Consider the following 50,826-nt stretch of genomic DNA (forward strand, 5'->3'; position numbering starts at 1 on the left):
GTTGCCATGTGACCATCACAGGGCTTTTTATTGAAGTACGCACTTTTAAGGCATCTATATGATATGTAAAGGGTTTTTACCCAGATATTTTTCTTTTGTGGCTCAGCTAGCATCCAGTTTATCGAACATTGATGATGATTTTTTTTATAAAAATCGAAAACGTTTTGTTGTGATGTAGCCCTTCTAAGGGATTTTAATAAAATTTTATACCTTTTACAAAGGATTTTTTTTTTAATTTTTAGAATCGTTGATAGATGGCTCAAATAAATCGCATTTTCCGACTATAGCGCCATCCTTCAACAATTCTAAAAAAAAGTTTCGAGTAAATGTTACTTATTTTTTGAGGAGGAAACTCAATCTGCAATAAAAAACGGGGGTTCCTATTTAAGATTTTAAAGTTAACTCTCACCCCACCTTCAGAGTGTGGAATGAAAAATCCTGTTTGGTGTCATTCTATAGATTTTTGAAAAATATTAAACACGTGTTTTTTAGTTTTTCATTTGGAAGTATATTTCTCGAGATATTAGACCGTTTCTATAATTTTGCTATGGTATCACGATATATCGTTTTTTTCGATTATAGCGCTATCTATCCACAATTCGCTTATGAACTTGTTTAGTGTCATCGCATAGATTTTTGAGAAATATTTAACACATATTTTTCAGTTTTTCGATCCGATGTTCATTTCGCGAATTATTCGACCTTTCCGCTACTTTTGGGACACCCTGTATATAACACTCATTCGTCATGAAAGATCACCTGTTTTTCATTTAAATAAAATTGTTCTGTTCATCATAAGGTACACTTTAAAAATAATCTACTTACTAAAAAAATACTTTTGCAAACTAAAATTTGACTATGTTCAATAAATTTTAAAAATTATTTTTCAGTATGAATTTATTTCTGTTTATGAAGATTAGATGGTTCTGTTCGGTGTACACAAAACTTAATAGAAAACAAATAATAATAATTTCACAGATTTTACACTTTATCTTTATAGTGCCAGTTCTTAAATACAAATGGCTCATTAGTGATTATCGGTCAGAGATCGGATTTCTTGCTGATATGAGTTTCTTTGCAGTATTATAAATGATAAAACGATTCATTTAATTTGTAATTTTGGGTGTCGATTACAGTATATATTATGTTCCTACGTTTCTAATATCTTTTAATGCTTTTGTTAATAGCACACCGTGACTGTGCGAAATGTGTATTATGCACATTCCATATAGACCGCTGTCGCAGACACACAAACACACAGATTTTCTGTTAAACTATTAATTACCCAATATGTGAATTTGTTATTAATAAATATGTTGTTTCCAATTTATCTCTCAAAATGATCCAATAATTTTTTGACAAAAATACGTTTATGTAATATAAATTTAATTTTTGTTCTTTCCCGAAAAGCTAGGGGGCCACGGCCCCCCCTGCCCGTGTGTATGGGCGCCTATGACTCTAAACATAATCTACAAAATTTTCAGAATTTGGGGAGTTTATTATTGACGACTGTGTGGATGAAGTGTGATGGGGGTAGAGTGTTGGCTGGCAATTTAATAACCCTTTATCTGCTTTCATGATGACATCCATAATAGCATGTTGCACGCCCTTCCGCACTGCAGGAGAGTACTTCCGTACTTTAGCAGAAAGAAACTTGACAAATGCACCTATTTCATCTTGTTCAGATGGGCCTTTGTTGAGGTTTTCCGCAGCATTTTTTAAAATTGAAGAGGCACTGCTCATCGTTTCTGCAGGTGAAGTATTCTTCTTATGAAGACGCTTTTTAGCAGCTGAAGTACCTCCGTTATTAGTTGCACGAGATCTTGATGGATCAGAGCGGAGTCTTAAAGATGAACTGGATGCTGATGTTTCTTTTTTTCGGTGCGCTGCTTTTTTTGAATGCAATTCCTCTGCCAATCCATTTCTCAGTTCTTCTGTGTGTAGATTCTCATTTTCCTGAAACACAGATAATTATTATTGTTTTAATTTTCACGTCATCGGTGCTTAAGATCGAAAACACGTTGTTATACAAGCACCAATACACTCGGGTACCGAGCTTTTTAATTATAAATGCCATTTCAGTAGTACTGTTTTTATTTGTTCTATTTGATAGAAATTACGAGTTTATGTTCGTTGCTATGACAAAGAGGCACGGAAAAAGCAACAAATCCCAAAACACTGGCAAAGTAGCCTTGTAGTGCCAATAAACAAAAAGGAAGAAAACGTCAAATGCGAAAATTATAGAACAATATGTTTATCATCGGTGTGTTTTAAAATATGCACGAAAATAGTAGAGAAGAGGCTAAGACAAGAGGTAGAAAAAGAACTGGGAGAAGAAAATTATACAAATGCGAAAATTATAGAACAATATGTTTATCATCGGTGTGTTTTAAAATTATTATTACATCCTGTCACCGTGTCACAAAGAAAATTGTCCAGTGCAAGTACATGTAATAATAATTATTACATGTACTTGCGCTGGCCAATTTTTTGTGTGACACGGTGACAGGAAAATACAGCGTGTTTTATATGTTCCTTCATGGGTATTCTTTCATTTTTCCTACTGTATATATGCAATGGTACACGCAATAGAAATAAAAATCAATTACCTTTAAAATGGTCTACTGATCAAGGGGTTCCCAACCTTTTATGTCTGGCGACCCACCTTCTGATGTTTTTTCATATTCGCGACCCATCCCTCAGTTATGATGATATAAATGTACGTTTTTCAGCTACAGTAAGAGCTTCGCCGCGACCCACCTGAAATCCGTCCGCGACCCACTAGTGGGTCGCGATCCACCGCTTGGGAAACGCTAGTCTACTGTATAACGTTGTACGACTTTTTTTTAAAGAGATTATGGCTTTTCAAGTTTTTATACTTTTAACAATTTTTTATAATAGGTATAGGTAATATAAAAATAAAATAATATTATTATATAATATATTATATAATATTATATTATTATTACATAATACCCAATATAAAAAAAATATTATTTTTTACGATTATTTTTGAAATTTCTCATTATAACTTTTTTTCTTCTACATTTAGGTATATATTATATTATATAATAAAAAAAGCTTATTTTGTTTACTTTAAAATGGTGTATTACAAAAAATTCTAGGATTATTTTTGAATAAGATATTATTTTTCAAAATGTAATAAGTACTTGCAACGATTTTTGATTTTAGGATTATTTTTAAATTTCTCATTATAACTTTTTTTTCTTGTACATGAATATTATACTATATATTGCTCATAAAGAGGGCTTACTTTCTGTTCTTTAAAGTGGTGTATCATCTATATTTAAATAATGGAAACCGAGTGATTCTTTGACATTTTTTTTACCTGTATTATTTAAAATTATTTCTTTTACAAAAATTAGTCTATACTTAATAAACATTAGTTTTAGAAAACATCACTTTAGTTAAAATTATTTAAACGTTTACATTTAAAAATTTTCAAAAACAAAGTCCATCTCTTCGTTAGCATTAGCTTCAATATCTTCCTCTGACACCTCAGTTATCTGAGTTCCCACAATTAGTACCCATGCACATGCACCCTTTGCAGAATATTGAACAACTAATTCCTATCTTCCTACAACCGCAGCTTTTTGTACATCCTTTGGTACATTTACATGCTATTTTTTCAAGCAAAGCAAGCAAAGGTGCAGGAGCTTTGACAGTAAATATTGGAATTAAACCATATTTTGAAGTTTGCCCGGCCGAGTCAAGTGGATTACCTATTATTAATATTATATTATATAGTATTACCTATAAAAAATAAGATTCAATCATAACACACAATCACATAAAAAAGTTATAATGAGAAATTTAAAAAATAATCCTAAAATCAAAAATCGTTGCAAGTACTTATTACATTTTTAAAAAACATATCTTATTCAAAGATAATCCTAAAATTTTTTTAATACACCATTTTAAAGTAAACAGAATAACCTTTCTTTTTTATTACATATGTATATAATATATACCTAAATGTAGAAAAAAAAGTTATAATGGGAAATTTAAAAAATAATCGTAAAAAATATAAAAACTCGTTAAAAGTATAAAATCTTGAAAAAGATAACCCCTTTAAAAGAAGTCGTACAACATTATACAGTAGAACATTTTAAAGGTAATTGATTTCAATTCCTCTTACATGTACCATTGCATGCCTAAAGTTGCATAGAAAAAAGTTACAGAACAATATTTGCGAAATAACAAGGAAAATTGCCCAAAATTTCTGTGAGTGGCGAACTTTGAAATCATATTTAGAAAACTGTAAATCCTAATGACCTCTACCAAACATCATTTTAAAGAGAAAATATATTAGTTTTTTTTCTGTGAAGCAATGTCTATACCTATATCCCCGTGGACAAAAGTTATGGGACAAAAAACAAAATTTCTTTCTTTTGGGTTTCTTTGTGCTTTTTCTTTTGAATATATTTTTGTAAAAAAAAAGTATCTTTGACTTTAAAAAGTTATATTTAGATAGGAAATTTAACCAGGAACAATTTTTATGTAGACGTGTTTGTACCAAAAGTGCATAGAATTCACCCTAATGTAACCTGTGCCCAGGGACTAATTCACCCATTTCTCAAAAACGCACCCCTTTAAATGGTAGCACTCCGCGGTTTTTTCATATATAGAGATTCATTGACCATATGAAATAATAAAACCCCGTTAACGTTGTAGTTCCTTTCTATAGTACATAATCAATAGCCTAATAATAGGATATCAAAGATCACAGCCAATAAAAATAGAAGCCTTATTGTATGCGGATGACATAGTCCTTATAGCAGATTCCATGACCAAAATGCAAAAACTTATGGACAGAGGAAAACGAGAAATTAAAAATGAAAATTAACATCGAGAGAAGTAAAATAATGGTCATCGGCGAAAAGGAAGAAAATTACTTTATGGACGCACTGTATGAGAAAAGTTTAATTTCTTCTTATTTTAATATCTCAATAGAAATATTTAATTATCTGTTATCAATGTTATTTTAAATATTAGAGATTATTAAATTTACTTTCTATTTGATAGTATGTAGTTTTAATTTATAATTGGCATTCTTTTGTCATTTCATTTCGAAATCGTGTCTAATACATACGTTGCTTCATTTCCAGTAACTACAAATGAACCAGCGATAAAGCTTGCATTCCGTCTTCTCGTCTTATAGAAAAATGAATTAACAATAAAGCCTGCATTCCACCGGCTCCTCGTCTTATATGGACTGATAATAAACCTTCCACTCCACCGGCGAAGCTAGGGCAAATAATCCCCGAACAAAAAATCTCCGCAAATTATCCCTGGACAAAATATCACCAGACAAAAAATCCCCACAAAAAATTCCAGACAAATAATCCCCTCAAATTTTTTTGGACAAAATATCCCCACAAAAAATTCCGGACAAAAAATCCCCAAGAAATATTTGCTGCTGAATAGTTGTATCTATAGTACATTCTTTCACGGTTTTTGCTGTAAATTTTAAAGAACCGCTTGGATTGACATGAAATTTGGCATACACATAGCTAACATGTCAAAGAAAAAAAGTGATATGGTGCCGATGTGTGCTTTTGCCTTGGGGGTGACTCTCACCCCATCTCGTGGGTGAAAACATATATGTCCAAGGCAAGTCCCGAAATGGATAAACTGACTAATTTTAAGTAACTTTTGTTCTATAGAGTTTATTCACCAAATAAATACTGTTCGAGTTATTTGCAAGTGAATATGTTCATTTTTGAACAAAATAACCACGTTTTTAGACGGTTTTTCGCAAATAACTCAAAACATAAGCATTTTGTCGAAAAAAATATTCTTAGCAAAACTACAGATAGCCTATAAAAAAGTGAAAAAAAAACGGTGTATTAGGTCTCTATACCTAGCAAAAGCAGAGTTATAGCGAATGAAAAATAGGTTCATATTCGAAAAATTCCAAATAGAATAATTCAATGTGAAATATCCAAATAATGAAGCATTCTTCGGGAAAACACATTACAACTTTTTTAAAGTGTTTAAAAAAAGATTTATTTCTCTTTTTATTACAAAAATTATAGCATCAAATGTAAGCAAGTTACACTCAAGATAAAGTTGTTCCCTTTAGTTTTGGCAAAAAAGAATCAGGAGGATCACCCCCGAATTAGCAACTTAAATAAAATTAATCGTTACCGCTTCACAAGTTACTTTACTTATGTTGTGTTTATATGATCTGTAAGTTCCATCGATTCAAAGTGCTTATTTTTGAAAAAATTTGGTTTTTTAATTAAATTTAAATTTTTTAATTTCAGTAAAATTTTTAAAAATTTTAATTTTGAAAAAAATGCTTTTTTTAAAAATAACTTAAAAATTGTTAGATACCAAAAATCTTAAACAATAAAAAAAGTCGGCTTTACTTTTCTGAATACTTTGTATTTTTTTTGTTTTTCTGTAAGACAAAAATTGGTTAAGATTCGGTGTTTCTAAATTAGCATACACTCATGATAAGTGACTCGTTCAAGCCCTTTTAACTACAGCTCTTTCAAAAATAATGACTTTGAACCGATGAAACTTACAGATCATAAAATATGATCAATACATACGCGAGTAAAAAACTTGTGAAGTGGTAACAATTAGGTTCATTTCAAATGCTATTTAGGGGGTGATTTTCCCGATTTCTTACCAAAAAAAGGGACCAACTTTATTTTGAGCGTAACTTGTTTACTTTTGATGCTAAAAATTTTTTTTAAAAAACAAAAATAAGCATTTTTTAAACACTTTAAAAAAGTTAAAATGAGTTTTTCTCCAAAAAAGTGCTTCGATTTTTGGTTATGGCACATTAAAATATTCGATTTGGAATTTAACGAATATGAACCTATTTTTCATTAGCTATAACTCTGCTTCTGCTATGTATAGTGACCTAATATATACACCACGTTTTTCACTTTTTTGCGTGCTATTTATATAAGAATTTTTTTTCGACCAAATACTTAATTTTTAAGTTATTTGCGAAAAACCGTCGGAAAACTTGGTAATTTTGTAGAAAAATTAACATATTCACTCACAAATAACTCGAAAACTATTAACTTGGTAATAATAATATCGTATGGCATTTTTGCCGGGGAAATCCTTTCGGACAGTTCCGGCGCCATTTACATCTTTAATCCTGTGTTAAGTAACTAGTGCCGATGTACACTAGCCCAGGGGGACCGACGGCTTAACGTGCTCTCCGAGGCACGGTGAGACGGCTCGTGTCATTATTGGAAATGAAAATGGTTTGTCTTTGGTAGGGCTCGAACCCACGTGCACTGGCATATGAGGCCAGCGATTATGCCGTTACTCCACGGCCGCTCACGGTTATTTAACTTGGTGAAAAAACTTTATAGAACAAAAGTTGCTTGGAATTAGTCATTTTATCCATTTCCGGACTTATTTCGAACATATATTTTTCACCCCCAAAAGGGGGTCAAACTCACCCCTAGGGCAAAAGCACACATCAGCACAATATCACTTTTTTTCTTTGACATGTTACCTATGTGTATGCCAAATTCCATGTCAATCCAAGCGGTTCTTTAAAATTTAGAGGTTTTGCAATATTTTACCTTTAAAGAACGTACTAGTATCAAAACAATTAAATTTTTTTCCGAAATCTCATTACACTAATTTCAATTCCAATGCCAGAACCACGCATTGCTTAGCCATGCAAGCTTCATCATCATCATCATCTTGGTGCTACAGCCCTTAGAGGGCCTCGACCTTCTCAAGCTTTCTACGCCATTCTGTTCTGTCCCTTGCTTGCATTTTCCAGTTGCCGACTCCGATCTTCTCGGCATCTTGTGTTACCCCGTCCATCCACCTCAGCTTTGGTCTACCCCGTCTTCTCATTCCCAAGGGTTGCGCTGTTAGAATATTTTTTATCATGTTCGATTCAGTGGCCCGGGCTACATGTCCTGCCCACTGCAGGCGGTTTCGCTTAATTACAGTGATAATATCTTTTCCACCAAACCTATGCTTGTAGATATTCTGCAGTTCAAAGTTATATCTACGTCTCCATATTCCGTTCTCACAAACCGCTCCGAATATCTTACGTAGCACCTTTCTTTCAAAAATCGATAGAGCGGATTCATCTGTTTTAGTTAGCGTCCATGCCTCTGATCCATATGTGAGAACGGGGACTATCAATGTTCTATACTAAGACTATATTCAGACTCTGTTAGCTAAGTACTTTGATAGATTATGATAACACCTGTTTGCAATTATTATTCGTCTTTTTATTTCCCCTGATGTGTTATTATTGGGGTTAACCGATGTTCCTAAATATATGAACTCTTTGACCGCTTCGAAGTTTTGGTCATTGATGATTAGATCTGCGTCAACATTTCCAGCTCTTGTGTTTGTGTTAGTCGCCATGAATTTGGTTTTATTTCGATTTATATGTAACCCCATTCGTTCTGCTGCTGCTACTAGCTCGGTTAGGATTTCCGCAGTTCTCGCTCTGGTTCTTGTTACAATGTCCACGTCGTCTGCATATGCTAGAATTTGGACAGATCTATTGAATATTGTTCCCCTGCTATCTATAGCGTCTCGTACGACCTTTTCTAATGCTACATTAAAAAGTTGACACGCCAGCGCATCTCCCTGTCTTAACCCCCTATGTATTTCAAATAGGGTTGACGAGTCGTTTTGAATTTTTACTGCTGATATCATCTTCGCCATTGTCACTTTTATCATACATATGAGTTTTTTTTTGGAATTCCTAACTCATTCATAGCGTTGTAGAGACTTGGTCTTAAGACACTGTCATATGCAGCTTTAAAATCGACAAAAATATGGTACATATCTATGTTAAACTCTTGCGCTTTTTCCAGGATCTGTCGTAGTGTAAAGATCTGGTTAATGGTTGAACGTCCACGCCTGAATCCTGCCCGATATTCTCCTAGAAATGTTTCGGTATAAGGCTTCAATCTCTCGTGCAAAATGTTTGACAATATCTTGTATGCTGTATTTAGGAGAGTTATATTAAGCCTAAGCTCCATTCTTCAGGCATTTGCTCCTCAGACCAAATTTTACAAACAATTTCTCGCATCACATTGGTGAGCTGCTCTCCACCGTGCTTAAATAACTCTGCTGGGATGCCATCGCTGCCTGGGGATTTGTGGTTTCTTAGTTTTTCTATAGATATTTTCACTTCTTCTACCGAGGGGGGTTCCACGAGTTCCTCATTTCGGTATTCCAGCTCTATATTGTTAGTAGGTTTCCACTTCCAGTAACTGTCGAAAGTGCTCTACCCATCGTAACAGGATATCCTCTTTGTTGGTAAGTAAGTTACCTTCCTTATCATTACATTGCCATGCAAGCTTATGATTCAATTAATCGTCCAACACTATCGAATGCAATGATCGAGCTGGGCGTACCCAAGATACTAACTGCGGTAACGCAAATGTGTGTAAGTAACTCCTTTGCTCAAGGTAGAATAGGGGGGCAAATATCAATTATTGCTTTCTGCGTAAATTCTGGATTGAGACAGGAATATCCGTTGTCCTCATTGTTGTTTAACCTGGCCTTATAATTATTTCAATAAAATTATCCAAAAATCAAACCAAACATAGCTGCTCGGGGAGAGGCCTGATGGGAGAAGGAAAAAGTAGGACGACCTAGAAAAAGGTGGAGTCAGAGAAGATCTGGAGAAAATGGGAAATAGTAGCACAGGCCCGACAAACATGGAAGGCAATAGTAAATGCGGCAAAGAATCTCGAAGGGTTATAACGCCACTGATAATGATGATGAATAAATATTTTTGGCGTTAAATTTACAAAAAGGAACAGGTTTTTTTGCACCCACGGCCTTAGGCTCTTTCCCCATATCTTCCACGATTTTTGAAAAAAAAAACTCACACTCTTTTGTCATGGAAAATTAGTCCAGTCGGGTTAGACGAATAACAGGCCTAACCTTGCATTAGGAGCTGCCCCAAATTTTATTTTTCTAATCTTTAGAAGGGGTCAATAGTAGTGTAAATTTAAAATCTCGACTGACTTCCGCCGTTGCGTTAGCCGCCATCTTGATTTTAAACGAGAACCGTTTTTGCTCAATATCTCCGCCATTTTCAACTTTTCGACAAAAAGTATAACAACCAAAATGATTGAAAATGTGATTTTCTATCATTTCTATTGTTACAATTTTTTCGTGCCGTCGATATTTTCCGAATTATGGCGGAAAATAGTGACAGTTAGAGCATAACTATTGAATTATCTCGTTTATTATTAGTTTTACGACAAAAATGTTCCTATACAAAAATAGAGAGAATTAAATTATACATACACAATTTTAATTTCTTTCATTTTTTTGGTTTAAGTTAATATTTAAGGTAGTACGTATACATACGATAATGGCGCGAGCGTAAAACCTGATTGATTTTGTAGCAATTGTTTTTCTTCAATATCTACGCCATTTTCAACTAAAATTGTTTGAAATATGATTTCCTACAATTTCTTTTTAACAATTTTTTTCATGCGGTTGATATTTTCCGAGTTAAGTGGGAAAATAGTAAAACGTGGTGGGGGGAGCATAATTACTGAATTGAATCTTGTTTCTAAGCTGCCCAAATTTTATAATTCTTTCCTTTAGGGGAGATCAATAATAGTGTAAATTTAAAATCTCGACTGAATTCCGCGGTTGCATTAGCCGCTATATTGATTTTAAAGGAGAACCGTTGTGTTGCTTAATATCTCCGCCATTTTCAACTTCTCGACAAAAATGGTAGGAACTAAAATTGTTGGAGACTCCTACAATTTTTTATGAGATCAATATTCTCCGAGTTAAGGGGGAAAATAGTGGAAGCGGAGGGGAAGCATAATTATTGAATTTATTATTAAATTTACGACATAATTGTACATAAACAAAAATAAAGAGAATTATATTTTATACAATTTTTGGAACTTCCAATGAAACACCAACCAAACTAAGTACATAAAAGACATAAATAATAACTTATTATATGCATTAGGTTCACTTAATTTTACTAACTAGCGAGTTTTATTGGTTGAATTTGTTGTCGATAATTAAGTTTCATGTCAGCTAACATATTTTAATATTTTAACATTTTTTTTTTAATTTTGGACCCTGTTGGGGGAATTTTCCCATTCCCTCCGTCTCGTAGATACTCCGAAGTGTTCATCAACAACGATATGACCAAAGAAGATTTGCACGTACAGAAAAAAATAAGACAAGTTGGCCATGAAGAAGCAAATAAGGGTAAAAATGTAAAAGTAAAATTTAATAAGCTAATAATAAATGGGAAAACAATGAAATGGAATAAAAACAGTAACCAGCTAGAGGAAAGTCCAGAAGGGAATCCAAAAAACTAGCACCTGAAAAAAACCCACAAAACACTTCACAAACGATGACGGATATGGCAAAGAAAAAGGCAGTGAATAAAAATACAAGAAATAGAGCGAACACAACTGACAAGACCGAAACTGACACAAGAGAAACCATAGCCATTGGAGCATGGAATGTAAGAATCTTATATGAAAACGGCAGATTAGAACAAGTAGACCAAGAAATGGATAATTACAAGTTGAAATTTATTGATTTAAGCGAAACACATTGGAACGGCAGCGGATCAACTCGAGTAGGAGACCAAAAATTAATATGATTTATTCTGGGAATACATCTGAAAATGCGAAACACGAAAAATGTGTAGCAATACTTTTATCTCAAGAAGGAAAAAATGCTTTAATGGAATGGGAACCATCATCTGAGAGAATTATTTGGGCTAGACTCAAAGCAAAGTACTATAACCTAATAGTGATCAACGTCTACGCTCCTACAAATGAAAATAATGATGCAGAAAAGGAAGAGTTTTATGAAAAATTGCAAGCAACGTACAATAATATAAACAAAAAGTATAAAAGAGATATAAAAATGATAATTGGAGATTTCAATGCCAAGATTGGCAATGATAATATAGGATATGAACATGTGATGGGAAAAGAAGGTCTAGGAAGGAAAAATAACAACGGAAATTGATTAATTGAATTCTGTGAACAGAATGAGCTCATTATAGGTGGCAGTATTTTTAAACATAAGCAGATCCACAAAGAAACTTGGAAATCACCGGGTGGTAGATATAAGAACCAAATCGACCATATACTAATTGAATCAAAATCGAGAAGCTGGCTACAAGATGTCAGGGTCTTAACCCCTTCGGTACGGTGATGCACCCGTGTGCATCATGCTTGACTGTCCGCTCAATACGGTGATGCACACGGGTGCATCATGAGTTTTCGTTCGCCATATACGGCGGGCCACCATCTGAATCATATTTCAGGTATTTTTGTTCCGTCCGAATTACCTTATTCAAATCTAAAAGTGGGGAAACCACGCCCAAAAGTGGGTGATGTCCAGAAGGAGATTAGATTTAGTTAATTTGATTGGTGATAAAGTAATAAGGTTGTTTGGATGTTTGACTGATGGGATTGTGTGGGAGGTGAAGTTACTGTGTTGCTGTTTACAACTTACCTTACTATCCCTTGCAAGATAATTCGGATGGAATTTCCCAGATTATGAGACTGGGGTGATATCAAGCACAAAATAATCTGGGGAATTCCATCCGAATTATCTTATTTTTGTTTTTTAATAATTTTTGTTTAAAATGGCATTTTATGGCTATGGGATTTAAAAGCTTTATGGGATTTAAAATTTAATAAAAATAGATTTATTTCTAAAATTAGTGTTATTATTCCATTAACTTTAATTAGTTGTAGTGTGATACTGTATTTTAACCGACCGCGCGAAGCCGCCCGGAAAGCGCTCGAATCCGTATATAGGAGCCGACTTGACGAATGACAATCCGACACGAAGGGGTTAAGGGGTGCAGATGTGGATTCGGACCACATGCTTATCAGGGCCCAATTAAAGATGAAACTAGCCAGAGAAAATAATCACAAGACTACCAGAAGAAAAAGATACAATGTAGAAACCCTAAAGCAAGAAGAAACAAGGAAAATATTCACTGACAGACTTACAGTAAACCGAAATATACACCACTGTAATGGAGGTTCTGTGGAAGAAATATGGAAAAACTTCAAAGAGGTCATGATGAAGACAGCAGACGAAACAATCGGGCTGAAAAAAAGTGAAAATAAAAAATGGATAACTAAAGACACGTTACAGCTTATAGAAGAAAGAAAGAAAATAAAGAAAGACATATTGCAAAAAGAAGGAACAAGGGAAGAAGAGATCCTTGAAAGAAAATACAAAGCAAAAAACATAGAAGTGAAAAAGGCATGTAGAAACGATAAAAGGAATTACATAAACGAAATGCTAAAATCCGCAGAAAAAGCAGCACAAGATAATGATCTACGAACACAATACACGATTATAGGAAACCTAACAGTCAATCGAGTAAGAAGTGTAAGAAAATAAAAGATAAACAAGGAAAATTAATTAAATCTGAGAAAGTAATAACTCAAAGATGGAGAGAATACTTTGAAGAAATATACGCCAAACATGACCGAACCCAAGAATTGGATGATCAAATTGAAATACAAGAATTAAAGGTTAACACTGGGGCAATTACAAGAGAAGAAATTGCCAAAGCACTTAAATTATTAAAGAATGGCAAATCCGCAGGAACAGATAATTTACCTATCGACCTGATAAAAGCAGACACCGAACAAGCCATAGATATGCTACATAAACTTCTAAATAAAATATGGATTAACGAAGAACTGCCACAAGAATGGAAAGAGGGACTGATAATAAAAATACCAAAGAAGGGAGATCTGAGTAACTGTAAAAATTGGCGTGCAATAACTCTATTAAGCGCCACATCCAAGGTGCTAACAAAAATTCTGCTCGAAAGAATGAAAGAAGAATTGGACAAGAAACTGAGAAGTAACCAAGCAGGCTTTCGTGCTAAACGCTCCACTATAGATCACATATAAAGAAAGATATAAATTTAAGTTTTATCGACTTTGAAAAGGCTTTCGACAGAGTCAATAGGGAACAAATGTGGAAAATTTTAAGACAGTATGGTCTACCAACAAAAATTATTAACCTGATCAAACTGTTTTATTATGGGTATAAAGCTAGACTAGAACACGAGGGAGCAATCACAGAAGAAATAGATATTGAAAGCCGTGTTAAACAAGGTTGTATCTTATCTCCTACGCTGTTCCTTATCTTGGTAGACTGGATTATGAGGAAAATAACGGATGATCAGACAAACATTAGATGGAACCTCTTTAATCAGCTTGAAGATCTTGAATTTGCTGATGACGTCTGCCTGTTAACAGAACACAGAACTCACATGCAAACAAAAGTCGATAAGCTAACACAGTACTCTGACATGATTGGTCTCCGGATAAATACAGAGAAGACAAAAATCTTAAAAAATGATAACCCGCAAATTAATAAAATAAAAATAAACGACAAAGAAATTGAAGAAGTAGAGAAAGTCACTTATTTGGGATCAATCATGGAAAGAAAAGGAGGATGCATGAAAGACATACAAGCAAGAATAACGAAGGCACAATTCGCCTTCAATGCGTTAAATAAAATCTGGCAAAAAAGTGAAATAACAGAGTCAACAAAAATCAATATATTCAATACTTGTGTAAAAAGCATATTACTCTACGAAGCAGAAACTTGGATGCACGACGAAAGCACAACAAAGAGACTACAGACTTTTGTAAATAGGTCCTTAAGAAAGATCTTAAAAATTTACTGGCCTAATAAAATAACGAATGAAGAAATATGGAAACATATATGACATATATCAGACAGAAGAAATGGAAATGGATCGGCCATACGTTAAGAAAAGATCCTAGTAACATCACAAGACAAGCACTCGAATATCAACCTGAGGGTACAAGGAAGAGGGGACGACCAGATAATACTTGGAAGAAAACAGTAACCAGAGAACACAACAGAATCGGCTTAAGTTGGGGGGAAGTGAAAAACAAAGCAAGAAACAGAGGAGAATGGAAGGAACTGGTACGCAGATTAACCAGACAATAAACACAAGACGCGCTTAGCTGGCCACCAGCCGTCTTACACTATCGGCCAAGAAACGCAGATGCACCCAATACTCCACTAGGAGTGATGGTCCAAGAGAGAGAGAGAGAGATTGACCCCCCTAAAAATTAAAAAAATTAAATTTGGGGAAGCTTGTAATGCAAGGTCAAATGCTATCCCGACTGGACTAAATGTGAAGTTTTTGGCATGGAGTTTGAATTGGAATTCGAAATTTGGTAATCGAAATTACATTTAATGCTTAATCTTAATTGCTAATCATTATTTGCATGCCGAAAGAGGTTTCATGGCGACTGCTATAACCATCATGCACTGAGGCTGACAAACATTTGCGTCGATTGCATTCACGGAAAAACTTTTAAAGAACTATTCGGCAGCAAATATTTCTTAGGGATTTTTGTGGGGATATTTTGTCCAAAAAAATTTCGGGGAATTATTTGTCCGGAACTTTTTTTGGGGATACTTTGTTCGGGGATTATTTGTGGGGATTTTTTGTCTGGGGATTTTTTGTCCAGGGATAATTTGTGGGGATTTTTTGTCTGGGATTATTTGTCCAAACCCTCCACCGGCTGCATTCCAGATCTGGAACAACATCAACTTTACCTCCAGAAGCTCTATATGGAACTGCAAGTTAAGCGTTTTATGAGGACATGGCCTTCAGCCACCTTTTTACATTTGGGCCTTCAGCCACCCTTTTTAGTTTTGAGCATTCAGCCACCTTTTCACCTTTGGGCCTTCAGGCACCTTTTTTTAGGCCCTTAGCCATTTTGTACAGGACTTGCTGTAACGTAGAGGCAAGTCTATTTATTTCTTAAATAAAAGGTTTATTTAAATTTTTGGTTCAGCTTTGATCTCCATTGTGTTCGTTCTTGCTGTTATTTGTCTTAGGGATTAGCCGAACTACCTTTGTCAGTAGTGATATCCATGATTGTCTTTTTGGTGGTGAAGAGGAGACACTTTCAAAGATTTAAAAATGGTATAACCCACGTGGTTAGAACCCTAGAACAAGATCCACACAACATTACACAAAATTGTCAGAAAATACGGGATGAAATTGCCGATTATTGCATGCATGAGGGTACCGTAGAAATAGTGCTTAAACGTATAAACTCAAGTTTACTTACTGTCACCATTGTTTGTCGCGGAGTATCCTGATCTTCAAGCGATTGCATGGCAGCATAAGCAAACCATTTACTTTCATATGCTTCGTCTCTACCTAAAAACATATAATTTACAACTTGATGAAATATAATTGATGCTTTCAGAGTTTATGTTTTAATCAACTCACCCTTTTCTATTCCAGCGGTCCCTGTGGAGACCTTTTTCTTTTCGCGCCTAAAGGATGCAAATTTTCCTTTTACAGTCTTCTGGTGACATGTACATAATGTCACCTATTTCGCGCCATACATCATCTTAAGTTTTTTGGAAATGATCACGGTCTTTCGGATCTCAAAGGATCCCTCTTATTCTGATAAGTCAATACATTTATTCTCGGACAACTGTGCCGTCACAGAAAACTTGGGTTCACGCCGAGAAATATACAGTAAATTCAAACTGGGAACAAGTCACACAATCTCGATGCGACTCCTCCTCCTCCTCAGTCGTTTCCTCATTGCTGAGTGTCGTGATTCCCTATAATACGAGCAACTATCTCTTTCCATCGGCTTCTGTCCTGAGCTTCCCTCATGGATTCAGAGAATGTTTTTTCAGTGGCTTTCTGTACTTGATCCGTCCATCGAGTAGCTGAGCGACCTCTACTTCTGCGCCCTTCAACGTTTCCCGAAATTATAAGTCTCTCAAGATTATCATCACTTCTTCTTGCAATATGGCCGAAAAATTTTAAGACAGTGGAGAGGCAAATAGAGGAAAGTCCAGTCTGAATATTAAGCTCTTGGAGGATTGAGTGATTTGTTCTGTGTTCCGTCCATGAGATCCGAAGCGTTCTTCTCCAGCACCACATTTCAAAGGCGTCAATCATTTCATTGTCCATGTTTCGGATCCGTAATTAAATATGGGAAAAATTAAGGCACGCACTAATCTTATTTTGGTGTTCTTCGACAAGGACCGATCTTTCCAGATTTTCGATAATCGACTCATAGCGTTTTTGGCCATGCCTATTCTCCTACGTATTTCTGTTTCACAAGATCCTGTATTACTGATGTAGGATCCTAGATAATTGAACTCGTTAACCACTTTAAACTGGTCTAAGGCTCCTGTTGTCTGAAGTGAATTTGAATAATCTACTATCATAATTTTTGTTTTTTGTTTATTGATCTTGAGACCACATCTATTGCTTTCGGCTTCCACTAGCTGCAGCAGGCTGGACATTTCTTCTTCGGATGCAGTTATTAATGTTGTATCATCTGCATATCTGAGATTTGAGATCTTCTTTCCTGCGATAGAAATACCGCCATTCCATTTGTCGAGTGCTTTTCTCATTATATATTCCCCATAGAAATTAAAAGACTTGGAGATAGAATACGTCCTTGTCAGACTCCTCTACCTATTTTAAAAGGATCGGACCGATGGTTTTCAATTCTTATTCTGGTTTCACTGTTCTCATATAGGCTTTTCACCAGAGCTGACAGATGATCAGGAACCCCCATCTCATGTAGAACTTTCCACAAAACTGTCCAGTCTACACAGTCAAATGCCTTCTGATAATCCAGAAAGCAGATGATCATCGGAATTTTGAATTCTCGTGCTTTCTCAATGAGTTGTCGCATATTAAGAATTTGCTCCCTTGTGCCTTTACCCTTCACGAAGCCTGCCTGTTCTTGTGGTATGTCTATCCAGGTATGTCTGCATGCGACACTTGATGATTCTCAACAGAATTTTACTTGGGTGTGAAATTAGTGAGATGGTTCGGTAGTTACTACATTTTGTGGTTACGCCTTTCTTACGAATGAGAGTAAATAGTGCGGTACACTAATCACTGGACCATTTGCCGATTCTCCATACATGATTGCACAGTCTCCACATTAATTGGAGACCATGTTCACCCATGTTCTGTAAAAGTTCTGCCGTGATGTCATCGCAACCAGGTGATTTATTTCTTTTAAGGTGTTTTATGGCTTCATCGACTTCAGACCTTAGAATATCTGGATGCGACGACACGAACAGACAATATCACTGCGAACACCATCCAAATTGAACTGCGAATATCTTTTTGTTCATCCCAAAAACCGACAGGCCTTGGTACCTGACGAGCGACGAACGAACAACTCGCAAGCGGTTCGTCAGGCCATACAAATTAAATGAATATATCGTTCGCGAACAGTTCGGTTCGCACATGTGTACCCACCTTTACACATACAAAGGAGCATTAGACCAAGGGAGTAACAATTTTTCCAAGACACTCTTTGATAAAGGTATATAACAACTGATTTTGATCAATTTGGTGACAACACTATGTAATAAACCAAAATATGCAACAGATTAAACGGCAGTTTTTACTTACAAACAATGTTATATCGCTATTTGATTTGTTTGCTAAATGAGAGTTTATAAAGTTATTTTTTTTTATTTGTTGCTTAAGGTACTAGTACACTTTAGAAGACAAAAAATAAGCATTTTTCAAGATTTTTTTCTCAGAACCTTTATTAAAAATGAACATAAAACTTTTTACATATTAATAGATAACTCTTAGAGAATACAAACAAGAATGTGTGTGTACTTTGTACGCACGTAAGAAGTTATACTTCTACTACATATTATCTGATTTTTAAGACAATACCAAAAATTAAAAAAAAATAGAATAAAACGCACACAAACACAAAAATGCCACAAAGAAAAAATGATTTCTGAACGATAATAATTGTTGGCAAAAATTTTAAATACGCATTTTCTGAAAAAAAAATTATATAACAAATATACTTACAATCATAACATGCATAAAAAAATAAAAAAATAAAACTTGCATCGGGAATTGAACCCGTGAATTTCGTGGCGCTTTGATTCGTAATCGAAGCGTAGACTCACTCGTTAAATCCCACATTATTTATCATGTGGAAAAATACGGTAACTGAACGTTTTACTGTTTACAGTTGTTTTGAAAATTAAATTTTGTGGAAGAAAATATAAAAATATAACAAAACAGTAAGAAAACAATATATTAGATGAAGATTGGTAGAACTTTTGTTGGTAATCAAATTAAGTATGTAAATCAAAGCATTACATACCTACTAGATAAATAAATCTACGCCAAAAAATCATAATTTAAAAATAAAAATCGAACCTAATTTGGGATTTCTCTCTAAAATCCGCATTCTTGAGAAAATAAATGTATGTATTTCAACCTAATCCAAATGTATAATTACAATATGATTATAATAAAAACTAGTTACCAAATTAGAATGAGTTTTCCTTGTCCAAAATAGTCCAAAAGTCCAAAAATATAGGTATATGAAAACTATTTAAAAAGGCAGTATAACTATTAACTAACTTTTGTTTGTTGTTTCTTTTCACACAAATTTTAAAACGCAACAACCATAAATAATCTAACTACAGCTGTGCCACAGCCGCCATATTGAATAATTTTTGACATGTCATTTGAACATCCAATCAGAACAAAGTTATAATGCGCATGCGCCCGGTCGCTAGGTTTTACCATATAAAAATTCACTCTCTATCGCCGGTAAAGAAGTATAACTTCAAATATATATCTTTTTTCATTTATGAACGGTACATTAATATTGTCGAGGGCGCCAAAGTCGAGGCCTCGAAAAAAAGTAGTTCCGATGGCGGACAGTTAATCTCAGGATTGGGATCTCTGAAATAAAAAAATCGTACGGCATTTGAAGGTTTCTTATGTGACAATTTACCACCGTTAGTCAAAAATTCCGCAAAAAAAGATTTTACGGAAATTTTAAAAAAATTTGTGAAAAAATCGTTTTTGTACTCTCTAAGAGTTAGATATTAATATGTAAAAAGTTTTATGTTCATTTTTAATAAAGGTTCTGAGAAAAAAATTCTTGAAAAAAGTGATTATTTTTGGTCTTCTAAAGTGTACTAGTACCTTAAGTACACGGACACAATGGAAGCAGGTTTCAGCTTAGGGTCAATTCGCGCAGACTCGATTTTATATGTTTTCAAAATAAATGCACGTTTTTAAATGAAACGTACCTAGGTAAAGCAGGTTGGCGCAGGCAAACCGCTTTAATCCGCGTACTCGCTTTTACTCGAATGAGAATTTAGTTTATTTCCGCTTTTTGTCGCGCAGGTTTAGTGATTTTACAATGAATAAGGAGGCATTGATTGCTGCCGTTTTTGAAAGACCTATTTGGGACAAGTATTTGCTACTCTCAAGAGCAGCAAAATTGCGGTTATACAGGGTGTCCCGAAAAGATTGGTCATAAATTATACCACAGATTCTGGGGCCAAAAATAGGTTGATTGAACCTCACTTACCTATATACAATAGTGCACACAAAAAAAGTTACAGCCCTCTGAAGTTACAAAATGAAAATCGATTTTTTTTCATATATCGAAAACTCTCAAAGATTTTTGATTGAAAATGGATATGTGGCATTTATATGGCAGCAACATCTTAAAAAAAAATTTAAGTAAAATTTGTGCACCCCATAAAAATTTTATGGGGGTTTTGTTCCCTTAAACCCCCCCAAACTTTTGTGTACGTTCCAATTAAATTATTATTGTGGCACCATTAGTTAAACACATTGTTTTTAAAACTTTTTTGCCTCTTAGTATTTTTTCGATAAGCCAGTGTTTATCGAGATATTTTGAATATTTGTCGAATCCACCACATATTTGTATATGGTTAAGTACGATTATAGAGACCCGTTAATATACTACATTCGCTCTCGCGAGATTTTTTTTGAGACATTCGGAATAGGAAACGTACAACACAAAAATTCCTACCTCACACTATTAACTGCTAAAATCAACTCAAATCAACTTAATCTTTCATTAAAAAAAGAAGAATTATTAGAAATAGTGGGAGTGTCTACTAATCTCATAAAATTTTGTGAAGTTTATTTCTACAAAATATTTTTATTTTGTACAATAAATAATTTTCTCATTTGCTATCAATACATTATAATGGTTTAAATAAATAAATATTGATTGGCGTAAGGTTTATGTTATTTTTATGTCTGTTTACTATTAATAATATTGGATATGAGCAGGTGCGTTGGTTTTGTAGTAATTTCCAGTCACTTCTGACAACTGAATTTTTCAAAAAAGAAATTACTAACGTCAGTGTCAAAAAAAATCTCGCGAGAGCGAATGTAGTATAATCTGAAAATTTATTTATAATTTACATTTTTAGGTATATTTTGAAAAAGAAGCTACATCTCGATAAAAGGTGACTTATGAACAAAAGACTAAGAGGCAAAAGTTTTAAAAATACTGTGTTTAACTAATGGCACCACAATAATACTTTAATTGGAACGTACACAATCATTTGGGGGGTTTAAAGGAACAAACCCCCCATACAATTTTTACGTAAATATATTGAAAAAGAAGCCGCATCTCAATAAAAACTGACTTATCGAAAAAATACTAAGAGGCAAAAAAGTTTTAAAAACGTCGTGTTTAACTAATGGTACCACAATAATGAATTAGTTGGAACGTACAAAAAAGTTTGGGGGGGGTTTAAGGGAACAAAATCCCCATAAATTTTTTATTAGGTGGACAAATTTCACTGAAATTTTGTTTCAAGATGTTCCTGCAATAAGAGTGATACATGTCCATTTTCAATAAAAATATCTAATAGTTTTCGATATATTGAAAAAAATCGATTTTCATTTTGTAACTTCAAAGGGCTATAACGTTTTTTATGAGCACATTTGTACTAAGGTAAGTTAGGTTAAATCGAACTATTTTTGACCCCAGAATGTGTGGTATAATTTATGACCATTCTTTTCGGGACACCCTGTATAGTACGGTGATACAACCTACAGTACTGTATAGTAGTGAATGTTGGGTTCTGAATAAGAGAGAAGAAAATGCATTGGAAAGATGGGAACGGAGTGTGCTGAGAAAGATTTTCGGTGGTGTGAAAGTGGGAGAGAACGAATGGAGAAGACGGACGAATGCGGAACTTCAAGAACTGTTTGGGAAGCCAGTAATCAGCCATATGGTAAAAACTAGAAGACTTCGCTGGCTAGGACATGTGGAAAGGATGTCAGGGGACCGATGGGCGAAGAGTATATTGTTAAGAGGTGAGGGAAGAAGAAGGAGGGGTCGCCCGCGGAAAAAGTGGCTGTAAGCAGCCAAAGAGGATCTACAAAGAGCAGGCGTTGTAAACTGGAAGACAGCTGCCCTGGAGAGAGTAAAGTGGAGCAAGACAGTTGAAAAATTTCAAGCCATGGGCCCCTGAGGCCTGCAGCGCTATTATATATATTTGGGACAAGTAGGCCAGGAACCGAAGCTTTTCACCTCGCAATTTTTACAGAATGGATCGATTTGCTTGAAAATTTTAGAATAAGTAGTGGATAGTCCAAGGATCAAAATCTATATGATGCCGAAATGCGCTTTTACCATGGGGGTGGTTGACACCCCACCTCGGGGTGGAAATTTTTTATTATATTTTGACCGTAAAAGTTGATAAAAACGTTCATTCTAAGCAAAAAATGTTCTATACATTTTTTTGATAAAATTGATAGTTTTCGATTTATTCGTTATCGAAAGTGTTAGTTTTGTATAGAAAAAATCAATGTTTTTCGATATACTCATTTATGATTAACTCAATTTTTGCCGTAGTAAAATTTTTTTCAAACCCGGTTCTTGGGAATTAAATAACCTACAATTTTATATTGAAACATTTTTTCGTATCTCTGATGCTAATCTTTCTATTCTCAAGAAAATTGCATTTTTTGCCAAACTACAAAAAATCTTTATTCGCTTTTAACTCCAGTTTTTTTTTAAACTAATCATTCTAAGCCAGTCGAACTTCTAGAATCTATTAATAATACATAAATAAATAAGAATGAATAAGGCCAATGACTAGAAACACCGCTAACTTACATTATTATGCTTCCAATTGGATTTCTCCTTTTTTTTTTAAATATATTAATTTTTTAACCGTATTTTTTTTATTCTTTATCTTAGAACGTTTGGTAAAAATAATTGTGTAGGGTTTTACAAGATCTATAAGCCTATTAATATTAAATCTTTTTAAAATCCTCAGTCGCAAAAAGAGGTGACTTTGAAAGGGTTGGTAAAGGTGGTTTTTGCATGTTATTACAAGTTTTAATTGTCAATAGCTCACTCAAATTTGGCTATAGAAAAAATTTTTGCAAACCATGTTCTTGGGAATTAAATAAGCTACAATTTCATATGTAAACATTTTTTCGTATCTCCAATGCTAATCTTGCTATTCTGAAGAAAAGGCCATTTTTTTCCAAACTACAAAAATTCGTTATTCGCTTTGAATTCCATTTTTTTTTAAACTAATCATTCTAAGCCGGTCAAACTTCTAGAACCTATTAATAATACATAAATAAAAAAGACCTAATAAGGTTAATGACTAATTTTAATTAGGGTGGTGATTAGGGGGTTGGTTGCTCACTTTTTCGCTGAAAAAATGGGGACCGACATTCTTTTCATTATAAGTTACTTAATTTTTGAGCTAGACTTTTTTATTTCTGGAGATAGATATTTTTAAGTACTTTAAATTAGTTTAAACAAGTTGTCCTCGAAAAATGCATCGGTTTCTCGTATTTTGAGTTTAAAACTACAATATTTAGCATTTGACGAAGAAGAGCCAACATATAATAAAGTATAGCTCGATTACTATTGGTCTTAAAGAAAATTAAAAAAAAAAATGGTTTTGTTTATTTTTCAAAAGGTACATTTTTTTAAGTAAAGTTGTTTTCATAAAACGAAAACTTTTGGAGTTATTAGCAGACAATTTATAAAACATTGATTTTTTCGATATAAAACTAACACTTTCGATAGCGAATAAATCGAAAATTATAAATTTTATCAACAAAATGTATAGAACGTGTTTTGATTAGAATGAACGTTTTTACCAACTTTTGCGATTAAAATATAATAAAAAATGTGCATCCCCGAAATGGGGTAGCAACCACCCCTATGGTAAAAGCGCCTTTCGGCATGATATAGATTTTGATCTTTGGACTATCCACTACTTATTCTCAAATGTTCAAGCAAATCGATCCATTCTGTAAAAATTGCGAGGTTTTGTCTTATTTTATGCTTCATTACTTGGACTAAAGAGGGAGAACGATAGTTCACTTTCTTTCATTATCTTTTTTTAAGTTTTGAAACCGATGATGATATTTTCCGATTAAGAAAATGTATACCAACTTTTTTCTTTACAGTTTAGTCAAAACAGAATCAAAAGCAATCATATCGTCATCAGTGATGATAGAAGACGATATTTTGCTAGAAGTTGTAGACGCAATTGGCATCTCGTCCTAAGCAATATGCCCTCTGGTGTCTATTGCAGTAACTAAGCTATATAAGAGCCATTATTTATTTACTTTCACGTTGAAGGCATATTGTCATGGAGACTTTGTTTGTTTAATCACATTTAATTGTTGCTCAATATTACTTCATGACTAAACTGTAACATATTACTGTAAATTCATTACTAAACTAGCTGAAAATGCGAGCATTATCATAACGAAAACTTTGTTTATTTACGTATTTTAATTCATAATATGGAAAATTGCTATTATGAAAAGTAGTTTAGAATTAATAATTATGTTTTAATGTGCAATTATATCATTATAATTTAAATGTTATGAACTATAAAGGTAGTTTACTTTTGATCGAAATTCATATTTTTTATATACCTCGTATAAAATTAATAAAATTTTACATATGATGGTTGTATCATAAATCTTAGAACATGAAGAGGTTTTTATGAAGAATAACTTTTCTTCGTCAAATTAAAAATAAAAGAGTTATAAATGAAAATGTTGTTGGTATCCATAATTTGAGAAAAATCTTCAAATATTTTTTTCCATTAGAAGGATGTAATTGCACATATCAGACCATAATTTTTTATACCAAACAATATTATTTCATATACTGTCGGTTCGCTAAACTCAGACACAACTGGTTAGAGATTTTAGTCAATAATTTTGCCAATTTGGCAAAAAAAATAATTACTAATTAGTTAATGATTACTAAATAATTACAGTAGAACCCCGTAAATCCGAACCCCGCGAATCCGAACTTTCGGTAAATCCGAACCAACGGAAAGTGAAAAAAAATTAAAAATTCAAGACAAAAACTTAGAAACATGTTTATTATTCAGAGTAAAGCCAGAAAATTGGACAATGTAGGATTATTAGGACTTTGACATTTAAAATTTCTTAAAAATAAATATTATACTTTAATATATAGGTTTATAAAATGTTTATAAACGTTAAACACAAACTTACTTTGGTTCTCTCGTAGTCAACTTGAGTCCAAAAATATTGTCCACACTCTTGCGAGAACGTTTGGCTACTTAAAATCACAATGAAAGCTTTGAACTACTAGTTAAGGCTAACTTTCGGATAATCCGAACTTTTCGGAATCCGAACAGGCTGTCCCCCCAATTAGTTCGGATTTGCGGGGTTCTACTGTAGTAATTTTGTCAATGTTGGCAAAATTCGCAAAAACAAAAAAATTACCTACTAAAAGTACTAGCCAGTTGTGTCGAGTTTAGCGAACCGACTATATTTTAATTTCATAGCAAATGGAACAGTCCATTTATCATAAAGGGGAGGCCGTATTTATACTGGTATAAACCTTTTTAAAGCTGTTAATAAATAATTATTACTTTTAAAATATACTCAAATTGTATTTTTGAACATCTTATTTATTTTATACAGGGTGTTTGGTAAAGAATGGGCCATAGCTTAACCTTAAATTCCTGAGGTTAAAATAGGTAGATTCAAGCTAACTTACCTTAGTACGAAAGTTGATAATAACCGTCAAAGTTAAACTTTTATTTTATTTACTCTTGAATATCTTCTGACAGGCATGGAATAACAACACGAAATTTAAAGTGGTGCTGGTACTGTACACCCTACTAAATTATGTTAAATAATGGTTTCTGGCTACTACCAGAGGCGTACGACAGAGGAAAGGGAATAGTTGACCCTTCCCAAATTCTACGCCACTGATGAAACTGTTATTTTAGCATAATTTTTAGGTTATCCAATACTTTCTATGCAAATAATATACCCTTCATTCGTAACGATAAAGTCATTAGATTTCGAGACATTTGAAGCTAAAAACGAAGACATAATGCATTAATCAAAATAAGTGTGCCTTTTCATTTTTAACTTCTAATATCTCGAAATCTAATGACTTTATCGTTACGAATGAAGGGTATATTATTTGCATAGAAAGTATTGGATAACCTAAAAATTATGCTAAAATAACAGTTTCATCAGTGGCGTCGAATTTGGAAAGGGCCAACCATTCACTTTCCCCTGTCGTACGCCTCTGGTAGTAGCCAGAAACGATTATTTAACATAATTTAGTAGGGTGTACAGTGCCTGGACTTTCTGCCAAGTATGACATATATCAAATTATTTTAAAGTATTCTTTTTTTTTAATAATTTATTCTTTAAAAATGAATAACCATTTTCAATTTCGTTGCAACACGAAACTACAGCCGCATCATTATACCAGTTCAATCAGAGAGTGCAGCAAGCACCTCTACCGGTTTCGAAACTTATTCTATTCTATTTATTTCTAAACTGATTTATTCTTTATTTAAAACTTTAAGAATTATGTGTGCCCGGTACTATAAAACTATTTGACATATCCTGATCATACTTGGCAGAAAGTGTAGGTACTGTACATCCTACTAAATTATGTTAAATAATCGTTTCTGGCTACTACCAGAGGCGTACGACAGGGGAAAGTGAATGGTTGGCCCTTTCCAAATTCTACGCCACTGATGAAACTGCTATTCTAGCATAATTTTTAGATTCTCCAATACTGTCTATGCAAATAATATACTCTTCATTCGTAACGATTAAGTCATAAGTTTTCGAGATATTTGAAGTTAAAAATGAAAAGGCACACTTATTTTGATTAATGTATTATACTCCTTCGTTTTTATCTTCAAATATCTCGAAAACTAATGGCTTTATCGTTACGAATGAAGAGTATGTTATTTACATAGAAAGTATTGGAGAATCAAAAAATTGCACTAAAATAGCAATTCCGCCAGTGGCGTAGAATTTGGGAAGGGTCAACCATTCACGTTCCCCCGTCGTACGCCTCTGGTAGTAGCCAGTAACGTTTGTTTAACATAGTTTAGTAGGGTAGACGGTACCAGCACCACTTACCAAATTTCGTGTTGTTGTCCCATGCCTGTCAGGAAATATTCAAAAATAAATAAAATATAAGTTTAACTTTGACACCTTGTATTTCGGTTATTATCAACTTTTGTACTAAGGTAAGTTAGCCTAAATCGACCTATTTAACCTCAGGAATCTGAGGTTAAGCTTTGGCCCATTCTTTGCCAAACACCCTGTATAATAATTAAATTCACTATCAAATGTCATTGATGTTTTATTAATACTTAATTTAAAATTTAGTTTGACATTCACGAAGTGTCAAACTCAAATGTAAATAACCTATGCTTTGCTTAAAAATAATAGCAACGATTTCAGCTAGACGTGTAATGTGTCGGCAGAAAATAAAACGATTGTGACGTCACATTTTAGACTTTGAAGTCGATTATCTCGAAGACGGTTAGAAATATCGAAATGCCGTTTTCAGATTTGGATTCAGAAGAAAAAACTACATAAGAATCCATTGATAAATCTGATCTGAGTATTGTAGGAGCGGCAACGCAATAACACACACACTTTTGCGAATTTATAAACGAAATGTTTTCGTTGAAAATAAAACATTAACAATAATAATTACAACCATTGGTGTACACTAACCTGAGATATTTTTTTCTTATAAAGTTCACTAAAATAAAACTTATAACTAACAAAATTGTCTATTAGTCAATAAGAATAAACGATTTCTTTTGGAATTATTAATAACTTTTCTAAATATGCACAAAATATCGTGTATAAAAACTTTTATCTAAGTTATTATGCATAAACTATTGAGTCAACATGAATTCTGAAAGCATCAAATTGAAGAATTATTATTATATAATCAAAAAATCAGTATCATTTTTATAATCTATGCAAATATGTATCCCAAATTAAAAAAAAACAACAATTTTTGTTGAATAGAACTGGAAATATTGTGACATAAATTTGAAGTTATCAATTCAGTTTTTTAAATAATAAAACTGAGGGTGCAAATAGCTTCACTTTTAAACCTTTAATCTTTGGCTCATTATAGACGGCTCATTTTTAAAGGAATCGTTTTGAATTTTTTTTTGTCTTTGAACTTTTATTAAAATAGTGAATTTTTGAAAAAAAGAACCAACTCGGGTTTTAAGGGTCGTAGGACATTGTTTTTAAATTCGTGAAAACATGCCAAAATTTCGATCAAAAATAATAACTTCGTACATCTTAATGTGTCTAAGTTATTTTAAATGTTGCTAAGCTTAAAATCACAGTACTTGTACTACTAATAATCAATATTTTAAAATAAAACAAGCCAAATTGCTTATCGGTAACTGATAAAATAAAGTTCGAACTTGAATTTAGGCACTTCGTAGTTTCAAAAGTGGTATTTTTTACTTGTGTTTTTGAGCCTGGAAAATCGTCATTTTTCCATTTTTTCAGTTTTAAATTGTTTACAACTCGGAAACGATTAATTTTAGAGGAAAACTACAAAAGACAAAAAATACAAAACTACAAAAGACAACTACAAAATTGATTTTTGTAATTTGTTTAAATTTTTTTTCAATAAATGTAGCAATAACTCCGAAATTATAGCATTGAGGTATAGGGAGTATAACATGAAAAATAATCAGTATTTCTTAAGGATTTAAAAACACAAAAAAATACATTCCATTTGAAAATATACTGTTTCATTTGAAATAAGAAAGTTCATTAGATTTCCAGAAAAACGAAAGATTTGACAACAATATAATTACCACTACAATAGTGGCCGCATTCGAAGACCCTTACCCAATAAATTTTATAAAAATCGTCAGACTTTTCACAAACCTGTATAAGCTGTTCTGATAGTACTACTTGTACTACTTGATTCATTATTTTCTTGAACACAGAAAAGATGTGTTGTACTAGGGGTACTTACTTAGAAATAAGAAATATGAGTTGTTACAGCTGATTATGAAGGGTAAAATCGACGGAAAAAGCTGATTATACTGAAAAACATTCGTAACTGGACCAGGTTAAACACACAGGAGCTGTTATGAAAAGCAAAAAATAGAAACGAATTTACAATGATTACAGTCAACCTTCATTAGTGGAGTTGCCACTAGAAGAAGAGGATTCTGTTGTGAAGGATGAAGAAAATACTGAACTAGGTATAAAATCAGACTATATGATGTATAAATATGTTTCTTTTTGAAGAACAAAGGTGGTTGCAGAATGAAGAAAATACTGAGCAAGACATAAAATAAGATTATGAAGCATAAATATGATTCATAAGAAATGGAACTGAAAGTTATAGATAAGAAAGGAGAGGTATGGAGAACAGCGACATGGAATGTTAGAGGAATAAGTGGAAAAGAGTTAGAATTAGTAGAAACCCTTAGCAACACAAACTATGCTGCAATAGCCATCACTGAGACAAAAAAAAGGGAGCTGGGACACAAATAATAGGAGATGGAAATCTATTAATATACAGTGGTGTAAAGGAAGCTGAATGGGCCAGAGCAGGAGTAGCCTGTTTGATACCCAAAGATAAAGTAAAAGGTATAAGAAATTGGGAGTTCATCAATGAGAGACTATTGAAAGTATCAATGAATTGTAGTAAAAGCGATATTATAACTTTGATTGTAATATACGCACCTGGAGAAAGTGACAAAGCAAACGACAAAAATAAATTTTGGGAACAACTACAGCAGACAGTAGAAGATTATGAGGGAATACTCATAATATTGGGAGACTTCAATGCTAGAGTGGGAAACGAAAACATGAAATGGCAAGGAGCTATAGGTAGGCACGGAGAACACACAATTAATAAAAACGGGAAAAGATTGCTAGAGTTTTGTATAGATAATGATTTAGTTATAGCCAACACTTTCTTTTAACACAAGGAAATACACAAGATAACAAGAGCAATGCCCCAGCGAAATGAAAAATCAGTAATAGACTTCATAATTGTTCCTCGAGAAAAAAGGAGTAAAGTTAAAGATGTCAGAGTGAAAAGAAGCTATGATATAGGTAGTGACCATTATCTACTAGAAGGAGTATTCAAGAATAACAACAAAGTCGAGGACCGAAAACAGATACAAAACAAAAACTATAGCGGAAGAATAAGAACCTATAAGCTGAGAAACTTGCAAACAAGAAATGAGTATATAGAAAAAACAGAAAAACAGTTTGCAAGGATTGGAAAGAGAAGACAAAGTAGAAATGTGGAAGAAAAGTGGATCAGATTTAAGGCAATACTATTAGAAACAGCAGGGCAAGTTTGCGGGTATACCAGAAGAAATAATCATAAAAAGCAGACAAGCTGGTGGAACAACGATATTAAAAAAGAAGTCAGAGAAAAGAAAAGGCTATGGAAAATGTACATACAAAAAAGAAATCAAGAGGCATACGATAAATACAAGGAACAGCGCAACAAAGTTAAAGTAAGGATAAAACAAGAAAAGCAGAACGCCTGGGAAGAATTTGGAAGAACTATGGAAGAAAATAGTACCCAAAATACAAAATTATTTTATAGAGTATTAAAGAATATGAGAAGTAAAACGGAAATTAAACTACAGCAGATAAAAGATAAAAACGGAAATATAATAACTGAGGATGAGCCCATTATAGAAAGGTGGAGAGAATATTTCAAGGAACTTTTAAACAATGAAAATACAACAGCAGAGAATCGCACACAGATAACAGACGAAACACCTGAAAGAGGGCAAGAAGACGTTTATGAAACTAAAATAAAGATGGAAGAAGTTGAAGATGCACTAGAAAAACTAAAAGTTGGTAAAGCAGCAGGGATCGACGGAATAGATGCTGAATTATTGAAATATCTTGGACAACAGGGTAAACAAGAATTACATGACCTACTAAATTTAGCGTGGACAAACAAAAAAATCCCAGAGGATTGGAACATTTCAATAATACTGCCTATACACAAAAAGGGAGACACGAAAGAGTGCAGTAATTATAGGGGTATATCACTTCTCTGCTCAGCGTTGAAAATCTACGAAATTATCCTAGAAAAGAAACTACAAGAAATAGTTGATCCTCGACTGGCGGATATACAAAGTGGATTTAGACCATCACACAGCGTACAAGATCATATATTCACACTACAGCAAATTACTGAAAAAACACTGTTAAAAAACGATACACTGTACCTGGCGTTTTTAGATATGAAAAAGGCGTTTGACATGGTCAATAGAGAAGGAATATGGCAAAGCCTGATAAACAAGGAAGTAGATGAAGAACTTGTAAGTGTAATAAAGAGTTTGTATGTCAACACAAAAAACCAGGTCAGGACAAGTAACTTAATCTCCGGCGAATTCTCTAATAACGACGGGGTTAGACAAGGTGGAGTGTTGAGCCCACTGTTATTTATTTCCGTTATGGATGAAGTTATTAAAAAGTGTTGGAAAAAAACTAAAAAATGCGCTATAGGGTATAGAAATTTGCAACAAATAAAAATTGAAGCCTGTGCATTTGCTGATGACATTGTATTAGTTGCAAGAACTGAAAAGGCTCTCGCAGATAACATTAGAATCTGGGCTGAAGAACTAAAAAACTACAACTTAATAATAAATATAGAGAAAACTAAAGTAATGACAATAGCCCACAAAGAAGCAACTGTAAATATTGAAATCGAAGGGCAAAAAATCGAGCAAGTAGACCTCTTTACGTATTTGGGAATAATGTTAAACAACAAAGGTACACAAGAAGATGAAATTGGAAACAGAATAAAATTGGCAACGAGAACTTATTATTCACTGTATAAAAATTTCCTAAACAAAAAAGAAATATCGAGGAAAACCAAAATGACAGTATATAAAACTGTATATATGCCAATTACAATATATGGGGCAGAAAACTGGGTACTTAATGACAGACAAAGAAAAAGATTACAAGCTACAGAAATGAGATACTTAAGAAAAGTGGTGGGAGCAAGAAGATTAGACAAAAGAAGAAACGAAGATATAAGACATGAATTACAGGTAAAATCGCTCAACGAAAAAGTTGAAGAAAAGAAGTTAAAATGGGCTGGACACATGATAAGAATGAGTGGTGAGAGACAAGTGAAAATGACATGGGAGGCCAAAGCAGTGGGTAAAAGCAGGAGGGGCAGACCAAGGAAAAGCTGGAACACTAGTGTAAACGAAATACTCAAGAAAAGAGGAACATCGTGGCCAAGGGCGCCCATATAAAAATTTTTAGGGGGGGGCCAAACGTGAAGATGTTGCACATTACATTTTGTATATTTCGGATGACAATATATACAGTAGACTCTCTCTATAACGAACACGGATATAACGAGGTTTCGCTTATAACGAGGTACATTAGGTGTCCCATGAAATTCCTATTGAACTATAACGCTCTATAACGAGGCATATTTGGTTATAACGAGGAAAATTTAAATCGAAGAATACTTGTCTTTACCTGTTTTTAGCGTTGTAATGGTCATAAATAAATAAATGCCCCAACTACCTGTACATAGAAATGCCCAACATCTGTCTTATTATCGAGGCCAGTGTTATAATAAACTCGGTCACCTGTAATAAACATCTGCCTGTTTATCGACCGATATTGAAGACTATAGGAAATTTACAATTTATGGCGGCGAAGTCTCATTGTTCACTGTTCAGGTTGACCATCGACACATAATAAACTACGTAAGAGGCATCAAAAGATTTCAATATTATTATTGTTTGATATAACGAGATCCGCTTATAACGAGATAATTAATTCACCATTTCAGTTCTCGTTATAGAGGTCTACTGTAGTTTAAACCACCTAAAAAACCTAGTTTGAACCCTGTTGTGAGGAATTATTCATACATTTAAACACTAGACCAAGTTTTTAAATGGAAATGTCATGGGTACCACAAAAGTTGAGCCTCTCTTTAAAACCCGTTTGAAAAGAATACAATGCTTGCAAAGCCTTCCCTTCAACTTTGGCGAGCAGACTAACCAAGAGTATGTGTCGAACCAAGTTTTTACTTTAAAATCTTAAAAAGGAGCCCCCTTTATTTTTGCAGATATAGAATCCTTATGAAAAATAAGGCACACATATTCCAAACATTTTTAGAATTGTTGATAGATGGCGCAAATAAATCGCATTTTCCGAATATAGCGCCATCCGTCAACAATTCTAAAAAAGTTCGAATAAATGTTACTTATTTTTTGAGGAGGAAACTCAATCTGCAAGAAAAAACGGGGGTTCCTATTTAAGATTTTAAAGTTAACTCTCACCCCACCTCCAGAGTGTGGAATGAAAAATCCTGTTTGGTGTCATTCTATAGATTTTTGAAAAATATTAAACACGTGTTTTTAGTTTTATTTGGAAGTACATATATTTCTCGAGATATTAGACCGTTTCTATAATTTTGCTGTGGTATCACGATATACCGTTTTTTCCGATTATAGCGCTATCTAGGTTCCCCTATCCACAATTCGCAAAATGGCTCGAATAAAATTTGCTTATTTTTACAAGGAAAATCCAAATCTGCAACAAAAATTAGGGGTTCCATTTAAGATTTTAAAGTTACCCCCGCTCCACACCCAGGGGTTGAAGTGGTGGACTTGTTTAGTGTCATCGTACAGATTTTTGAAAATTATTGAACACGTATTTTTAAGTTTTTCGATCCGATGTTCATTTCGCGAATTATTCGGCCTTTCCGCTACTTTTGGGACACCCTGTATATAACACTCATTCATCATGAAAGATCACCTGTTTTTCATTTAAATAAAATTGTTCTGTTCATCATAATGCACACTTTAAAAATAATCTACTTACTAAAAAAATACTTTTGCAAACTAAAATTTGACTATGTTCAATAAATTTTAAAAATTATTTTTCAGTATGAATTTTTTCAAAATATAAAATATAATTACTTTATACCAGTTGTTAAAGACAAATGGCTCATTAGTGATTATCGATCAGAGATCGGAATTCTTGCTGATATGGTTTTTTTGCAGTATAAATGATTCATTTAATTTGTAATTTTGGGTGTCGATTACAGTGTATATGTTTCCCACGCCTCTAATCTCTGTCAATGTTTTCGTTAGTAGCATACCGTGATTGTGGGAAATGTGTATTATGCACATTCCATACAGACCACTGTCGCAGACACAAAGATTTTCTGTTAAACTATTAATAACTACCCAATATGTGAATTTTTTTTATTAATAAATATGTTGTTTCCAATTTATCTCTCAAAATTATCCAATAATGTTTTGACAAAAATGCGTTTATGTAATATAAATTTAATTTTTTTCTTTCCCGAAAAGCAAGGGGGGGGGCCACGGCCCCCCCCTGCCCGTGTGTATGGGCGCCTATGATCGTGGCAAGAAGCAAAAGTTTTAGCAGCAGATAGGAAGAAGTGGCATAAATTTGCAGAGAGTATTATATAAAGGAGGAATCCTCGACACCTAATGGTAAAAGAGGCAACCGATTATGTATGTATGTAAATATGCTTCTTTTTGAAAAATAAAGGTGTTTGACATAGTGTAAACACACACTGAAGACCAGTTCATTAGTACGTTCGTTAACGGTAAAATATTGCAAGACCTCTAAATTCTAAAGAACCGCTCCGATTTAGAAGAAATTTTGCAAATAAGCTCATCTTATCCTTCTCTTCAAAAGTGATATAACTACAATGTGTGCTTTTTATTTTTAAGGGGTGAAAACTACCCTTTTTTACCAAAAATTAAAAACAGCCGATATAAGCGTTATTTAAATCTAAATTATGTGTAGGTACGTTAAATAGTATGTTAAATATAGGAATTTGATTGTTTCTTATATTGAAATGTATTTTATAGTTTATAACTATTTTTAAACCCTTAAAAACTACCCTCTAAATAAGAATTTGTATAAAAAATATTTTGTAACTTTAAATTAGGTAATGATGTATTTTGTAGTGATCTAAACTTTATTTTATGTTTGCAATTTAGTTTATTAAGTATTTAATATTCTCAACCCTTATAAATTACCCCTACAAATAGATTTATTAGATCATTCACTCACGGCAAAACCTGTGAATTTTAAACAACCGCTTGGGCTGACATGAAATTTGGCATTCACATGGCTAATAAGTTAAGGAAAAAAGTGATATAGTACCGATGTGTACTTTTGCCCTGGGGGTGACTTTCACCCCTTCTCGGGGGTGAAAAAATATAGGTCCAAAATAAGTCCGGAAATGGATAAACTGGCTAATTCTAAGCAACTTTTGTTCTCTAAAGTTTTTTCACAAAGTCAATACTTTTCAAGTTATTTGTGAGTGAATATGTTTATTTTTCAACAAAAGAACCACGTTGTTACACGGTTTTTCGCAAATAACTCAAAAAGTAAGTATTTTATCGAAAAAATATTCCGAGCAGAAATATAGATTATGAAAAACTGAAAAAATCTGTGTATGTATGAAGTTTGGAGACCTAGTAGAACCAGAGTCGTAGCTAATGAAGTTCCAAGATACGGGGTGTTCAGATTTCTCTTACAAAGTGAAGATTTATTGATTGCTCTAAAACCGGTTGAGATATGCAAATGAAATTTGGTGGGTTTTAGAGGTAGTTATTACGCATTTATTGACAGACTTACTATTAAGAATTTTATATTCACCATTGGCGCGCATACGGGTACTAGTCTGAATTAAAAAAAAAATAGTATGCCACTGAGGTATTTCAAATTAAAAAGCATTTTTGAGTTACTTATTTAATTTATGACAGAAAATATTTCTTCCCTTTTTTTCATACGATGCGCCTTTTTCATGAAAAAAAAAATTAAAATACTTATATCAACGCTTAAAAAGTATTCGACATAAGTTTCAATATGGTCTTTTAACAATAACTTCTGTAATTTTCAAGATATTTCATTGTTCCAAAGCTTATTTTGTGGGGAATTGTAAGTGCTAAAAGTATTCAGAAGCTGGACTTTCTAGAGGTCTTTGATTTTTAAAGCATGCGATTCAAAAAGCTTAGAAAACTGCTTCTCACTTACGTGCAAACTTAAAATATAAATATTTCACTCAGTGTTTACCACAGAGACATTGAAAAAACTGAATAAGTTGTAGTATAAAAAATACTACATTTTAGTATTGATATATATTTTTCAGATTTCTTTTAGTTTTCAAGTAATTTTGGAAAAATGGAAAACATTTATAAAATATCAAAAAATAATTTAATACTAAATTGAAATTTTTTTCAAACCTAAGCACTTTAAACTGGTTAAAATCTCACAATGCATAGTCAGGCTATAAATAAACCTAATTGTGTATGGAATAATGTTAATTTTTATTTCTGTGGAAAATTCACCAATTAAGGTAATTATTCTTTTGATTTTTCAACAACATAATCGTTTTGTTTTTGTAATAACTCAGTCATTTTTTATCCAAATCATTTTTATCATAGCACCTTTTAAAGGTATCAGTAAAATATTTAAAAGATGTCTCCATAATTTTTTTCTAAAAATCTCTATTTCTTGCGTTATTTAATGATAAAATATTTGATTCAAGGTTAATTCGAAAAAACCCTGATTTTAAGTAGGCTGTAACTTAGGTTGTGTTATTGCTATAATAATTTAAAGAACACCGCTGCATTCACTAATGTAATAGGTTTCTTTGTGATTATAATAACTTTTTCGTAAAAATGCATAATTTTAGAGATATTTTTGAAAATCCACTCAAAAACATGCATTTTTCATGTAGGAAATCATCAATTTCGATCGTGAATAACTTGCTAAATATCAATTTACCGAAAAATTCGTATATATGATTTTTTACTCAGAATTGAAATATCTATCAATTTCCGAGGTTAAATATTTCCACCCCCGAGAAGGAACCCAACCCCAGAGCAAAAGCACACATCGGCACAATATCACTTTTTTTCTTTGACATATTATCTATATGTATGCCAAATTTCAAGTCAATCCGAGCGGTTCTTTAAAATCTAGCGCAAAAACCGTCAAAGAATGGACTACATTCATTACAAAGCAATTAGTGATCAGGTTGTTAAGTAACTAGTTGATTTATACAAAAAAAAATAGTTAAGAAATATGGTTTCTGAGAGCAGCGAAACAGAAGAAGAGGAAGAAATGGAAATGGACGATGCCGGACAGTGGACAAAAGTGAAAAGGAAAAAGAAAAAACATTTGGCTAATCCAGCAAAAAAAAAAGAATCACACAACCACAACTATCTCAACAGCAAGTGCAAGATATAACAATTGGACCGCAATCTTCTGGAAACATAACACAACAAACTCAGCAAAACTCACAAAAAGATATCAACACTCCAAGTCATCAAAAAAAGGTAACTAACAACAACACACACAACTATTCACTTCAAATGAAAACCATCAGTAATAAAAACTATAAACAAATTTTTTTTTAACAACTCATCAAGAATTATCAAGGTTACAGTTGGATAATTATTGGAGTGTTGACAATAACACTCTCTTTATTAATGACAATAACAAAAATTTGATTGAGCCCACATTGTGAAGATACCAGAGGACAGTGCCCGTAGATATCCAGGAAGAACTCTTTTTGAAGAAATCTGCTACACATCAAGACAATAAACAACTCTATTTAAATCATCATCTGTATTGTAACTAATTGTCAGTGATATTGTGATTACCGCCATATACAAATATATTTTTTTAATTATTGTATTGTATTAATATTAACAAAAAACATATACTGTATATTAATTGTGTAAATTGGCTGAAAGACTTCGGTCGATGGCCTTTTGGCACATTGTATCAATAAAGTATGTCTCTCTCTCTAAAGGTGTTTGAAATAATTTTTCTTTTATTTTACTTTAAAAAACTTGCGTAATACTTGAGTGGCAAAGAGAAACAAGTGCAAAATTTGAAGTTGAGAGATACAAGTGCACGCATTTTTTCAAAATTTCAGATTTCAATGAAAATCGGTACTATCTTTAACACCTTAAGCTCTCTGTGTATAAAATATATACACAGTATTGAGTCCTGGGCGCTGTGTATATAGATAATATTCACTGGGCATAGCTGTATTGCAGACCATAATTTTTTATGGCACCATGGACCAAATCGCAAAATATAGTTTGGCACTTAACATGTTAAAAAAGATAATTTTAGATAACTGTAGTATACAAAATTAATTCAAAATAAGTCCATAAATGATTCATTCGTTTTAGAATTATTATGTATAAGTATCTCTTACTTCGTTTTTCTCAACTAAATCATTTTATCACTTATAACCCTTAGGCCTCTTATAGATGCAGGCGCTTTTGCTGCATTTTACCTGATAAACCCTAATGCCACGTTTCAAGTTACTGAGGAACAAATTGTATCATACACAACACATGTAAGAGCGCGTTAAGCACGTAAAACGCGGCGAAAGTGCTCGCATATGTACAAAGCCTTAGATTCTAGTCTCCTCAGTTGTAAAAAAAATAAAATATAAGTACCATTTTCAATAGGAATTATATCCGGCTTATCCTCCTCTTCTAATTTAACGTCTTCAATATAAAATTCGTTAGTCTTTGAGTCTACAGAATTGCCCTCAACAAAATAACTCTCTGTATCAGTATTCAGAGAACATGGCTCTAATTCATCCTTTATTTCAGTTTTAACAGAATAAGAAGGTTCAACATCACAGACGTCAAGATTTTCAATTTTGACTTCACACTCTTCTTCTGGAAAATTAATTGGTTCTTGTTTCACTTCCATTTAGATTTCTTTTCAAGAAAAGATAATTTTATTTATAAAATGATAAAAGTATAAACAAACATCAAAACATCCGTTAACCTAAAAAACATTTGACATATTGACATTGACATGGAGCGACGAGTACGATTAGCACAAATCGAAAACAAAAATCGATTGTATTGGCTGGAATCATTCGATACTACAGAAATAGGACGTTTACACGTATCCACTAACTGGCGCCATTCTCACTGGCATGGGAATGGCATGAAATGTTCAATGGACAATGTTCAAGTGTTATTTAAAAATGAGATTGCCAAAATTTCACCCCTCAAAAACTCATAATAAGTTAATCTTCTATTCGAGGCAACGCTGGCAGACAGCGCTGGACTGGCGCAAAAATACACTTTCATGCCAGAGCTGTCGTGTCAGTTGTGACCATGATACTATAAATAACACTTTATTTATAGTATCATGAGTGTGACCATGATACTATAAAACATTATTAATAACTTTATTGTGTATCATGAGTGTGACTGGCGCCAGTTACGTAGTAAACGTGCCATTATGGATCTTTTAAGGCCGCGTCCCATCATCAAATAATTTGATCAAACTGGTTTGAGCAAACTGAAAGTGACAGTTAGTGACGTCACATCCTGAGTGTTCATTGTGGATAATAATGAAAAATTTTAATTTTAAATAAAGTACAAACAAGTTAGACAACTCAATACAAAAAAATTGATCAAACTAGACAAGCCCCGTATTCATAGTCGATACTCAAGTATGAGTGGCTGCGTTCACCAGAAAAAATCGGTTTAAGTTTCAACTAAACAGCTGTGTTGCAGCGCTTTAAAACTACGTTTAGTCTGGTGAATGGTATTTTTCCGTTTGACACTTTTATAGCGATACGCTTTAATTACTATTTTTGCTAATTGTAATTTTAATATTTTTTCTCAAAAACAAAACAACGTTAGTCATTCAAACTGCATATTCAAATACGAAGGTTATGGCCTTACCCTGTGACATCTGTTGTTCGTCTATGCGGCAACAAACTGCACCCTCATTAATTAAGTATTTTATCAGACAGTTAATGTGTCAACAGCTAGCTATGCATTCGAAATTGTTTTTCTTAAAACCGTAAAAGTAGACGCCAGACTTGATAGGATTTATGTGATCATCTGGTCAGGAGAAAAGGAATACAAACATTATCATCGTTTGTGGTTGCTTTCTTTAGTCACTACGCAGCATGCGAACCATTCACACATACCGACGCGATCCTCTCCGAGAGACCTAAACGAACACATTTTCGTTGCAAAAATAAAATTACCGTTTGTTTTATTATATCCATTTTTAATTAAATTCCGCAACTCACCCATCGGAACATTGGTGACCCTCGCGAGTATTTTAAACCGCCGCGAAAATTGAAAAAAGAGTTAGTGTTAATAATATTACATTTTTGCCGGTTAATAATATACAGTGAACATCGAAAATGACGACCAGTGCCAACAATAGTGTTTCAGATCGGATTGCAGTGGCCATCGGGAAATTGACAGTCGAATTAGCTGACATGAAAATCCAGCTAGCTAGCTTGTCGCGCGCTCGAGCACAAGCTAACACATACCGTCGAAACCGCAGCAACTCAAGAGGCAGACCTTATCCTAGAGACAGGAGCTACAGCAGGGAACGTAATAGTGATATTTGTTGGTACCACTACCGTTTTGGTGACCAGGCTCAAAAGTGCTCTCCTCCGTGCAAGCACCAGGGAAACGTCGCGGGCAGTCGGTAGATGCGGCATCCGATCGAAGCCCAAAGTCTCGCCGCCTTTACGTAACAGACTATGATACAAAAAAACAGTTTTTAGTCGACACCGGTACCGATCTGTGCGTTTTCCCGCGGAAATATGTACGGGGTGCACGCGAAAAGACTTCATACGAACTATACGCGGCCAATGACACTAAAATCGCGACATACGGCTATGTGAACTTAACATTAAACATCGGACTACGGCGTGATTTTACGTGGCGATTCGTAGTGGCGGACATTTCAAAGCCCATTATCGGAGCCGATTTTCTTTCCCATTTCGCGCTCCTAGTGGACATTGCTAACCAGTGCTTAGTAGACAGTACGACAACCCTTCGAACAAAGGGACTCGTTAAAGAGTGTTTCGACGGCAGCATAAAGACTATCGCGGAAGCGTCGCGTTACCACGAACTGCTGCTACGATTTCCGGAAATCACGCGACCCGCCGGTATCGTGAAAGACATTCAACATCAAACGAAGCACCACATCGATACAACACCAGGTCCACCCGTTTTTTCGAAGCCTCGACGATTAGCACCTGACAAACTGCAATGGGCTAAAAAAGAGTTCGAAAATCTTCTACGGCTAGGCATCATAAGACCATCGAAAAGTAACTGGTCTACTCCACTGCACATGGTCCCGAAGAAAGGTGAGGAATGGAGACCCTGCGGAGATTATCGACGTCTCAACCAAAAAACAGTTCCAGATCGATATCCAATTCCGCACATCGAAGATTTCGGTCAGGCGCTAGCTGGTAAGACAATTTTCTCTACAATAGATTTAGTGAGAGCATACAACCAGATACCAGTAGCCACCGATGACATACCAAAAACCGCCGTTACCACACCATTTGGGCTGTACGAATACTTATATATGCCTTTTGGTTTACGAAACGCAGGACAGACATTCCAGCGTTTCATAGACGAGATTTTACGTGGTCTAGACTTCGCCTACGCCTACATCGATGACATTCTCATTGCATCAGAATCCGAAGAGCAGCATATGTCGCATTTAGAAGAGATTTTCAAAAGGCTCAAGCAGTTTGGCGTTGTGATAAATCCAGCGAAGTGTCAATTCGGCAAAAACGAGATTACCTTTTTGGGATACACAGTATCAGACGGAGGACTCACACCTCCACAAGAAAAAGTAGCAGCTGTACAGAATTTCACTCAGCCAAAAACAGTGAAAGACCTACGCAGATTTCTAGGTATGTTAAACTTCTACCGAAGGTTCATACCCAATGCAGCTGAGCTACAAGCACCACTACATGATGCCCTAAAAGGTAATGTCAAAGGAAAAGCACCAATCGAATGGACACCACAGCGAATCCAAGCCTTTGACGACTGCGAAAACAGTTTAGCTAACGCTGCTTTACTGAGCCACCCTGTAAACGATGTTGATATCTCCATCACTTGTGACGCTTCTGCTTTTTGTGCGGGAGCTGTACTACAACAAAAAATAAATACAGGTATGAAACCTTTAGCTTTCTTTTCTAAGAAATTCTCACCTAGCGAAAAGAAATATAGTGCATACGACGAACTATTAGCTATATATCTAGCCATAAAACACTTCAGACATATGATCGAAGGCAAGGACATAACGATATACACAGACCAGAAACCAATCACCTTCGCCTTTACTCAGAAGCTAGATAAATGTAGTCCTAGACAGTTTAGATATTTAGACTATATAGGACAGTTTTGCACTAACATTCAGCACATTTCTGGTTTAACAAATATTGTGGCAGACGCACTATCTCGAGTCGATAGCATCAAGAAAGATATCGACATCACTGACTTAGCTCTCGCACAAGAAACTGATCCAGAACTGCAAACTTTTTTAAGTGAGAAAACATCACTACAAATGAAGAAAATACGCTTTTCCGAACAAAACGTGAGTTTGTACTGTGACATATCAACATCTACAGCCAGACCATTTGTACCGAAACCACTTCGAATGGCAATTTTTCGCACCATGCATAACCTAGCACATCCCGGAATCAACAGTTCTGTGAAGATGATCACACAGCGATATGTTTGGCCATCCATTAAATCAGATGTGAGGAAATGGACTCGAGCGTGTATACAGTGCCAAAAATCGAAAATATCGCGCCACATTGTTTCACCTACTGGAAGTTTCCTACCACCTTCCAGCCGATTCGAACATGTCCACATAGACATTATAGTGATGCCGGTTTCAGAAGGAAACAGATACTGTTTAACATGTGTCGATCGTTTCACACGTTGGCCAGAAGCTTTCCCGATGCCTAATCAAGAAGCAGACACAGTAACCAGAACATTTTTTTCTGGTTGGATAGCTCGTTTCGGCACTCCCAAGCGCATCACAACAGATCAAGGCCGACAATTCGAATCGCATCTTTTCAAGTCATTATGCAAATTAACTGGAACTTCCCATTTAAGGACAACCGCCTATCATCCGCAAGCAAATGGTATGGTAGAAAGGTTTCATCGACAGTTAAAAGCAGCAATTCGATGTCATGAAAACATCCGATGGACCGAGAGCCTACCTTCAGTGTTACTGGGCATACGAGCAGCGTGGAGAGAAGATTTAGGTACTTCCGCCGCCGAACTCGTGTACGGAGAACCATTGTGTTTGCCAGGTGAACTATTGTTTTCGTCACAAAGAAACACCGACGACAATGCTCACATTTATTTAAAAACACTTCGAAACCATTTCGAAAACCTCCGTCCTACGCAACCGTCGCATCATGGATCCAAAAGTACCTTCATTTTCAAAGACATGAAAACCACCTCTCACGTTTTCATCCGCCGTGATACAATCAAAAGCAGCTTAGAAAACCCATATCACGGTCCTTTTCCAGTTGTTAAGCGAGATGACAAGACTTTTGTAGTCCGGGTAAACGGGAAGGAATCAACAATTTCCATAGACAGATTGAAACCTGCTTACGAACTTCACGACTCTACCCATCACGAAACAAAAGAAATGACCAGCAAAACAAACAACAACAGACCGAAGAGGAAAGCAAGATTTACTGGAACTTACCAAGAAAATGTTAGTTCAAAGTGAATCAAGTGATTTTTTTTCTTTCTCCTTGTATAAACTTTGCATTATTTTTTTTTTCCTATTTTCAATTTTCATTATATGTAATTTGTATATATTATATATTATCTATCGTTTTAGTCTCTCAGAAGGGGGTGTATAGCGATACGCTTTAATTACTATTTTTGCTAATTGTAATTTTAATATTTTTTCTCAAAAACAAAACAACGTTAGTCATTCAAACTGCATATTCAAATACGAAGGTTATGGCCTTACCCTGTGACATCTGTTGTTCGTCTATGCGGCAACAAACTGCACCCTCATTAATTAAGTATTTTATCAGACAGTTAATGTGTCAACAGCTAGCTATGCATTCGAAATTGTTTTTCTTAAAACCGTAAAAGTAGACGCCAGACTTGATAGTGATTTATGTGATCATCTGGTCAGGGGAAAAGGAATACAAACATTATCATTAGGGAGCGGATTTATATGCGATCAATTTTGATGAAATATGCGCATATATATGCAGTAAATATGCATATATATGCAAAATTAAAAAAATGCGCATTTCTAGAAACCACAAATTTTCTGTTCTATTCTATTCTAGGCGGTTCTTTTATAGGGGGGGGGCGGCAATCTTATTTATTATCTTTCAAATAAAATCATTATTTTTCATATATGCAATTTATTCACATTTTTTACAAAAAGTGATACCAATAGTTATCTATTTAAAATAAAACAACAATATCACTATATATTATATCTTCGATTATAATTCACTACAATGTGTTTTTTCAAATTTTTTACGAGGAAACATTTTCTTTGATCAGATAAAATATTTTTATAACTTGAAAAACTCCTTTCAACATCAACAGAAGTATTGGGGCGTATTTAAAATAACTTGTTAAAGCCGAAAATTCTGCACCAAAATCAATTTCAAAATTTCCATTAAAAATTTCGCATGTGTCCTCCAAAGTTTTAAAGCTGTTTAAAGACGGGATGTGATCTAAAGCATGAATATTTCAATTTCCGTTAGAAAATCGTAAAACTATGGTTAAAAGCATTTAAAAGTGTAAGTTCTCTTAACAATAGGGGATTTAAAAGAATCACCAGAATTATAGGTACCTACTAAATGGGGATACAAATTGTACTAAATATAATAAAAGTAAATAAAATTCGGATTTCCCAGTAAACCATCCTTCATCATTTTAACATCCTACAATAATTTTATAACGGCATACTATAAGCACTATAAGTAGTACTTTGTGTAAAGATTGGGTATTTTCTAAGAAAAAATGAAAAGGCAGTGAATGAACCGTCCCTTTTTAGGTAGTTCTCGAATTAATAGATATGACAGCCTGCGCGGGGAAATATTTTGTGTCGAATTAAAAAATTTTTTTGGACTTAAATGTTTTTAAATATGCACAAAATATGCATGTTTCTTTAAAAATATGCAAAATTTAGTAAAGTTCTAAAATATGCGAAATATGCATGCAATATGCATTTAGCATAAAATCCGCTCCTTAATTATCATCGTTTGTGGTTGCTTTCTTTAGTCACTACGCAGCATGCGAACCATTCACACATACCGACGCGACCCTCTCCGAGAGACCTAAACGAACACATTTTCGTTGCAAAAATAAAATTACCGTTTGTTTTATTATATCCATTTTTAATTAAATTCCGCAACTCACCCATCGGAACACTTTCATAGTTGTTTTTTTTTGTGTTCCGACCTGTTCTATGAACCTAACCTAAAACGAGATTCGTTGTTTTTGTTGATTTATTATACTTATCGTTTAACGATAAATTGGACGTACCTTAAACAAATTTAATTCAAAAATGGATAATATACTACCTTTATTGATGTTTGATAATGAAATGAACAAGAAATAATTTTTAGTGCTGCTGGCTGTGCTGGACTTGGCAGAGCAGAACCATTGGATGACCCACCATAAATAAATAATAATTATCACGTAAATATGAATTATGTTGAAAATATTGTTCCTTAATACACAGATTTACAATTACGTGAGCATATACAATTATGTATCTCCTAAGTTTCAATTACTTTATAATTAAAACCATTTTAAACCATTGTAAAATAAATATTTTCAAATAATCGCGCCATTACAATATATTTCTTAAACACGTTCAATATTGAAGCGATACAAACACTACGTTCAATAAAATGGCGACCGCTTCGTCAACACGTTGAAGTTTAGCCTAAATTGACTGACATGACGTTCACCCGAAAAAACTTAAACAGTTTCAAAGCGCTGACGTAGCGTATAACTGGTCTGGTGAACGCACCCGATGCTTAAGGTCGACCTTGAAAAAATTTGTATACAAATGGACAGCCGTCTTGACGTCACAATATTGGGAGGAGCTTATATTTGGCTCCAAACAATTCTGTTTATAATGTTAAACACTCATAAGGAATTTTTAATTTATTGTTTACGTGGTTTGTGTGACAAAATAAGACTTTTCATTTAGGTATTTAGTTAAAGAAACGTGCCAATTAAGAGATTTTTATTCGTTTTTGCCCAGGTGAGTTAATTTAATGCAATGATTAGAATGTAAACAGTTTTGAGGTTATGTTTATTTTCAATCACTAAGGAATAAAAACCACCTGAGCAAAAACGAATAAAAATCTCTTAATTAACACATTTCTTTAACGAAATACCTAAATGAAGTCTTATTTTGCCACACAAAGCACATAAATGAAAAATTCCTTATGACCATTTAAGGTTACAAACAAAATTGTTTGGAGTCAAATATAAGCTCCTCCCAATTTTGTGACGTCAGACTAGGCTGTCCATTTGTATTGGCGAGGAACCGCAAAGTGGGCGACGCCTGGTGGCGAAATTGAAAAGCATCAACTCAAGGAAAACATTGACTTTGCCATTAACTTGTGTACATATTTGCGGTCAGTTTATGTTGTAATTAACAATAATTTCGACTTAAAAAACTATTGCAGTGTTCCTCAGTATTCATTCCTATTATACTCTACGTAATGACCTAAATTAACCAATGCCAAATCACACATTTTGTTAATTTAACGTTTGTATTAAACGTAGTATTTTTTAATGTTTAAACGACTGCAAAATTAAATAAATGAATAAAATGTAGTATATATTCTGTACATATAATGTACATTGTTATGAAAAATATCCCGACCACTTCGTAATTTCCAGAACACAATTATTATAAAATAAATTCACCTACTTAGTTTCCAAGTTTCCAGTTTTTATTTAATTAAAAATTGTTATCTGTCGGTGTAAAATAAACTGTAGTGCACCTATTAATTAAATTAAAAACAAAATTAGAAATCCTAAGATAGATTAATAATTTTTAGAACGCTGTGTGATTATCGGGGGCCAGATTTTTTTATGAAAAAAAAGGTAAAAACAAATCAGTAGTTAGCATCAAATTTTAATGAATGCATACAGATTAAACATAATTTTGAGTCGTCTTTAACTTATAAGATGTCTTAGTTGCAAAACTTAGTGGTTACTTTGGCAAAACACTCCTGTAAATGATTTTAATTTAACGTTTTAGAACTGTGAATTCAAATGACAAAATGAGTTGTTTTCCTAGCGTTGTCGTCCATCTTTGAAATTTTGAGCGCCCTCTGTTGGAATTTAATTTTGCGAATAAGAATTTGTTCAAGGTCGACCTTAAGCATCGACTCAGACTTGAGTACCGAGTACCGACTATGAATACGGGCCTAGAGAATACGCTATGAATACGAGAACTAGACTGATAGTACTTACTTACTTACTAGCCAACGCCCACCCTTGGCATGTTAGGCATTTGGCGGCGCGCTGACCAGTATAGACGAGCCGTTTCTCGTAGGCGATCTTCATCCTCCTCGGGTGGGTCTGTTATCAGGGCTGGGCACTCTGGGAGGTGAGCAGCATCCATCTGGGGCTGATTACATAGTGGACAGTTGTCATTTTCACAGACGCCGATGCGATATAGATGGGAGGCCAGGTAGTCATGCCCCGTAGTTGTTCTGAACGCGGCTACACTGATGCATGCACTCATGATACCATGATACTATAAATAAAGATACTATTAAATGATACATGCATGATACTATTAAACATGCATATCATGGGTCATATTATGAATGCATATCATGGGTCAAATGACAAAATGAATTGTTTTCCTAGAGTTATCGTCCATCTTTGAAATTTTGAGTGCCCTCTGTCGCAATTTAATTTTGCGAATGGTCTAAAATTCCACGTACCGCGGCAAAGTGAAGTAACCACAATGACGTAAGTCATTGCCAACCTTGAAAAAACAATGCAATAACCATAGAGGTATATATTAACATAGAGGGAGCTTACCTTCCGCGCTTCCTGACGACAAGATCTCATGGACTGGTTTGCTGCATCTCTTTCTAACACATTGTATCGAAAATCTATGATGACATTCAGTGTGAATATAGGCACGGAAGAGGAGGACAACTGTAGCAGCTTTACTATGCGTAAGAGTGAAACAGCACTAATCCAAATAAAAAAGATGGTGTCGTCACTTCGCTCTGAAAGACACTCTCTCTATGCTAATATATAACTCTATGGCAATAACCTCTTCAACAAATTTGGCGGTAATGCATTGTTTTTATTTAACATTTAACACAAACTTAGATGATTAGAATATAAAATTATATTCTAAGAACACAAACGATAAACTTTATCATAAACACAGTACACAGTGTTAGTTATTGAATTTTGATTTTGAGTTACTGGACGTCGGACGAAGTTGAAATTGCAACGATTTTGTTTACTTTTGTATTGTTTGTGCGAGTGATTGAAGATGGATAATAATTTAGGTGGTAAGTTGAGAAGATCTGGTCTTCCTTCTTGTATATTATATAAATCAGTTACAATTACAATATTTATTTTTAGAGTTGCAAGAGCATGATGTAGTAATTACCACCAGGCAAACACCACAGTCCCATGTTTCACGTGGTTCAGCCTCGATAAGGTCAAGACGATCTCGACAAAATAGAATAAGGAAAAGAAAAGCTTGCCAAATCGAAAAAATGAGATTAGATAGGAAATTGTATTACATTAAGAAGTTAGAAATTGAAACACAGAAACTGGAGGAAATGAAGAGAAGAAACGAGGCACATGAGGAAGCGAATGAAATTTTGAAAACCAAGAACAAGATATTGCAGGAAGCGAATGCAATTATGAAAACGATAAAGTGTAAATGTAACTGTAATTGTACCCCTAATAATAGCCTTGGTCTTCCAATTATAATATAAAGTATTTTTTTATAATATGTTTCTTTATTCAGTATTACAAAGGAATCTCTATTGTTTACAATGAAATTTATCACATTGCTTGCAGATGTCTGATACTAAGACTTACACTCTGAACTGACAAAAAAAAAACACATTGAAAATGTGTATAATCAACGGCAAACATGCATGCCGTCAGCACATTGGTGAACACAATAACACATAAAATGTGTTAATACCTAAAACAAGTTTATATATTAATATGTTGTAGGGTAGTGATGTTGAAAAAGTAACTATTCGTTACAAAGTACTCGATACTTGCGAATACCGAAAGTAACGATTACTATTCAGAGAGACAAATCGTTACTTTGATTACTCTGATTACTTCGTACCAATCGTTGATTACTCTGATTACTTTGTTACTTGATCGTATCAGAGCGAGTAACGACTATTGTATATATTTTGATTACTCTGATTACTTCCTACCAATCGTATCAGAGCGAGTAACGACTATTATATCTACTTTGATTACTGATTACTTCATACCAATCGTATCAGGGAGAGTAACGATTATTGTATGTGCAACCATTACACTTAATTACTTTCTAGAATGACTGTAAAAATGTGGAAATGATGTTTCTATATTATGATCAACAACTTTAATTTTGTATGTGTTGCATTGGTTTTATTAGACCAAGGCATTTAGCACTAAAAGCACCGGAATAGATAGATTTTTAAATAGAGCACCTAGAGACTTGCAAATTTTTGCATTGTGTTCAGTATGAACTTAAGAAAAAGGTTACAATAGAAAAATGGGTAGAAATTCATAAGCGCATATTAAAATATATAAAATGCATAAACATTATTCTGCGTCTCCCTATGCTTCTCTTTCCTTGAATCATTCCCTGCATAATCAATTTAAGCAAGCTGTATCTCTCTTCACGTGTAATATGCCTGAGGTATTCTAATTTTCTTGTTTTGATGGTATTTAAGATTTCCATTTTTTTATTCATCTTTCTCAGAACCTCTTTGTTTGTGACGTGTTCTGTCCACGATATTTTCAGAATTCTGTACACCCACAGCTCGAAAGATTCTAGTTTTTTCATTGATGCAGTATTCAAGGTACAAGCTTCCATTCCATAAAGCAAAGTCGAGAAAATGTAGCACCTAGCCAACGTAACTCTTAGCTCCAACTTCAAATCTCTTGTGAAGAGCACTTTTCGCATTTTGTTAAAATTTGCTCTAGCCTTTTTTATTTTGATTTTGATTTCCTGTAAATTATCTCCTGTGGAGTTAATCATTGTTCCAAGGTATGCATTAGAGATTGCAATTGGTGGATCCAGCATCCAGCACTTTTTTTTCACTTGCTGGATCCAGCAAATCATGCTGGATCCAGCAGCGCGGATCCGCAAACGTGTCAAATTCGGAATAAGTTACTTGATGTCTTCATTAGCCTCTTTATTCAAAGCCGTGAGTCGACAACTTGCCATTCTATTGCGCTGGCAGTAGCTCAGTATGCTGGAAAGTTTCTATTGCTTAAAAGTTTGCATCGATAAAGCATTGATATACATTGATTCTGCGATAAAATTCTCTGCTGGCAAGTGGTCAATAATCAATGAGTTAATTGCCACTTTTAACCGGCTGTAGAAGTTCTTTACAGAATAGAGTCCACTTTGATAACGGCCGACACAACCATGAAATTTGTCTTAGACAAACTAAATAGCCAGGACTTTAGCCTTAATGCTGATATATCGGAAGAACTACGCAACAGAATCACGGAACCACTATGAGGTTACAGGTACATTAGTGTATT

The 50,826-nt window shown here is 34.0% G+C and overlaps 2 protein-coding genes across 2 annotated transcripts; one reads left to right on the top strand and one right to left on the bottom strand.

Moving 5' to 3' along the window:
• Nucleotides 1-222: 222 nt before the first annotated feature.
• LOC114336190 (uncharacterized) lies at nucleotides 223-39,362 on the bottom strand. The gene is made up of 3 exons (XM_028286521.2): nucleotides 38,701-39,362; nucleotides 16,140-16,231; nucleotides 223-1,956 (listed from the first exon to the last, which is right to left on the bottom strand). The coding sequence occupies exons 1-3, from the start codon at nucleotides 38,960-38,962 to the stop codon at nucleotides 1,459-1,461; spliced, it is 852 nt and encodes a 283-aa protein (XP_028142322.1). The 5' UTR covers nucleotides 38,963-39,362; the 3' UTR covers nucleotides 223-1,458.
• An 8,840-nt stretch (nucleotides 39,363-48,202) lies between these two features.
• LOC114336192 (uncharacterized) lies at nucleotides 48,203-49,052 on the top strand. Its single transcript, XM_028286524.2, has 2 exons — nucleotides 48,203-48,602; nucleotides 48,676-49,052. The coding sequence occupies exons 1-2, from the start codon at nucleotides 48,584-48,586 to the stop codon at nucleotides 49,035-49,037; spliced, it is 381 nt and encodes a 126-aa protein (XP_028142325.1). The 5' UTR covers nucleotides 48,203-48,583; the 3' UTR covers nucleotides 49,038-49,052.
• Nucleotides 49,053-50,826: the final 1,774 nt, after the last annotated feature.

Source organism: Diabrotica virgifera, chromosome 9 (genome assembly GCF_917563875.1).
Source record: "Diabrotica virgifera virgifera chromosome 9, PGI_DIABVI_V3a".
Taxonomy (NCBI): Eukaryota; Metazoa; Arthropoda; class Insecta; order Coleoptera; family Chrysomelidae; genus Diabrotica; species Diabrotica virgifera.

Bases quoted from the DNA above. Each gene is read 5' to 3' on its own strand.
- LOC114336190 (XM_028286521.2), bottom strand. From the start codon at position 38,962: ATGGAAGTGAAACAAGAACCAATTAATTTTCCAGAAGAAGAGTGTGAA. The intron at 16,232-38,700 runs GTACTTATATTT...ATATGTTTTTAG, and splicing joins TATAATTCCTATTGAAAATG to GTAGAGACGAAGCATATGAA. The intron at 1,957-16,139 runs GTAAGTAAACTT...TCTGTGTTTCAG, and splicing joins CGCGACAAACAATGGTGACA to GAAAATGAGAATCTACACAC.